Source organism: Hordeum vulgare, chromosome 5H (assembly GCF_904849725.1).
Source record: "Hordeum vulgare subsp. vulgare chromosome 5H, MorexV3_pseudomolecules_assembly, whole genome shotgun sequence".
Taxonomy (NCBI): domain Eukaryota; kingdom Viridiplantae; phylum Streptophyta; class Magnoliopsida; order Poales; family Poaceae; genus Hordeum; species Hordeum vulgare.
Window position 1 is genome coordinate 462837252 of NC_058522.1, and position 72089 is coordinate 462909340.

Below are 72089 nucleotides of genomic sequence, written 5' to 3' on the forward strand. Positions count from 1 at the left end.
CCTCCATTCAGTCTAGGACGGCCTGCTCCGTCCAAGAAACTCGCTCTCTCGAAAGCGGAGAAGAAAGACATCCAGCCTTTGGTTGAGGCACTCGCGGATGTTGTTAGGAGGGGGGTCACTGGGATGGACTTGCTGGAAGTCTTCATCGGTCGGCGAATCCAGCCCCTGCAAGCCCGCCACCACGCTATGTGGCACTACGCAGGACTCGAGGACTCCACTCGGACCAACGTGGAGGACATTCTCGAGGAGAAGGTGACCTCAGGGGTGCTCCAAATCACGGGTCCCTGTGAGAATCCCAAGGGGGCCCGCCGAGTGACGCCTTACAGTGCGGACAACCCTCCACCGAATCAGGTGAGTAGCATTAGCCGAGTACGTTGAACTACCTTGATTTCAGCAACTCATTTATATCTCCGCGTGATGCTTAACGTTTCCGACTGAAATTCATGCAGGCGTGGACCAACTGGTTCTCCCCTGTCTCGAGCGGGAAACTGGAGGAGGAAGATGAAGAAGGCAGCCAGGAGGGAAGCGTGGAGAGCGACGAATACATCTTCGACGGCGGAGAGTCGGAGGAGGAAAACAACGAGGAAGAGGAAAAGGATGAAGAGCCAGACTCGCCGCCTCCGCGGCCAGAGCATCGGAATAGGCGTCGACAAGAGTCTGCCGTCCCTTCAATTCCCCCTGTGTCGCCGAGTGCCCCGCCTGCTTCCCCGGCTGCACCGAGTGTTCGAGGTACCAAAAGAGCCAGGGACGCAGCCGCTGAACCTGCGGGCCAGACCTCCAAGGCGCCCAAATCGAGCGAGTCCAAACCTCGGAAGGCTCTGCCGCGGATGAGGGTGGCCATCCCCGTCACCTCCACGTAAGCGAATCTAGTTTTCGGTCCTTTCTGTTGACCGAGTGAACTCTTGTTTTACAAGTAGAATGGTCTTCACTCGACACGGTTGCCACTTCTGCGACCTCGCCGGCTCGCCAAGGGGACGACCCCATGGACGCGGACAATGTCGTTTCATCACAACCAGGTATGTTGTGGGAGAGTCGGATATTTTATTCCTGCAGACTGCGCCATCTCTTTCTTCTTCTAAAGCACTGCGTTATTCGGCTTGTCAGGGGGGAGAGCTGACCCGACCGCGGAGCCCGTCGAAGAGCCTGTCCCTGAGGCTGCTCCTCCTGCCGCCGCCCCTGCCGCCGACGCTCTACCAAACGAAGTGCCTTCGCCGACTGAACCGGCGCTGACGGGTGAGGAACCTACTGGGGCAAACCTTGGGATGAACCAGGATCTCCCCCCGATTCCCGGTTCGTCGAACGCCGAATTCAACATTCGGTGTGTCCCGGAGGAGCAGGTGGGAGCGGTCAAGGGGACCATGGTTCAGGCGGAGCTGATGGCCGGGGAGGCCAAGAGGGTTTATGACTCCGCTGCAGCTTTATATCGGCGGAGCTTGGAGCTGCGCAATGACATCCGAGTAAGTAACCTAGTAAGTACTTACTTTTCTTCTGTAACCCACTGGGTGTTGTCTGTAGTTTGCAATGGGTTCACTCCGAGTGAACCCAGTGGGTGTAGTCCCCGAGACTTCTGTCGAGTGCTTGCACCGACAGTTGTCTTTATACGTTTGGCCTTTATGTTTATCGTGTCCGTAGACAAGAATTCCGAGTGCGAGTATTTACTGCAGTCGGAGCACTCTTGCGGTAAGAGTCTCTAGAGTAAACTACACACAAGTCGAGTAGTTTTAGCCTCGGAGGCATAGGTGAAAATGTGCACCTCAATAGGGCGGACCTGCTTGAGGTGCGTGTCAGTGGGGTCACTCTCAGTGAACCCACTGGGTGTAGTCCCCGAGACCGCTGTCGACTGCTTGCGTCGGCAGGGGTCTGAAAAACTTAGTGTGTGAACTGATAAACTTGCTGACTGCCCTTTGTTTGTTTGGTGCAGAAAACTTGTGAAATGGGAACTTCGTATGAAGCCCTCAGAGCGGAGAGGAATCAATATGCTGGTGAACTGGAAGCTGCAATGCTTGCCATGGCTGGTATGAAGGACGCTCTGGAAGCGCGAGAAAAGTCCGTGGAAGAAGCTCGGGAGGCAAACAAGGTATTGACGACGGAGACGCAGATGATGAGGAAACATAGGACCGATCTGCATAATCAGATGGGCGTCCTGAACAAAAGGTGCATAGCTCAAGAGAAGTATGTCACCGACTGGGCTGAGCAAATGATGACTTGTCTGGCTGGTAAGTCTTATGCTTTGTCGAGTGGCTTTATCGTGTGTCGTACATTTGGTTTTCATTGCCTGCTTGCTTGTTGGTGGCAGAGTTTTGCAGAGACCCTGAAGCTGAAATGGCGGCTGTGGAACGGTCTGTTAAGGACAAAGTTCCACTCGGTGAGGACGCCAATCGGGATCTGCTTCGAGCACAAATCCGCACTAGCAAAGTAGGTCCTTTCATCGGTCGACTGAGAGAAGTCGTTGGCCGAATTAACAAGGAACTTTGGCCGGAAGACGAGTCGCGGGAGGAGATGGAGACCCTAACGAGCCAACTGGAGGAGGTGCCGAGCCGAGTGCAATCTTGGAAGAAATCGGCAGCGCGTTGCGGTGCTGATGTGGCGCTGTCCTTGGTCCGAGTCCATTGCAAAGAAGTTCGGGAAGATAAGCTGAAAGCCTTGAAAGTCGCCAACACGAAGAAGCTTCAATTCGAAGACTTCATGGAGACATTCCTGGAGACTGCGACCCGCATTGCTAATGGAATCGACCTGGATACCTTTGTGGAACCTTCGAGTCCTGACGCGGGCCCAGCTGACTCATGATCGAACTCTATCCTCGGTATGCTGAGTGTTTGTCTGTAAGATATTCTGGCCACTTCTGTTGGCCGTCATACTTTTAGATCGCTGCGGGTAAGCTTGATCCGCACCGAGTCTGTTATCGTTTCTAGACTGCTGGTAGTCACAATGAAAACACTTATTCTTTTGCGTGAATGCTGTTTGGAGTTGAACACTTAATGTGTACTCGTAGAATATTAGGACTTAGGTGATTCATGATCAGTGCTAAGTTCCCGAGTGTAACGTATAGAGCACACTCGGAGGAGCGATTAGTACTTAGGCGATGCAGGATCGCAGCTAAGTCCTCGAGTGTGACGTGAAGTGCACACTCGAAGGAAATTAATACTTAGGCGATGCAGGATCGCAGCTAAGCCCCCGAGTGCGACGTAAAGTGCACACTCGGAGGAAGTTAATACTTAGGCGATGCAGGATCGCAGCTAAGCCCCCGAGTGCGACGTGAAGTGCACACTCGGAGATAGTTAATACTTAGGCGATGCAAGATCGCAGCTAAGTTCCCGAGTGCGACGTGAAGTGCACACTCGGAGGAAGTTAATACTTAGGCGATGCAGGATCGCAGCTAAGCCCCTGAGTGCGACTTGAAGTGCACACTCAGAGAAGTTAATACTTAGGCGATGCAGGATCGCAGCTAAGCCCCCGAGTGCGACGTAAAGTGCACACTCGAAGGAAGGTGTTACTTAGGTGATTCGGGATCGCAGCTAAGTCCCCGAGTGCGACGTGAAGTGCACACTCGGAGATAGTTAATACTTAGGCGATGCAGGATCGCAGCTAAGTCCTCGAGTGCGACGTGAAGTGCACACTCGGAGGAAGTTAGTACTTAGGCGATGCAGGATCGCAGCTAAGCCCCCGAGTGCGACGTAAAGTGCACACTCGGAGGAAGTTAATACTTAGGCGATGCAGGATCGCAGCTAAGTCCCCGAGTGCGATGTGAAGTGCACACTCAGAGAAGTTAATACTTAGGCGATGCAGGATCGCAGCTAAGCCCCCGAGTGCGACGTAAAGTGCACACTCGGAGGAAGTTAATACTTAGGCGATGCAGGATCGCAGCTAAGTCCCCGAGTGCGACGTGAAGTGCACACTCAGAGAAGTTAATACTTAGGCGATGCAGGATCGCAGCTAAGCCCCCCCGAGTGCGACGTAAAGTGCACGCTCGAAGGAAGGTGTTACTTAGGCGATTCGGGATCGCAGCTAAGTCTCCGAGTGCGACGTGAAGTGCACATTCGGAGAAGTTAATACTTAGGCGATGTAGGATCGCAGCTAAGTCCCCGAGTGCGACGTGAAGTGCACACTCGAAGGTAGGTGTTACTTAGGCGATTCGGGATCGCAGCTAAGTTTTTTTTGTGACCGTAGTCTGCAACCATGGAAGAACTCTGAATCTGCAAAAGAAATTGAAACTGCTGTATATTATTTCTCCAAAACTTGTTCGTTACACTGCTTCAGTCGGCGATCACGTATAGAAACGCTTGAGGAGGTCTCCCTTCCACGTGCGGGGTTCGTCGGTCTCCTTCTGAATGTTGTAGAGTCTGTATGCCCCATTGTTCAGCACCTTTGAAATGATGAAAGGACCTTCCCAGGCCAGAGCCAACTTGTGTGGTCTTTGCTGATCCACTCGGAGCACCAAATCGCCAGCCTGGAACGTGCGGCTTCTGACATGTCGTGCATGAAAACGTCGCAGATCTTGCTGATAAATTGTTGAGCGAGTAAGTGCCATCTCGCGCTCCTCCTCTAGAAGATCGTCTCCATTTTGCCTTGCTTGTTCTGCTTCGGCTTCGGAGAAGAGTTCGACTCGCGGGGCATTGTGAAGCAGGTCACTCGGAAGGACCGCTTCTGCTCCATAGACAAGGAAGAACGGTGATCGCCCTGTTGATCTGTTCGGAGTGGTGCGGAGGCCCCAAAGTACTGAAGGTAACTCGGTTACCCACGCACCAGCAGCATGTCCTATCTCTCACAAGAGTCGAGGCTTCAAACCTTGAAGGATAAGTCCATTTGCATGCTCAGCTTGTCCATTGGATTGCGGATGTGCTACGGAAGCAAAATCCACTCGGATACCTTGACTCGCGCAGAAACCTTTGAATCTGTCCGAGTCGAAGTTTGTCCCATTGTCCGTGATTATGCTGTGAGGCACTCCGAATCTGGAGATGATGTCTCTGACAAACTTCACGACTGTGGAGGCGTCGAGTTTCTTGATGGGCTTGGCTTCTATCCACTTTGTAAACTTGTCGACTGCCACCAACAGATGTGTGTAGCCTCCTTGGCCTGTCTTGAATGGTCCGACTGTGTCTATTCCCCAAACTGCAAATGGCCACACAAGTGGGATTGTCTTTAGTGCAGATGTTGGCTTGTGGGACTTGTTGGAGTAGAACTGACAGCCTTCGCATCGATCGACCATAGCTTTGGCCATTTCGTTAGCCTGCAGCCAGAAGAATCCAGCCCTGAACGCCTTGCCGACGATTGCTCTTGAAGAAGCATGATGGCCGCAGGTTCCCGAGTGGATATCCTCTAGGATCAACTGCCCTTCCTCTGGGGAAATGCAACGTTGGAGAACGCCTGAAACACTCTCCTTATACAATTGACCGTCAATGACAGTGAACGCCTTCGACCTGCGAACTATTTGTCGAGCTTGGACTTCATCTTCTGGAAGTTCTTGTCTTAGGATATATGCCATAATCGGCACAGTCCAATCGGGAATGATTACCAGAATCTCTGTGACCAGATCAACCATAGCAGGCACATCGACTTCAGTCGGGTCTGTTGCGCTCTTGGGTTGTACTGGCTCTTCCGTGAAGGGATCTTCTTTGACTGAAGGAAGATGGAGGTGCTCGAGGCAGACATCACTCGGGACGGGTCTCCGAGTGGATCCGAGCTTCGCCAACTCGTCCGCCGCTTGGTTCTTCAGTCTTGGAACATGATGGAGTTCTAGACCTTCAAACTTCTTCTCCAGCTTCCTGACTGCATTGCAGTAGGTTGTCATAGTGGGGTTCCTTACGTCCCACTCTTTCATCACTTGGTTGACCACCAAATCTGAGTCGCCGTAGACCATCAGGCGACGGACGCCGAGTGAGATGGCCATGTGCAATCCGTACAGAATCTGCCTCATTGTTAGAGGAATCAAAGTGTATCTGAAGCACATACTTGAGCTTGTCACCCTTTGGTGATACGATTACAACACCAGCGCCGAATCCATTCAACATCTTAGACCCATCGAAGAACATTGTCCAATGAGCCGAGTAGATGTGAGTCGGTTGCTGTTGTTCTACCCATTCTGCTATAAAGTCAGCCAGGGCTTGAGACTTAATAGCTTTCTTGGCCTCGAACTTGATGTCGCAGTACAGCATCTCCATCGCCCACTTCGCCACTCGGCCTGATGCGTCCCGATTGTGGAGAATTTCCGACAACGGAGCATCAGAAACGACAGATACCGAGTGGTCTTGGAAATAATGAGCCACCTTCTTTGCAGTCATATAGATCCCATAGATAAGCTTTTGATAATGGGGATACCTCTGCTTGGAAGGTGTCAGGACTTCGGAGACGTAGTACACTGGCCGCTGAACTTTGTATGCTTTGCCTTCTTCTTCTCGCTCGGCTGTAAGAACAGTACTGACGACTTGATTTGTAGCCACGATATACAGAAGAAGGGGCTCTTTGCTGAGCGGAGCAGTAAGAACCGGCTGGGTGGAAAGTAGGACTTTGAGGTCGTCGAACGCGACTTGGGCTTCGTCTGTCCACTCGAAGGTATCTGATTTCTTCATGAGTCGGTACAGAGGAAGTGCTTTTTCGCCGAGTCGACTGATGAACCTGCTCAAAGCTGCTAAGCAACCTGTGAGTCGTTGAACATCGTGTATACTGACCGGCCTCTCTATTCGGACGATGGTCCCGATCTTTTCGGGGTTAACATCGATCCCTCGTTCGGAAACGAAGAAACCGAGTAACTTTCCGCTGGGAACACCGAATGAACACTTGGCGGGATTTAGCTTGATATCGTACCTACGAAGGTTGGCGAATGTTTCTGCCAAGTCAGTCAGCAGGTCGGAACCTTTGCGGGACTTGACTACGATATCATCCATGTATGCCTCCACATTGCGACCGATCTGGTCGAGGAGACATTTTTGGATCATGCGCATAAAGGTAGCTCCTGCATTCTTCAGACCGAAAGGCATGGTGATGTAGCAGAAGCACCCAAACGGGGTGATGAAAGCTGTTTTCAACTCATCGGGACCATACAGACGGATCTGATGATAACCCGAGTAGGCATCAAGAAAAGATAAACGCTCGCACCCCGCAGTCGAATCGACAATTTGATCTATGCGGGGGAGCGGAAAATGGTCTTTCGGGCAGACCTTATTGAGGTGCTTGAAGTCAATGCACATTCGGAGTGACTTGTCCTTCTTGGGCACCATGACTACATTGGCGAGCCACTCGGAGTGGTGAACCTCGCGAATGAATCTGGCAGCTAGCAGCTTAGCCACCTCTTCTCCGATTGCCTTCCTCTTGTGCGCGGCGGACCGGCGCAAGCGCTCTCGGACGGGCCGAGAAGCGGGATCCACATGCAGTCGGTGCTCAGCCAACTCCCTAGGTACACCCGGCATGTCAGATGGCTTCCATGCGAAGATGTCCCAGTTCTCACGGAGGAATTGGGTGAGCTCGGCTTCCTATTTGGGATCCAGGGTGGTGGAGATGTTCGTCGGGGCGGCAGACTCGTCCGTCGGGTGGATGCTGACCTTCTTAGTCTCTCCCGCCGACTGGAACGCGGACTCAGAAGCTGGCTTCTTTGAGCGCATTAAGTCGGCGGGGTCGACTGTCTTCTTGTACTCTTCGAGCTCGAGTACAGCCATCTGCTGGTCGGCGATCCTCGACCCCTCTTGCAGACACTCCTCGGCTCGCTGGCCGTTGCCGGTGATGGTGATAACGCCTTTTGGACCGGGCATTTTCAACTTCAAGTACACATAACACGGTCGTGCCATGAAACTCACATATGCCGGGCGGCCCAGAATTGCATGGTAAGCGCTCTGGAAGTCCACCACCTCAAACGTGAGCTTCTCCTTGCGAAAGTTCTTGTCGGAGCCGAAGATGACCTCCAATGCAATCTGGCCGAGTGATTTGGCCTTCCGCCCTGGGACGACTCCGTGGAACTGCATATTGCTCTCGCTGAGTCTGGACATCGGAATGCCCATCCCCTTGAGAGTGTCGGCGTACATAATATTCAACCCGCTGCCGCCGTCCATTAGGACTTTACGCAGTCGGACTCCTTCCACCACCGGGTCGACGACCAGAGCCTTCCTTCCTGGGGTGGGGACATGTGTTGGATGATCCGACTGATCGAAGGTAATCGCAGTCTGAGACTATTTGAGAAACTTGGGGGCAGTCGGAACGGCCATGTTGACTTCTCTGTTCACTAGCTTCAGTCGACTCTTGCTTTCGACGTCAGCGAAGATCATGAGGGTTGCATGGACTTGGGGGAACGAATCCTCCTTGTCCTCCTCATCCTGTTCAGGATTCTTCTCACTCGGCTGTCCTTCGCTGAACCCCTGGATCAGGAGACGGCACTGCCGAGTGGTGTGCTTTGCGTATATGGGGTTACCTTCCTCATCCATCTTCGTATGGATTGGACAAGGCTGGTCCAGGATGGGATTGTTGAAAGGCTTTTTCTTGGGGGTGAACTGCGCTTTCCCTTTGCCCTTGAATTTGGCGCTGGTTACAGCTGCAGCCTCTGCTTGCGGTGTGGGCGGAACCTTCGGTTTCTGCTTCCGAGTGTTACCTCCGTCGGCATCGCCGACTATCTTGTGTTTGCCGCTCCGGATGCGGTCCTCTTCTTCGCCATTTGCATAGCGAGTTGCTATCTCCATCATCTTGCTCATGGAGATGTCGCCGGTTCGACCAAACTTCAAGTACAGCTCCCTGTACCGCACGCCTGCCTTGAAGGCGTAGACTGCTTGATGCTCGGTGACGTTCTCCACCGTGTGGTAAAGAGTCGTCCATCGCTGGATGAAGTCTCGCAAGGACTCATTCGGCTTCTGGACACAGTGCTGAAGCTCCACAAGACCTGCTCGGCGCTTGCACGTTCCTTCGAAGGTTCTAATGAACACTCGGGCTAGATCTGCCCAACTGTAAATGCTTGAGGGGGCCAACTGGTTCAGCCAAGCTCGGGCCGAGCCGTCGAGCATCAGAGGGAGGTGCTTCATAGCGACATGGTCGTCTCCTCCTCCGATCTGGACCGCCACTCGGTAGTCGTCTAGCCATGTTTCGGGCTTGGACTCTCCTGAGAATTTACCGATTCCCGCAGCCAATCGGAAGTTGGGCAGGATATCAGCCGAGCGGATGGCTCGACTAAAACACTCGGGGCCAGATACGATGGCCCTGCTTCCACTCGGACGGTCCATATCGCGGCCATCGCGGTGGGCTCGACCCCTGTCGACTCTTCGTTGAGCGATTCGGCCCCTTGCGTCGGGTCTTGGGTCGTAAGTGTCGCCGAGTGAATGCCGATCATCATGATGCCGGGACCCACAGGGCCCACCCCGCGGAGGGGTGCGTGAGCGACGACGATACTGATGAGATCCAGGGCTGTGAACCGATCTATGCGTGTTTGCATGGACGGAACTATTGTGGATCTGATTGTGTGACTGGGAGACTGCCGAATTCTGCTGCTGCGCCGTGCGCAACATGGCTCGGATTTGTTCGATTCCCCTTCCTGCCTCTGAATCAGTCGGCTAGAGGGAATCGGCAATCTGGGCAGCCGCGGACAGGTTGAGGAGAGGTGTGCGGAACACCTCCACGTTGCTCCGCCGAGTGTGTCGGCTGGCAGAACGACGAGGCGGACGACGCGCACCGGATGCTTCGCCAACTTCACCTCGGTCGGCCTAACGAGGATCTTCATGGGAGTTGGCCATGTGTACTTCTGCTGCAGGCCCACGACCCACGTACTCGGTATGAAGCTCAGTCGGAACCGAGTCCGAGCACTGGGAGCGTGGGGCTACTACAACAGACTCCAGAACTGCCACCTGAGAGGACGCGATCTGGCGCGCTCGGGCATGCTGCACCCAACGTTGGAGACGCGGACTGCGGGACCGCTTACTGCGGCGAGTGACGAGGGTGTAATCCAGAAATGGAGCCGATTGTTGGAGAAGAAGAACGCCGCGAGCGCCGGCACGGAAGTGCGTGGCCCCGCGACGGGGAAGCGCCTCGACGTCAAGGGGTGCCTCCCGAAGCCACGCCGAATCATCGACGACGAAGGAGAGAGCACCGAAGAGGATCTGGTGACCCATGCTCGAAACTCCACCGGACGACATGACGAAAGGAAGTAGTCGCAAACTCGCCGGAAATCGCTTAGACGCCTGCCCCAAGGTGGGCGCCAACTGTCGTGGGTATAAGCCTGACAGTAGATGTGTAGGGTACGAATGAGATGGGCAGAGTCCTAGCTACGGCGAGGTTGTATGAGTTCAGGCCCCTCTACGGTGGAGGTAATAGCCCTACGTCTCAGTGCTCTTGGAGCTTGTTACCGAGTGTAATATGGAGTACAATGTTTTTCTAACCCTTTTACCAGTGGGGGAGGGCGACTTATATAGAGTGCACTGCCCTCCACAACGGTTCTGATTCAAGGGTGGAGTAGTGGCGATTGAATGCATGCGTTACAGGTAACGTATGCTATAAATGCTAGTTAATGCACCCGGAAACGTACGACAGTTTCCCTCCAGGGAGGTTACGACGCACCGAGTGTATCCAGTCGGTAGGTCCGGTGTCCTCCGAGTCTTAGTCTCTGACTGGATGATTCTGGGCCCGTTACCGACTGGATGATGGGGGCACCTTAATACAGTCGGGCATACTTAAGGTCCTGTCCCTTGCGTGGGGTAGTCCTTGGGTAGGACCTGTAGGACAGGCCTATGACCCTACCCTAGGACTATGACCCCATCATATTATATTTCTATATTTTTCTATTCCTCAAATTTTAGAGTTCTCAAAACCAAATGATCCCTTAAACGATACAGACATTCAAAGGCAAATCTAGTAGGTGAATACTATATGAGAATGAATGACGTGAAAATTGACAAGCAATTATTAATCCACTACGCAAAGCTTAGGGATGACGAGCCACCCTTGATCGACGAGCAACCGTTGATCCGCTACGCAAAGTTTTTTCGATGCAAGGATAGGAACTAAGTACTAGAGCATGAGGTGAAAGGGCGAGCATGGTGTGTGTGTGGGGGGGGGTGCACTTACTCTCTCCCTCTCTCTCTGTGTTTCTCTTTGCATGCCGCGTCCCGCCGCACATATATTAGCACTGATTGTGTGATGACATTCATAACGTGGACCAAGACTAGGCTTCACGGGCCACCTCCGAGCTCGACAGGTTGCAACAGGGTTTTCCAGGGTTTCAATGAGGCTTTCAAGGGCTCTCGCTCGAGCCATAATCAACTATCCATCTCGCAGCTAAGCTGTTTTAATTGCATGTATGAGAATAAAAGGAAAAAAATGTATAACGCCAATGAAAATACCCAACACGTGTCTTCTCTTGGTAGATGTTGATTGTTGAACCATGTAAAAGTATTAGGACACATCTTGTGCATCTTGTTATCTTTTGAGAAAGTGTTTGCATGTGTATACGATGCAAATAAACTCTTGCGTAGAGCATCACTGAGAAACATTATGTGATTCCGTTAAAATGCATAGTTACGTAACTTCTTGGTCAACTCCACAACACGAAATAGGAGGCTCCCAAGCGACACTTAATCAATCTAGGAGGCACCACCCTCCAAAAGGTAATAGATGCGGTAGAATGATGAACTCCTTATTCTTGTGCTTCAAAAGATAGTCTTCTCAACACTCAATCACTCTCTCGCGTATTTCACATGGGCAGAAGAGATTGATTGGGTGGAAGGCAACTTGGTGAGGCTAGAGATTAAGTTTCAAATGGATGGATTGCAATATCTTGATCTGAACACATGAGTAGGTGACTCTCTCAGAAAAATGAATATGGAAAGTGTATGTGTGTTCTAAGTGCTTTCTCTACGGATGAGAGGTGGTGGATGGGTATATATAGGCATCTCCCAGAATTCAACCGTTACAACATTATTGTCCAACTCGATAAAAACGAAGTGAATCTTGGTGACACCAATTTGCACAAAATGTGGCAACTTTCGAATTATCGGTGAGACCGATATAGGAATCTCGGTGGTACCGATATGGTGACCTAGGACAGTTTCTAGATCTTGGTGAGACCGATTCCAAGACTCAGAATTTCCGATTCTTGAAAATGGCTAACTAGAAAATTAGTCACTGATTTTCGATGATATCGAGATTCTAGGATTTGGCAAAGGTTCTATCTCTGAAAAAATCGATAGGGCCGAGTGGAAAATATTGGTGGCATCGATTTTGATGTTTAGGTTTTGGACGAATAATTTTCTGGGGGATGATCGTCTATTTTTGGTGGCTATCTCTAAGTACTTGAGCAACCAATTCATCATAAACATCTTAACCCTTTTAATACTATTGGCTATTATATGGACTCAAATGTGATTTCTCACAAATATAAAATGCAGGGCCTTGTAGCTTGAAGTGTGGGCAATCATATTCCTTTCCTTCAATCAAGGGGTTCTCCTCACAATCCTTAGCCAATGCGTCTTTAAACTTTTCTGAAATATACTTAGATAAGATTATTAATTCAATGACACATATGTTGTGATTAATTATCAAAATCACCTTAGAGAGCAATTGTGCTTTCAATCTCCCCCTTTTTGTAATTGATGATACCATATAGATCAAAGCTTCGTTAAAAGATATAGCCAATGATTAACATCAACGCTTTGAGAAATATGTGTAAAGTAAGAGCTCCCCTAAATTTTACAAGTCGTAGCAGTGATTTTTTCTTTTCTTTCTAAATATGCGGGAGATGCACGAGCAGGACAGAGCGACAGAGGAGGCAGGTGCAGTAGGGGAGCTACACAAGGGAGCTGGAGCTGCGCGGCGTCGCCGGGGAGCGGTGCGGCGGAACGATGTGGTTGAGCGGCGCGAGTGGAACGGTGTCCTAGGGGATGATGGACTGCGGGTTCGGTCGGAGTTTCTTCGAGGTTTTTTCTGCAAAAAAACCTTGGGGACAACTTTTCCCGGACGGAGGGAGTATTTTCCATTAGAACCATTGAATTCTTCTACATTACGATTTGCATCCCTCGCAGCCTCACTCATGCAGATCTGGCCAAACGGGTCGTGTAAACCAGGCCGGCCTAACAGCCCACGTGCCTGGCACGACACGGGCTAATATGTTGGAAATATGCCCTAGAGGCAATAATAAAATAGTTATTATCATATTTCTTTGTTCATGATAATTGTCTATTGTTCATGCTATAATTGTATTAACAGGAAACAGTAATACATGTGTGAATAAATAGATAACAATGTGTCCCTAGCAAGCCTCTAGTTGGCTAGCTCGTTGATCAATAGATGATCATGGTTTCCTGATCATGGGCATTGGATGTCATTGATAACGGGATCACATCATTGGGAGAATGATGTGATGGACAAGACCCAATCCTAAGCGTAGCACTAGATCGTATTGTTCGTATGCTAAAGCTTTTCCAATGTCAAGTATCTTTTCCTTCGACCGTGAGATTGTGCAACTCCCGGATACCGTAGGAGTGCTTTGGGTGTATCAAACGTCACAACGTAACTGGGTGACTATAAAGGTGCACTACGGGTATCTGCGAAAGTGTTTGTTGGGTTGGTACGAATCGAGATCGGGATTTGTCACTCCGTGTGACGGAGAGGTATCTCTGGGCCCACTCGGTAGAACATCATCATGAGCTCAATGTGACTAAGGAGTTAGTCACGTGATGACATGCTACGAAACGAGTAAAGAGATTTACCGGTAACGAGATTGAACAAGGTATAGGTATACCGACGATCGAATCTCGGGAAAGTTCTATACCGACAGACAAAGGGAATTGTATACGAGATTGATTGGATCCTTGACATCGTGGTTCATATAATGAGATCATCGTGGAGAAAGTGGGGGCCGCCATGGGTATCCAGACCCCGCTGATGGTTATTGGCCGGAGAGGTGTCTCGGTCATGTCTGCCTGTCTCCCGAACCCGTAGGGTCTACACACTTAAGGTTCGATGACGCTAGGGTTATAGGGAATTGTTATACGAGGTTACCGAAAGTTGTTCGGAGTCCCGGATGAGATCCCGGACGTCACGAGGAGCTCCGGAATGGTCCGGAGGTAAAGATTGATATATAGGATGGATGGGTTTGGACGCCGGAGATGTTTCGGGCACCACGGGCAAAGTGCCGGGACCACCAGAAGGGTTCCGGAGGCCCACCGGGAGGGGCCACAAGCCCCGGAGGGCTACATGGTCCAAGTGCGGGAGGGAACCAACCCCTAGGTGGGCTGGTGCGCCCCCCACACCCAGCCCATGCGCACCAGAGAGGGAGGGAGGGGAAACCCTAGGCGCAGGGGAGGCCCAAGGCCCACCTAGGGCGCCGCCCCCCTTTTCCCTGCCCTGGCCGCCGCCCCCCTCTCCCATCTGGGTTGCCGCACCACCTAGGGTGGGAACCCTAGGGGTGGCGCACCCCCCTCCCCTCCTCCTATAAATAGTGGGGGTTTTGGGGCTGTTGGAGACACAATTTTCCCTCTCCCACGGCGCAGCCCTGCCCCCCTTCTTCCTCCTCTCCCACGGTGCTTGGCGAAGCCCTGTCGGGAGACCTCGTCTCTCCATCGACACCACGCCGTCGTGCTGCCGGAGATCTTCCCCAACCTCTCCCTCCTCCTTGCTGGATCAAGGTGCGGGAGACGTCACCGGGCTGCACGTGTGTTGAACGCGGAGGTGCCGTGGTTCGGCACTAGATCAGAATCACACCGCGATCTGAATCGCCGCGAGTACGACTCCATCAACCGCGTTCTAGCAACGCTTCCGCTTAGCGATCTTCAAAGGTATGAAGATGCACTCACCCCTCTCTCTTTGCTGGTCTCTCCATAGGAAGATCTGAATATGCGTAGGATTTTTTTTGAATTTATGCTACGTTACCCAACATAATCGTGCTCGGGCCCGGCACGAAGCACGCCTCGGGTCGTGCGTGGGCCTGGAGGCTAGGCACGCGGGCCGACACGACACGACCCGCTTATTTTTTTAATATTTTTTTAGTTTTTTAAATATATATTTACATAATATATGGCCAAATAGGCCCAAAAATAAGCCCATGAGGCTAAAAATATGCGGCACACCGTGCTAATCGGGCCAACATGCCGGCCTGTTTAATAACCGGGTCGTGCCTGGGCCTGAAGGCGCAACCCACGGGCCGGCATAGCACGACCCGACTAATAAACGTGCCTGGGGGTCCGTGTCGTGCCAGGCTTGATTACAACGGGCTGTGCCGGGCCTTGTCGTGCCGGCCCGTTTGGGCAGGTCTGCACTGATGCGCGGCCGCCACCGCTGCCGCGGCACCCGCCGTCGCGTTGGGTCACCAGCTAATCGTACCACGATCAGATAATAGTAGTAGATCTTTTCAGATCCATGGTCTGAACCAGGCAGACACAACGGAAGGACTTTGTATAGTAGCGCCCTCCATGCAAAAGCCGATGCCATGCACAATGCAGTCCTCTTAGCCGACCAGCTGGGGGTTGGCTGAATGTGTTTTGAGACGGACTGCTTGACGCTTGCAAATGCCTTGAAGTCCACTCATTTCGACCTTGCTCCTCTTGAGACTTTGTTCAGGGAGATTAAGATGAAGATGCATACTCAGTTTATCCATAGTATGGTGGCTTACACACCTCGTAACCTGGCTGCCTTGGGTTCTGGGTTAGGTTGTGGTGTTAGTCGACAATGGTTTGACAACTATCTTAGGCTGGTTGTAATGGGAGTATCATAAGTAGTATCATGCATGCCAATTAAACATATTTAATGAGGTGACATGAAATTAAATGAAAAAAGAGAAGGTTGAGTATCATATTATGATACCGTATCATATTAAATGTTGTGCTACTACTCCCTCCGTTCCTAAATATAAGTCTTCGTACAGATTTCACTAGTGGACTACATACGGATTATATATAGACATACTTTAAAGTATACATTCAATCATTTTGCTCCGTATAGACACCTAGTGAAATCGTTTAAAAGACTTATATTTAGGAACAGAGAGACTATGTGTGATGCATGATAATAAATGAATCGTTCTATGATACTAACACATGATACTATGCATTATAGATGTAATATATACACTAGTATCATATGCATTACAAGCAGTCTTAGTGATATAGCCCGTGTTGTAACCGGTGATTACGCCGTGTCTTAAATGGAATACGTGTGTTCCATATAAAAAAAAGAAAGGACTCCAGCAGTTCACTGATCTCTCCTCTACTCCGTGGAGATCCGAATCCATTCACCCCCTCCCCTGATCTCCCCGCGCCATGTCCGACACGGGCGCCGGCGGCGACGAGGTCATCCACGACGCCCCGGGCTTCATTCGTGTCTACAAGAGCGGCCGCGTCGAGCGGTTCTTGCGGATCGACCTCGCCCCGCCCTGCACCGACGCCGCCACCGGCGTCTCCTCGAAGGACATCACCATCCTCCCGGGAGCCGGCCTGTCGGCGAGAATCTACCTCCCGCCTGTCCCAGCCGGCGCCCAACAGGGCAAGCTCCCCGTCCTCGTATTCTTCCACGGCGGCGGCTTCTGCCTCAGCTCGGCGTTCGACGCCGCCGCGCACGGCCACGCCAACCAGCTCGCCGCGCGGGCCGGCGCGATCGTCGTGTCGGTGGAGTACCGCCTCGCGCCGGAGCACCCGGTCCCCGCGCTCTACGGGGACGCCTGGGCGGCGCTCCAGTGGGTGGCCGCGCACGCGGGCGGCCAGGGCGCGGAGCCCTGGCTGACCAACCACGCGGACTTCGGGCGCGTCCACGTGGGCGGCGAGAGCGCCGGCGCCAACATCGCGCACCACGCCGCAATGCGTGCTGGCGCCGAGGAGCTGGGCCACGGCGTGAAGGTGAGCTCGCTCCTGCTGATCCATCCCTACTTCCTAGGGGGCGACAGCTCCGAGTCGGACGAGATGGGCATGGCGTTGCTCGACGAGCTGGTGCGGCTTTGGCCGGTGGTCTGCCCGGGGACCAGTGGGTGCGATGACCCGTGGATCAACCCGATGGCCGAGGGAGCGCCGAGCCTTGCCGGGCTGGGGTGCAAGCTTGCTCTGGTATGCGTTGGGGGCAAGGACGCCATGAGGGGAAGGGGAAGGCTGTACTGTGAGAAATTGATTGGGAGCGGCTGGCAAGGCGAGGTGGAAATCTGGGAGGCGGATGGGCAGGGTCACGGCTTTCACCTCTTCCGGCCGACATGCGCCCAGGCCGAAGCGCAGGTCCGCGTGGTCGCTGAATTTCTGGGCCGCCGATGAGATCTCCTGTTCTCCACTCATTCACATGACCAAGGCAATGTTCTTGAATTGGCTATTGTTGTACACTAGGAAGTTTGAGTTTTGCTTAAAACATGTTTGTACCTGTTCTTCACTAGTTTTATGTTCAGTCTATAAGAACTAGAGTATATTGTCACTAGTATCATATGGAGTTCAAATTCAAACCAGCTAGTCTGCCATCCTGTTCAGTTATAAATTTGTATTTTGAACGGGTTTAGGATGCTAGGATATGATTATGAAGTTATCAAGTTGCAGTAGGAGGAGCTTGCTTTCTCAAGAATGAAAAGGGAATTACTAGTTCGAGCCTGAATCATCATCTTGGAGCCTTTTCCTACTAATATTTAGGGCTAAAAATGTCTGATTGGGATGCTGCATCATATATGTACTTCCATTTCGGCTAGCAATTCAGGCTTTAATCTAAGGACAATCATTAAGCTTTCTCTTCTGGACATTCCTTCTGATGCTATTTCATTGAATGACATGTGGCAGACTAAGAGATTTAAGGCTTCTCTTAAAAGTGCAATTCTATCGAGCAATTGTGAAAATGTTGCTGATACAGTGGTGCTGGCCAAACAGGCCATGACCACTATGCTGAGCCATCAATCATACAACCAATAGCTGTAAGGCATACTGCAGCACTTCTCAAATTCCTTCATGTTTGATGGTACTCACCAGAGACCCCCACCAAATGACTACAGATGTCGTTGTTCAAGGATGGATAATCTCTTGGACAACCTTTTCCTTACATTTCCTGCGGTATCGGGTGTTGCACAGCGATTCCTTTACTTATTGCATTAATTCTATGCCATTGACCAAATGCAGTCAACTCTAGCGAAGGCGTTACTGCTTTAGTAGTAAGCTATTTGCTGTATGCAGGAAGTATTATACTGTAGTGCATAACCATGGTATACATTGAAAGAAACTGAAGACTAATATTGCAGCGACTTAGATTATTTTTGCAGGGTTGCACATATTGATATTGCATTCATATATCGTGTTTCACAAACCTGCGAGAGGGGTCTTCAGTATCGCTCCTGAAAAGGAGTCTATTGATTCTCTCCCAATTGGTTGGATCGTAGAGGCGTCAGTGATGCCAGCAGCCAGACAACAGACTGAGCTGGAATGTAGTCAGGATTAGCATATCAGGTAACTGCCATGCTGCATACCTTGCGGATAATGTAAGGGTGTATAATTTTCTTGGGATACATATATTGGGCTTACTTCAAAGCAATCACTTGACTCATTACAAAACTAACTACTTACTGCTGACATGACGATTTCTCCTTATGTGGCATTGAAGTGCCATTATTTTTTATTTTGAAACAAACAGGCAAAAGCCTTGCCTGTTTATAGTAAAAGAAGTGTTACAATATGTACAAGGGTCTCTGGCTACAAAAGTAAGATTTGGTAACCCTAATGGCGTCTGCAATGCAGAACTGTACTTCTAGGAGCAACTGGCTGCAATCAGTTCTACAACTGTTTCCAGTACATCGCATGATCCAAACTAAGAAAAATGGGTGATGTCATCAATATTTTCTGGGAGCCTCCACTCTTCCAGTGTAGTGAACAATCCATGTGACGTCTTCCTCTTCTCCAATGGTAGGCAATTCTCGTCGTCTCCAACATCTTCAGCCCCAAAGAAAGTAAATAAATCATCAGCAGCATATTGGAGGCCGCACATATATGCTTCCAGCTTCTGAGCATCCTGAAGAGTTTCTGCCATGGTACCTGCATGCCAGACCACTTGATTATCCGAATATATAAATCATTTCTCATCTTCCAGAGAACCCACACCAATGCTGAGGATATTGATGTTAACTATTACTGGCATGCCATGTATTATAACTGTTTATCTTGACATATGCAGTGAGTTTCCATGGTTCAATCTGACTACAGTTTAATCCATATAAGCTTGCAGTACCAGTTGTTTTAATATTCAGTCTTCATATCCCATGTACTGAAAGCTATGTGGTAACTTCACATTGTTTTATCTGACTGCAATTGCACAGTTACACCTATATAAGTTTGCACAATGAATTGTTTTTACTTTTGATCTCCATCTTCCATATATGAATCAGAGAAAGCGTGCCTAGAAACTAGCTTATTTGGTGACGAAGAGAGGTAAGTTAGGTTTATCTGAATTTGGTAGATAGTTTGTTGTTTTGACTTTTTTTTTGTACAAGAGACAAATAGTGTTATGTATAGAAGGGCTGCCTGGTTCATGTAGCTCCTGCTTGCGGAGGGTCCAGGGAAGGGCCTGGCAAAGAATATTATGTATCTGATGCAATAGTTTGTTCTTGAATGAATTACTTTGGATTTGTGATAAGTATTTTCCATCGTTGTCATTCATTTGTTTTCTTCCTCCGGGAAATCAAATGAATATTCTGATATTTATTTGTTCACAGGGTCTCAAATCTAAATGTTTTTCACATTATGATATGTTTGTCTAATTACATGATATCTTACTTGACGGGCTACATCACCTTTCCTTGCACATTTTACTTAGCCAAAGCTGAACGTTACACCATATTTCTCAAATATAAAAGAAAAGAAAATGGTTGAAGACTCTCATAAGTTCGTCGGATCTAGATAACTATCTTCTGTGCTTAACTAGGATATCGTTTGGATACAACGTGATTGAGAATACGTAATCAATGATGCAACAACCATCCAGCTAAAACAAAATTGGCACAAATTGAATGGTAGCATGTTTTTTTTCCCATTGCTGCATACTGCCTAAATTCAAATGCTTCAGCAGTGCAGGTTCCTCTGATGTCATCCTCCAAGGGCATGCCTAACATATCCCATTTAGGTCAATCAACCTGTACTAGTACACAGATTGTTCATCTTATTACTTAGATTGCGTGCATCACAAGTATGATCATACTGAGATAGAGCACAAAGCTAAGATGTATTAGCTCCATGCAAGTTTAGGTCAACTTTCTAACATGACTAACACCTGGGTCATAGAAATTTCCTTTTCCTGGCAGCGCCTTCAGGGCACTAGAATAGCCCCTAGTCCAAGGGCAACTGAGAAAGAGACATTTGTCCTTTTCGAAAAGAGGAGATATACACTGCATTCGAACCTCATATACTAGCCTCTCAATCATCACTTGACTTTCCATTTTGAGAAAATAGATTTTTTGTGTGTTTGATGAGAAAATACTCCCTCCGTAAAGAAATATCAGAGCGTTTAGTTAGTGATCTAAACGTTCTTATATTTCTTTACGGAGGGAGTACAAAATAGGGCATTTCAATACATCATTAGGTCTATATGGGTAAAAGTTTCCTTCAAAGCACGTTACCTACTCAGTAGTCACTGTTACCAAGGTTTCAGAAAATGAAGCGTGCACTTTTGCAACTTTAATTCTACATATCTTCTCATGAATGAAGGTTAGTAAGATTTTATTATCGCACGTTTAAGTTATTCGTAATGACTTTGTCCTGAATGCTATAGACCTTCACTACCTGCATTGCCACGAAAGTTCTCATCCGAAGTCTATTAATATGTGTTCTCTACATTAACTTGAGGGCTCATATCGCCATCCTCGGAGAACTACAAATCTTTGCAACCTATCCTTGAAGAGAACACAAATATGGAGACTGGAAAACATATCTTGTGCAGACACCCACCAACTTATGGCAACCTCATCACAATTCTTTCTATCGATGGTGGAGGGATTCGAGGACTCATTCCAGCTGTTGCTCTTGCCTTTCTAGAATCAGAGTTGCAGGTAAACCTGTAGTTATGTACATAATTGATTTTTGTATCTTGTGATGTTGGCATATTGCCATGGCAACAGTCACCTGGTGAGAAATATAATAGATTACAAGTCCATGTTCCATATATCGCGTTAGATGAAATAAGCTTGCAATTTGGTTGTTTGGTTTGTTTAAATTCAAACTGTCAGGATTTAACTCAATTCACTAACCATATCTTGTTAACTTAACTGTAAAGTAAAGGTACTTCCATAACCCAAGTAAATCTTAAACTTTGTATTAGCGTCACAATGAGGGTGCTGTCTTGTTGTTGTCTGCTCCCTCTTCTTTTATTGTTATTTATGCACATGTAGATGTTGAGCAGAAAATTCAAATTCTTGGCAAATTGGATTTATTTTTTGTATTACATAAGTTCAATATTCTGCTAGTGTTAGTTCTGTATTTCTGGTTCTTTTATCTCTTCCGGGCTCGTGGGCTGAATATACTTGACGTGTAACAATGATTTTGTTTCCATCTGCACCAGCAGATGCTCCTTTCTTTAGAAACACATTGATTTTTAATTGATGCTCTTGATTGCATCCCACTGAAACTGTTATGTTAACTTCTAAAGAAACTTGATGGAGCGGAAGCCCGGTTAGCAGACTACTTTGATGTCATTGCTGGGACCAGCACAGGGGGACTTGTGACTGCGATGCTCACTGCACCAAATAAGAAGAGAAGACCACTTTTTGCTGCGAAGGATATTCAAGCATTTTATATGGACCATGCTCCCAGAATTTTCCCGCAGCTCAGGTGAACACATATGTTATGTTTTTCACTTCTTGTTGATTGAATTGGGAACTTGTCCAGTAACACATATTTTCTGTTTTTTCTAGGGGTGCATTTGGTAGGATAATGAGGATACTTCGCTCATTGTCAGGACCTTGTTATGATGGCAAGTACCTTCATGAAGTTGTGAGAAAGAAGTTAGGAAGCGCCAGGCTGCATCAGACGTTAACAAATGTGGTAATACCGACTTTCGACATCAAGCGGCTACAACCAACCATTTTTTCGTCATATGAGGTTTCCCTCTTCCCCTCTCGCTCAAATCTTTTGGGAGACCTAATTTGTGTACCTGTAAAATATGGTTGATGTTTCTTTGTATTGGATGCCAGTTATAGTAAATCAGAGCCAATTCACTTTAATAATGGTATAAGAAACACATGCTAATGAAATGCATATTTCTTTGTTTTCGCTGTAAATTTACTTCAAAGGGAGAACATATGTATGAAGCAGAAGTGAGAAGTCGAGAACTTCCATTAATCCTTCATGATGGAAATTTGCACAAAAATGAACTTTCTATTATCATGTGACAGGTTAAGAAGAAGAAGAAGAGCACAATGGATGCTTTGTTATCAGATATTTGCATCAGCACGTCCGCTGCTCCAACTTATTTGCCTGCTCATTACTTCAAGACTGAAGATTCTCATGGAAACACCAAGGAGTTTAATCTTATTGATGGGGGAGTAGCTGCCAATAATCCGGTACTATAGCTGCCTGTAGTTTTGCATAACATACAGCTTGGGGCATGTGCTTGATTCAGAGACTGAAGGAAAGTCTAGAAATTTTGAAATAGACCTAATATCTGTCTTTGTTGTGTTTAGGCCTTAGTTGCCATTGGAGAAGTAAGCAAGCAGATATTCAAGCAAGATTCAGATTTCTTCCCGATAAAACCTATGGACTATGGCCGGTTTTTGGTCATTTCACTTGGCACAGGCTCATCAAAATTTGAAGAGAAGTACGATGCACAAAAGGCTAAATCATGGGGAGTGTTGGATTGGTTACTTAGCAGTGGATCCACACCATTAGTAGATATCTTCACACGGGCAAGTGCAGATATGGTGGATATTCACATTGCTTCTGTTTTCAAAGCCTTACATTCTGAGCAGAACTATCTGAGAATTCAAGTAAGTAAAATGCAGACAACTTATTTTGTACTCCCTTCTTTCCAAAATAAGTGTCATGGTTTCAGTTCAAATTTTGGAACAGAGGGAGTACAATGCAACCAATAAATCAGCCTCCTTTTACTCAGAGAATACCATTTCTACATGACAGGATGATACCCTACGGGGGACACTCTCCTCAGTTGATGTTGCCACCAAGGATAACTTGGAGAAACTTGTCAATGTTGGAGAGTTGCTGCTAAAGAAACCTGTCTCACGGGCAAATTTGGAGACTGGCCAGATGGTGCCTACTTGTAGTGAAACGGAGGAGACCAATGAGGAAGCTCTCAAGAGGTGAGCTTGGCACCACCTATCAGGAATCAGGTTATTATAATTGCAGTATGCATCTCTACTTATTAGCTAATTAACACCTTATTTTCAGATTTGCAAAGCTGTTGTCTGATGAAAAGCAAATTCGTCAAGCAAGATCACCGAAATGAAGTCCGATCTCTTTTACGTCAATGCTCTGCCAGAGAGAAATTTTCTCTGCATGGCATACCCCAGTTGCCAATTTGTTGAAGTTTCATTGTAACATAGTTAAATAAATGTGTAGTGTGGCATACTGATTGCTCTAGTTTGATAATGTTAGGCGCCGATGGCTTTAGATATGTAAATACACATATTTTTTAAATAAAGTTAATCATTTAATTATTGTTCTGTTGTGTTATCAATTGCACCGGTTTTATGCCAGCCGATGACTTCTGAAGGGTTCCAGGACGGCCATGTAGCAAGACATTTGGAATAAAGAGATAGCCGCCACTGCTGCATGGAAGTACCTGGTACGATATTGCTTCGCTTTGTACGTAGAAATAGTTAAACCTATCTCTGCTTTGGGTAATGAGTATTAAGCAAGTGAGATGCCTTTTCAAATGCTTTACCCTTTAGTACATCTTGAGATTCTGCTGTTGGGAATTGTCAGAGAGACATCTAATTCCTATTGGGTTTGTAGCATGGATAGACTAGACAAATAAATACCAAAGCGCTTCACTAACTCAAAGTAGTTCATTTTAATTGACACGCTTTCCACTTTTCCAGGGCAAGAGGTTCTTCTGTGATCGAGTACTTTTTAGCTTACTTTGAAAGTTCAAACTCACTACTTTCTAGCAATGCGCATTTTTTTTTGGTGTGAACTGTAGTGGCACTATATATTCTGTGATCCTGGTATTAACTCTGGCAAGTTGGATTTGTTAACGTTGCAGCACCCAAGGGGCAACATCGTGGGCTGCAGGATGGCTGGAACTGAATATTTTGATATGGATACTACGGTGGGTAGCCTTTGAAAGCTGGTCTAAGCATGTGCTCTGGAGCACTCAGTCCCTAGATTGGTGATCTGTAACCATCACCCATCAAATTCTGAGCACCAAAAAGATCTCATCAACGACCAACAATGTGCAGTGTGAAGTAGGTATAACTGTCAACTTTAAGAAACACAGATTTTCCATCAACACATAAATATAGCTAGTATGGTTTTAAAGGTGAGGCGATTGGGGATTTCGGAATCCAAGTGGATGGTAGCAAAATATGTTCAATTAAGTAGAAATCTTGGAGCCTCTGCCAGCCAGCCATGGGGGTTCCTTGGTTGGTGGTGCCACAATGCTACATTTGATCGACCATAGGTTTTTTGGGGAAAAAGGCAAATCTGGCAAGCATTTCTTCAAACCCCTAGGCTTTTCATGTTAGTGGCCTGCGCCGCTTGAGTGCTCCAAACCGTTGGTCCGAGCAAACTTTGGAGCAGCCGTCGCCCCGTACGCCGTACATGAAATATATTTCTTCTCAAGTCATAGGCTATATATATGAAGTTGTTAATGATCAAAAAGGTGACCCCTCCTTTGGTCCGGGGAGCCAGCTATTGTGCTTGGCCGGTCGAAAGCTGCGTCTGCGCGATCGATGTGTGTGTCCAAGCAACGAAGATTCCCCAGATTATGCCATGCAAACGATGCTGCCCTTTTCCGAGATCCTTGCAGTAAGTGTTCCTCATCAACTCTTAAGTGGGTTACTTTTCCTTTCTGATGATGTTAGTTTTTCTCTCCATGAGAATCCAAAAACAATTTGAGTTTAGCAGACCGCATGCCCTGCATCTGTCCATGCATGTCTCTTATTTTTTCTGAAGCACTAACCTCCCATAGTCAAATGTGCACGTTTAGAAGATGAACATTTAGTTCCTTGACTGTGGCACATGCATGTGAAAAAATTGGACTCTGGCGAAAATGACATGCATGTTTGTTGGTTCACCATGGCAATGGTGTACTTCATGGTTGTTTCTTCATGCGGCCTTTTGAGTCTTGAGGAGCCTTTAGATCGCACGGAGCTGGGCTGTCTACCTTTCTATGTTTATATACCTCTCGGATCTGTAAGATAGGTGTTGTCTGTGACTTAAAATATTGCACGCCATGAGAGAACAGAGCGCCGCTCTGTTGTTGGTAAGCTGTGCGGGTGCGCACGCTGCCCACCCAGCCAAGTTCGAGAGTCTAGGATCCAGCGGGTGCTCAGGTTGCATTCTTCCACTATAAAAATATGCCGCCAAGCTAGTGTCCCGGCTGGTCTCGTTTTAAATTTTTTATTGCATGCCGTAGCACTCCCTCTCCCTATAAATTGTCACTGGGCGCAAACCTCTCAAACCAAGCTAAAAACCCCAAGCAAGAAGAGTAGCTGCAGCATACCGAGTCTTAAGACCACCTTAGTTACTTGTTGGTTCTTCACTTACATGGCAGGTTCCAAGCATGTCTCCTCGTGCACCTGCTGCATTCTGATCATCTTGGTCGTGTCGAGCCACCTGGCGACGTGCCCGTGCGAGGCGAGGAGGCTGATGGCGGCGTCGGCCAAGATCGACGGCGATGAGGCATGCATGTCAGCGGGGTGCCATGCCGTGCAGGGTACTGCCAGCGGTTACGCGGGGGCGACCTGGGTGGCGACCACCGACAGCCGTGGAACGGCGCCTGGGCACAGCCCTGGGATCGGCAACAAGCTGCACGCCGCAGGGAACGATCGCCGTTGAGCGAAACGAAGGCGCAACATGCTGGATGGGTACAGAGTTCTTGTTTATAGTATGAATGAAGTGTTCTCTTGATTTGTATTCCTCGTTCAAATTGTATTCCATTTCATGTGTGATGTGTATATGGTTTTAGAACGTGAAGAAAAAAACGTGTGACGTGTATTTCCTGTTCACTGGAATAAAGCTTGTGCATTGCCTTCTCTTCTTCGGAATGCTACTATGCTATTTTCTCGACAACGTAAGGGTGTGTTTGATAACATTTCCATCCTAACCTGGTTCCCCATGAGACGCTGCCATGAGACATGCTGAGTTTAGACGTGCTAAATGCATGCATTTGATGTTGTTTGGTACTAATGTATGTGTTCAAACATGTTAAGTAGAGACTTTGTTTAGTAGGGAGCGTGCGAAAAAATCGCCAAAGTAGGCTGCCATCAAGGAGAAAGGGAGGTGGAAGCGTGCGTAAAATCGCCAAAGTAGGCTGCCATCAAGGAGAAAGGGAGGTGGAAGCGTGCGTCTGGGTATCCCTCGTGGCTGGTAGGGAGCAGGTTAATCGCCGGAGGAATCGCGGAAGTAGGCTGCCATCAAGGAGAAGGGGAGGTGGCGGTGGGCGGTTGGATGTCTCTCGTGGCCGGTAGGGAGCTTGGAAGTGAAGGGGAAATAGGGAGGAGAGGTAACCCTGATGGGCCTCCATCGAGCTACAGTACAAGACACATGCATGCTATCAAACAACAAAAATGGATTGAAAAGGTAACATACATCCTTGTGAAGGCTACCAAACATGCCCTGAATATTTCATAGGAATTTATTTATGATTCTATGGTGGCAAAGAAACGAATAATTGATTTATGGTTGTGTTTCCTGTGCGGGAGAGCCTCCATTCCTTCCTCCTGTGTTTTCTTCTCCGCCTCAACGGAACCCTTGATAGTCGGTCACGGTTGACTTCATCTTCAGTGCCTGTGATCGCCCTCTGATTTATGATTGTCATAGTACTCGGGTTTGGCCTGGATGTTGGTTGTTGTTCACACTCTCACATTGGATGTTTCCCGATGTTCATGCCTTGTGCTATTCATTTGCTCCAGTCTAGGTTGGCATGTTGTTTTGGGTCGCGCATCTTAGATGATGCAATGGTGGATTGCTTGGGTAGCGTCATTTTCCGGTGACGTAACGATCACGCCATCTTCGGCTCTGCAATCCTCATGCAACTCTTCTACATGGTTTTATATTCTAAAAGAACTCAAGAAATAATTGTCAAATACTCTTTCCGTTCAAAATATAAGTTTTTTTTAAAGATTTCATTACGAACTACATATAGATGTATATATACATATTTTAGGATGTAGATTCACCTATTTCACTTCGTATATAGTTCATAGTAAAATCTTTAAAAAGACTTATACCCCCTCCGTTCCGTAATGTAGTGCATATAGATATTTGCAAAGTCAAACCTTACAAACTTTGACCAAGTTTAAATAAAAAACTGTTTATATATACAATACCATATATATACAATATGTCTTGTGATGTATCTAACGTTATATATTTGATATTGTAGATGTACGTTTTCCCCCTCTACAATCATGATCAAAGTTAACAAAGTTTGACTTCTCAAATTATCCATACGCCCTATACATTATGAAACGGAGGCGTATTTAGGAAGGGAGGAAGCAGTACATAAGAAAAAAAAAAACTGAGAATCGACATCAAGAAGGCATAAAGCTGCCCCGTCCGTGAGATCGAGTAACATAGAGTATATATAGAGATATAGATACTACTAGTACTAGTATTGTTCCTTGCATGCACATGCATGGCTGTGAACAAAAGAAGCCATGCCATATATATTCTCCAAGGCACATGGTACGTGCTTCCCCCTTTACGTCCGATCATGCATGCATATGGTACCTTGCAGCGCAATTAAACTAGGCCAACCTTCCGAAAGAAGCTAATCGAGCCGGGTTCTAGCGCCGCAAGGAGAGGAATCTCTCAACGCTTTGCTGCGCGGGATCCTCCCGGCTCGGGAGATGTTTCTCCATGGCTCGCTAATGGCAACGAGGATCCGGAGCCGGGCGTTCGACAGCGACCGGAGGGGCGCCGTGGATCCACCGTGCACGTACGGTATATTCCCACTGCCGTCGCCGCCGCCTTTGACCTCCCTGCCACCACAGGCTTCGCCGGCCGAATCACTGGCCGGGGTCGATCGCTGTCCTGCGTCCGTTCGTGGTCAGACCATGCTAAAAAAATGGCGAGCTTTTCTTTTTTGTAGGGAGTTCCTCACTCTCAGCCGCCGGTGTCGTACTCTCATGTTACCTCAGAAAAAGGTACGCGCCAGGCCGGCGGCTGGCACTAGTGGGTGTATAGAACGACGTAACATGCCGGGCACCTATCGGGGAGAGGCTCGCGGCCTTCCACAGGGTTTTGCTAGTCTACCTTATATTCCCTTCGTTCGTTTCCATAATATAGTGCGTCTGTGTTTTTTAAGATTTACTCTTGATTGTAAATCTTTACCTAATAATAAAGAGGCTATCGCTTCCGTCGAAAAACCCATCGAGGTGATTTTACAAAAAAACCCTTACTGTTTATGATATTAAACTCGTAGTATATATTAAATATATTTTTAAATACTCATATCTTTTCTACCGTAACTCCAAATTTAACATATTATACATGGAATTTGATTAGAAAAATATGTAGAATTTAAATATGATATCATTTTATCTGTTAAACGTTTAATAAAAATACTATCTAGGATGCAATCTTAATAAATAAGTCATTATTCGTCTTTCTTTCATACCGGTACTCATCGGGGTTGGGGATGAACACGTCAACAAAATCAGGATTACAGATGAAACTGAAGGTCACTTGACTGATTCTTTGTACGTATTAAATCTACATGCAAGCCGTGTTAAAATAGAAGACCTGTGAAATTTTGAACTGCATTTTTGTAGGATAAGACCATCTTTATTTGTATCGTAACTATAAATTCTTAAATTATAGACATTTTTTATAAATTAAGAGCGTGTGCCGTGTGGTATTTCTTTCTCCCGTTGCAACGCATGGGCCCTTTTGCTAGTTTAACCAACATGAACGAATGCGGTGAGAGCAAAAAATATATCATTGAATACCATTTTTTTAATACGAATTCAATGGTATAGTTTTTGTTTTCATCGCAGTCGTTCACATTGATTAAATTTATAGTGAAACTTAAATCTCAAAAAGGGTGGTCACATTACGTTATGGAATGGAGGGAGTATACTAATAAAACTTCCGATTTTGTGGGATTTTTTTTATTCGCCGTCTGCGAGGTGGAATAGTGAGGAGCACTTTCTCATCTTTGGCAGGTTGATTTGTCGGGGAATAATCCCTCCGGGTGGGAAAATTTGAAGGTATCATCATCAACAACACTTCGATCGTCGTAGGGATCTCATCTCCATCACCATCTTCGTCGACATCGTCATCATCATCGTTCATCTCTAACCCTAGCCTTAAGTCTATGAACTATTACCTCAGATCCTTCACTGAAATTACTTTTTGGTGTTGATTATTGCTTGCAGTTGCTGCTTGAAAGTTTATTGGTGAAACATTCATATATTCAGATTGTTATTCATATTATCATCTCCACAAATTATGATTTGTATGATGGCTTGTGGGTAGTCTGTTACGTTCTGAGGACATGGGATGAACCTTGTTACTAGCAATCATGTGAAGTTGAATTAAGTTCGGTGTCTTTGATATTATGTTCTGGTGTAATTCTATAGTGGTGGTGTGCGAATGTCGAACTCGCATCACATTACTGTAAGGGCCTAAACAGAGCATTACGTGATTAGCTTAAAAATGATGGATGGTTGGAGCAACAACTATTCAAACCTTAACTTTATGATTTATTACATTATAGGTTATTTGGAATCCATATGTTATCTGTATTTGTGGATGCTTGCATAGAGGGTATAATCATAAGTATGTTGTCCATGGGCCTTTGCACCATGGCAGTGTTAGCCGAGGTGTTGGGGACCGCCAGCGACCACGTTGAGCCTCGCTGATGACGAGCTCGGTGGACGGCTATAAAGCCAGATCAACTTATAGTGGATGTAGGTGGCGAAAGGTTTGCCCTTTTGTTCGTTGAATCGGGGAATTTACTTCCCCGACATCTTCTTTGGTCCCTGCCTCAACCTTTGGACGCGCGGGTCTAGTCTTGGACGCCTATGTGCAGGCGGGTTTGAAATTGCATAGTGCAGCTGCATCAAATCATGAGCGAGCTGGCCATCTACTCCAGCGTCATCCTCCTTCGTAACTGCGATGATGGGGGTGAAGTCCGAAGGAGGTGGAGGAGCCCGAGCAACCAGCTTGGCTATCAAGGCCTCGATGTCAGTACGGGCAGGCGGTGTCGGGAGACACATTGGATGTGGCTATAGGGGTGTCGGTCAAGTCAGTGACAAGATCGAGCTACAGTACAAGACACATGGAAAATAAATAAGGATTAAAGGCAGTTGTAGTTGGCAGTATAGTGGAAATACTTACAGGGTAGGGGTGGGCTGAACATGAACTTTTTGACCTGCGGACGGAAACCTGTGTTGCCTTCTTTAGCAGACGAGGAGCTAGTTTTTTAGATCAACATGGAGGAGCTCCCTCGCTCCATTTTGCATTAGAAGCTTGGGAAAACGGGAAAGATGTTCAATACAGTTTGAAAGGCTAAAAGGAAAATGGGAGTGTAACGCCCCAGACACACCCGCCGGCGGTCGTTACTCCTGGCGGGATCTAGACTGGCCCCACATATCAATACTAGTCTTTTCTGCGCACTTTGTCCTCACTCATGCGCACCCGGGATCAACTTTCCGGTCGGTCACCCATCCTAGAACAACATGACCGCACACATGTCCACAAACATCCGTGTAACCGCGAGAGTAGGCTCTGATACCAAACTTGTAACGCCCCGGACACACCCGCCGGCGGTCGTTACTTCTGGCGGGATCTAGACTGGCCCCACATATCAATACTAGTATTTTCTGCGCACTTTGTCCTCACTCATGCGACCCGGGATAACCTGAGAGTTCTGTTTGAATGGGCTCTCGAAAAAGAAGGAATTCCTTATTGATATGAGTAGTCTATCGTCCCTAATAAGCCAGACCATCACAGGGAGCTAAGCTAAAAACCATATCAAGCTATTACAGCGCGTTCTTAGTGCCCGCAGACTAGAATGAGCTCCACATTGGGGAATGTTTATGAAAGTAAGACAAAACAACAGCTCGGAGGTAAGCCCTACAGCCGACAAGGACATCAGTAGATGAGGGGTTGGAGTAGTGGCGAGAAGACATTCTCTAGTGTAGATGTAGGACTCAACAGTTCCAGTCTGCCCAGCACGGGGACGACTGAGTGATCATCATCAGGTATTGAATGCTTCATACCCATTCCAATTGCGCATGTCTCCCCAGCAAGCTTTGCACATGAAGGCAGAAAATGTCCATCTTCTCCAACATGTGATCCTTGAACAGGAGACGCCATTTTCCAAGAGTTCTTAAGATCACCGACCAAACCTGATTCAGAAAAATCCAGACAACATTGTTAAAAATCAGGCTATTTCTGTGCTTCCACAGAGACCATAAGACAACAGTTGCAATAGAGTTAATGGTATTCATATTGTTGCCAGCAACCCAATAAGAGGAAATGGATTCTACATTTATGCCCAATTGTCTAGAAAACAAAGTGCTTATTTCCTTCCAAACCAGTTTGGCTACTAAACAATCAAAGAAAAGGTGTTGTACACTCTCATGTTCTAAGCACAAAACACACTCCACATGCTTCCCATATTTCCTTTTTGCATGTTGTCTCTAGTCATAATCTTATTATAGGCGACCAACCATAAGAAAATGTGTATCCTGGGAGGAACAATAAGTTTCCAAACAGCTGGAATGAACACATGTGTGATCCCCCTATAGGTGATAATAGCATACATGGAGCTCGAGGAGTAGTCTCCCGAAGTTGTGTATTGCCATATTAGGGAATCAATGTCATTAGTAAGTGTGATACTATTAGCAACCGCCTCTAATTCAAGCCAATTGCACATCATAGGAGGGGAGAAAGTTCTCCTGAAAGTGAGTTTCACGTTAACCCCATCCCATACCTGACTAACAGTTTGCCCTCGCTCTCTACAAATGACATATAAATCCCAAAACGTATGGAAAGAGGAGCTGAATCAAACCAACAATCTTACCAAAATCTAATTTTGGTACCATCCCCTAGAGCCCATTTATATCCAAATTTTACTGCTTTAGTGGCCCACAATACTCCTTTCCACAAAGTGGACGCCTCTATCTTGCGAGTAGAAAATATTTGGGAGTGGCTTATACTTGTTTTCTATTACAGTTTTCCAAATTTTACCCTCATCAGACATGAATCTATTTATCCAGGCCCCCAACAAGCAGATGTTCAGGTCATGGATGTTAGGGATGCCTAAACCTCCAAATTCTTTTTTCATGGTGACTGGAGGCCAATTAGCTAAATGGATTTTCCTATGGCCTTGAAAGGCATTCCGAAGGCAATTTGCCATCTGGGTGTTAATCATATCTACTGTGCATTTAGGGAACTTGAAAAAGGAAAGGAGGTATATGGGTATGCTAGCTAGATAGGCTTTGATTAAGATAAGACTAGCAACATAAGAAAGGAGCTTGGCTCTCCATCTTGTGATTCTCTTCAGGATTTTATAAATGGGAGGTTGGATATCCTCTCTAGATAATTTCTCAAAGTGCAAAGGAATTCCTTGATATTTTATAGGGAATTTGCCAATTGGACATCCAAAGGTATCAACATAGGCATCTATCTCCCTAGCTTCTAAATTCAGGGGAATCATCTCGCTTTTGTTGTAGTTAATTCACATCCCTAATAATTTTTCAAAACATGCCAATACCCACTTTAGTTTTAATGCCTTAGAGGGATCTTCATCTATAAATAGGATTGTGTCATCAACATATTGTAGGTTGATGACACCTCCTGGACACAAATCATGAACAAGGCCTTTGATCAAAGGAATTTCAAAGGCTTTAGCAAGCATTCTAGTTAAAAAATATATAACCAGGTTGAAAAGCAAATGGGACAGTGGGTCTCCTTGTCTCAATCCTTTGCCGGTTAGGAAAAATTGCTCTCCATGTTATTGAGTTTAACACCAACAAATCCTTGATGAGTAATCATCCTGATCCACTTGAGTACTTTGGTATAAAAACTCCTAGCTTCTAAGAGAGCCATCAAGAAATCTAGATCTGTTCTGTCAAAGACTTTTTCATAGTCCAGTTTTAAAACTACACCTTTACTCTTGGGACTAACAACAGAATGTATGACTTCATGGGCAGTGACCACACTCTCCAAGATGTATCTGCCCTTGATGAAGGCAGATTGGTTTTGGAGATTAGCCTGTCCATGAACATCCCAAATCTGTTGGTGAGCACCTTGGTAAAAAATTTGAAGACACGGTTTAAAAGGCTAATTTGTCTGAATTTTGTCATGACAGACGCCTCGGGTTCCTTAGGTATGAGAGTAATCATGGAAAAATTCAAAAGAAAAATGTCCAGTTTCCCAAGGTGGAAATCTACAAACATAGCTATCAAGTCTTTCTTAATTAGAGGCCAAAAATTGTGGTAGAAAGGGAAAAGAAGCCAATCTAGGCCAGGGGCTCCATCTAAATAGGAGTTAAAAGTGGCATTCTTGATCTCTTCCTTAGAAAAGGTTGCAAAAAGCAATTCATTTTGTGAGGTGGAAATCTTATCTTGCTCACTAAAGAAGTTGTTAGTCAAAGTAAACCAAGAGGTTTCTTCTTTGCTGTATAGCTTCTTATAAAATTAGCTACTATTTCAAGCATCTCATTGCTACCAGAGGTGGGGCCAGAAGGTCCTTGCAACATATGAATGCTGGATTTTCTTCTCCTTTGATTTGCAACCGCTTGAAAGTAAGTAGTGTTTTTGTCCCCTTCCTTGATATCTCTATCTCTAGACCTTTGTTTGGCTTTAGTTTCTTCTTTAAGCCAGATTTTGGTCATCTCTATCCTAATACTTTTTAATCTTTCTGCTTCCACCATGGTTAGCTCCTCAGTTTCAGCTTTGATATCAAGGGTGTCATATTCATCCATCACATCTTTCTTAAGCTTCCTAAGCTCTTCCTCTATGTTAATACTCCAACCTTTGGTAGTTCTCCTTAGGTTCCTAACTTTACCCTACCAAAACAGGGATGTTCCATGCCTTCTCAACAATAGCAGGGAAATCTTCCCTAAGTAGCCACCACTTTTCAAATTTAAAGCTAGAGCTCTTAGGGTGTTGACCTATACCAGCATCCCAAAGAATAGGGGTGTGATCACTACCTAGTCCGGGGAGGGCTTTTATACATGCTAGTGGAAATAGCCTATCTACATATTTGTTACAAAACACCCTAACAATAGTAGACATAATCAGATCATCCTGATTATTGCCCTAGGTGTACTGCCTATTGCTAAGTTTAATCTCAAGCAAACTCCAAATTTCTATCCAAGCATTAAACTTGTCACACCATTTATGATTAACCATACCATTATTATTATCTGAATTATACCTAACTAAGTTAAAGTCTCCCCCAATGAGGGTTGGAGTCTCACAATCAATAAATAGACTATGAAGCTCAGATAGGAAATTATCCTTATCCTCTTCATATGAAGACCCATACACTGTTACAATCCTGAAATTGACCCCTAATGATTTGACTTTAATATGGCAGGTAACAGAAAAAGTTCCTATGTGCCAAGATAGTACTTCACAGATGTTTGTATCCACTCCCACCAAAATGCCTCCTGCAGAGCCTATTGATGGGAGGGAATTCCATGTATAACATCTAGTACCTATTAAAGATTTCAGAAAGGAATCAGAGAATTGATCTTTCTTAGTCTCTAAGAGACCAATGAGAGCAGGTTTAGTCTTGTAGATCAAATCTACAAGATTTTGTTTCCTTCTTGGGGCATTGACGCCTCTAATATTATAGAAGAGACTATTCATATATGATCTCTCTTCTTCGGGTGCTTGCCCTACCTATAGTTGTGGACTTTAGTCCAAAGGGATTCCGTCCTCACATTCATCCTACAGACGAGTGGGACTGTGCGGGGAGTGACATATATCTTCAACACCAAGTTGTTTATCTAAGGTGGTTACAATGTCCTTAGGAACCTGTAAACATGCAAAGGGGTTACCATAATTAATCCTAGAGTTCAAAGGCCAATTACTATTACTAAATACAGTCTTAGGGATATGAGTATTAGTAAAGTTTCCTCGGGCAACAAGACCTTCAGTCTTTTGTTCCAGTTTCACATCATCAACCTGAATTTTAACAGCTACATCACTAGCCATATCTACCAGGTTATCTATAGGAATATGAGAGAAAAGTTTTTTCTTGACAATACCTTGGATCTTAGTATGGTATTTACCAGGTATATCAAGATTTTAAACTCTCACAAGTTCCATAGTAATCTTAGTTATTGTTTTGTCTTTCAGATCAATCCTGCCACTTTATCTAGTAGTTGGAACTGGACCCCCACTGTTTTGTTTTATTGCCATTTTCATCTTCCTTGTCACTTCCTAGAGCTCTTTTTTGATACAGAAATCCACAGGAGTGTCCCTGAGTGTCTGGCACCTCAGGCAGGTCACAAACATAAGTTTGTCCTTGGTCAGTGTCATCCACAAGCTCCATGTATCGCAGGAGGTTGAAGCATTGATTTTTGTCAAGATCGGAAGTGGCCATCCATGTCAGGATTTCCTCTCTAACTTCCTGTAATGAGCGATCGTTCTTCAAGGCCCTGTCCACATTCTTGATCTACATCTTGAATGAGTGCTGTTTCAGCTCCCACTTTGGTAGAAGTGTATCCCCCTGGATTCTTCGCAACCCTGCTGCTGGGGTTTCCACTATTCTCAGAATTCATAAGCTGTTGGGAAGAATTATTTTTTGATCCCCCTCAGTCCTTGTGTTTGTTGCCTCTAGGGTTTATGTCTTTATCTCTTTGATTGTCTTGATCTTGATCAATGAGGTTGGTGTCATCACCTTCAGGTTCAACACTCTCCTCTACATCGGTCTTGATTTGGTAAAGTTTTTTGTTAATCCCAAACAGTCTCTCATTGGGAATCTTGGAGATATCTCTGCACCTCACTTTGATACTGATCACTTCAAAAAAACTTTTGAACATGCCTTGCCAGTCAACATCTAAGAGGAGGCCAAAAGGAGAAGCAATCTGGTCCAAAGTGTCCCATTGACACTAGTTAGGTTGCATGCCCCTTGGCTGCGGCCAAACTTCAGCAGGGTCTGCAAAGACATCGAGTTCTCCTTCCCAAATTGACACATTAACAGAAACTCCCTCTTTGACCAGTCCAAAACATGGATAGTTGGCCACATCTTCCACTTTGATATGTGGTGGAAATTTAACCAGAAAAGACCATTTATCAATTTCTATGATCAACCATGGCCAGGAGGTCTTGTATACAATGCCAAACTCACTTGCCAGCTCTTCTTTGGTTATCTCTCGAGTCTCTAGGTACACCATACCTATGTTCTTGAGAGAGAAAAATCTTGGATCCTCCTTTGTTTGTAGCTCAATGTGATAGAACCCAAGGCCAGTAGCAGAGCTCCCAATGTACTTAGCAGTGTGGTGGGGCTGACTTCTCACTGGGCAGTCAACCACCTAATGGTCCAAGATCTTGTAGATGAAGCAATTTTTTTGGGACAACACAACCAGATTTATGATGCCCTGGGTCTCCACAGTTGTAGCAGATAACATCAGGATATTCCTCACTTGTGTGTGTTATATCCATTTCCTTAGGAGGGTCTATGGTGGTATTGGCAGGAGCTTGATGTGGTTTCCTTTTCTGCTTTTGTTGTTGGGTGGCATGTTTCCCTTTTTGCTTGTGCTGCCCCTATTACTAAGAGGCAGACTGTTGCTGCCCTTGAGCATTAAACTGAGGATACTTCTGCTGATTTTGTGGGAATTGGGCCTACATCTGCTGCATCCCAAAATCAGTTTGCCACGGCTGTGTCTATTGCATTCCCAGACTAGATTGTGTTGTCCAGGGTCCCTGAGGGAAGGGGCACCCTGATACTGTGGGAATTAGACCGAAGGGGGTGGGGGCCCTTGAAAAACAAACGCGGGAGTGTAGGCCGGATTGAAGCCAAATTGCATACCAGGAGGTGAAGGAATGAATTTTTGATGAAGTTGTTGATGTGAGTGTTTCCCTCTTCCTTCACCACTTCTTCCACGCCTCCTTCCCCTTGAGACTTCTCCCATAGTCTGGTGCTCAGATCTTTCTAACTCAAGCTCTTGGGGTTCTCTCTCCGGGGTGGATCTAGTGTTGGCTGTGAGGTCTCTGGCTAGCTCCCAAGAATCCCAAAAGAGACACCGCAAGGGGAGAGAAACCCTAGTGGGGGGGGGGGATCCAGTTGCGCATAGAAGGCGTCTTCCTCTTGTACGTCTCCATCCTTATCGTGCTGGGTGAAGGTGGTTTCCACAAACCCTCTTCTAACGTCAGCTCTTTTTTGAATCACTTTTCCTGTCTGACGGCGATTGAGCAAATCTGGCGGTCGCGGTGGCAAGGAATCCTCACTGTGTAGCAGCGGGGAGGGAACCTCACATATGAAGAGAGATCTCCTGACCGCCGGATTTCTAGCCAAAAATTCCTCACGGTCCAAGCTCTCGCTGCTCGTGTTGATCCATCTGCAATTGACCGCACCAACCACCACATCATCAACTAGAGAGGGAACAACTGCTGCAATCTAGGATGTACCTATTTCCAATGCGTGCAGATGGGGATTGCTGATGGTTTAGCTTGGAGGAGTAGACACCATGATGGCTTCATTCATTGTGGCGGCGGTTGCAGCGCCCAGAACGCCCTCCACTTGATTCTCTCCTCCCTCGAGGTTGAATAAGCCTCTCGCCGTGCTTGCGCTATGATTTCCTTCGCTGAGGTGTTTCGCCATGGAATCTATCTAGCGAGCTCCTCCTCCGATGTTGTAACGCATACCCTTGTCACTAGCATCCGCTTCGTGTCGCGATTCACCCGCGATAATCGCATGGCCCTTCCCTTGCGTACCTTCATCTGCTCCACTGCCACCTCCTCCATTGCTTGCTCCTCCGGATCCATTCACAGGAGTGAATCTAGATCCAAACCGCGGGGGATTCCTCGAGGGGGAACCTGAGAGGGGCGCATAGCGTGGTGCAAGGGAGGGCGAAGCAGCGGCGGGCAGATCTGCGGCGGTGAAGCAGGGGCAAGTAGGGTGGCGAGTGGGGTGGTGGGCAGCGTAACGAGGGCGAGCGGTGTCCTCATCGCAGGTCTGACCCTTTTGTCTTTTTTACTAGATCTCGACGAGGAGCTAGTTGGGTGGAGAAAGGCCGGGCGCCCCGTCCGGGCGTTGGGTCTTGGCGCACCTTCTGGCACTTCTCTCATTGAACGCCCTCTGGTGAGTCCTATTCTGCGACGCTAGAATCCGATGCTGTATCATCTTAGTTGCACTTGATGAGCTCGAAGGAGTTTCAGCCTCCTTGTTCTCATTGCTGGGCTCCTGCACATCCTCATCATGATCGTTGTCAAGATCGACCTCGATGATTGGCTTCTTGGTACGCGTGGACATCCCGGTGAGGTCCTTAGATGTTATGCTCTCGATTGGAACTAGTCTCACAGTACAAGATCTAGATACAAATTCTGCAGGTAGCTAGGGTTCTTGCCGAGGAAGAAGGGCAATCATAGAGGGAGAGAAGCCACCTCCAGTCGGTACATACACGTCACCTCACGCATGAGGGTTTTTCCTCCTCTCAACCACGCTCGTGGTATCCCAGGCATGGTCCAGGAAGCGACTGTTGGGCTTTGGCTGACGGTGCGTCCATTTCTTCCCAACATGAGGGAGCCCCACAACCGAGTCCAAGGGGTCGGAGGGCATAACACCCCCCTGGAGACACAACTTCTTCCCAAGCTGGAGCGTGTGGAAAATTGTGCCGGAGCTCAACGCGATCCTCCCATGGCAAACTATGATGGTTGAGGAGTCCAGCAAACAAGAACCCACAGCACGAGGACGCCGCCACATTGCATCATCCGGTCTTCCAGGATCTCCTCAGGTATATGGCTTGAGGCGGTCGTTGCCGACAGTTAATCTTGAGCTTGTTCAGCTAGAGGAAGAGCTTGGCGCAGTTAGGAGACGTGGAAGACAGGATGGACAATGTTGAGTTCTAGCAAACACAGCTTGTACATGACGGCGCCGATTCGTTAAATGACTTGGTATGACATGAAGTAGCAGAACGACAACTTCTGGTCGGTGCGAGTGGTGACCAAATATTTCACGTATGGTTGGAGCTTGAGGAAGATCCAGTCGTGTACGACGAACATCTGGTCAGAGCGACGCTTGTCGGCGGAGTCCTTCATCTGCTGCCTCCACACAAAAGGTGCTAGCGGATGAGTGCGGTCATCTGTGTCCTATCTTGAAGCCAGTCGGCCAAGTCAGGGGATGCACATGCTGAAGTAGCGCAGAGCATGCCCATGGAGCACCTCGAGTGGATAAGTAACCAAGGAGGACTGTGAGGAGGTCTTGTACGAAACTCCTCGAGAGGCAGCCAGACATGCCACTGGTTGGGACATGCATGAACAAAGCAGTGGAGGAAGGTCTCCAAGCACTGGTTCACACGCTCCATTTTCCCATCCATCTAAGGGTGACGCGTCGTACTCATGTGAAGCTTGGTGTGAGTAAGCTTGAACAACTCCTTCTACAGTGTGCTGGTGAATATAGGATCTCGATCCGAGATGATCGACTCGGGTAGGCCATGTAATTTGTAGATTTTAGCCATGAATGCTTGCGCCACTTGAAAGGCTGTGAAAGGATGTGAAAGGGCGAAGAAATGAGCATACCGCAAAAATTTATTGATAACCACCAAGATGGAGTCGAATCCGGAGGAGCAAGGTAGGCCATCCACAAAGTCCATCGTGATGAGTTGCCAGGCTTGTGTGGGCACTGGTAGCGGCTCCAAAATACCAGGGTAGCAAACCTTTTCTGGCTTGGCCTGCCTGCTTGTCTCGCAAGCGTCGATGAAGAGTCTGACATGATGTTTAAGTCCTCGCCTCATGAACAAACAACGCACCCGATGATACGTTGCATTGAACCCAGAGTAACCGCCAATCGGCCGTGTGTGTAAGGCTAAAACCACTTGTTTCTGGAGGTCTACATTGCCGCCCAACTAGATTCATCCATGCTGCTTAATGATGCCATCCGACAAGTGAAAACTATCCTGACTGTTTGTGGAGGTGGCAGCCGTGGTAGAAGTTGTTGAGCTGCCGGGTCTTCCTAATATCCTTGCTGAACTGCTTCCAACCAAGCTGGAACCACAGTGGTAATTGCAGCGAGATCGCCTTGAGGGGGTCCAGGATTGCGAGATAATGAATCCGTCGTGCGGTTATGCGTGCCTTCCTTGTATACAATAGGGTAATGCAACCCGAGCATCTTGGGAATGATCTTCTGCTGCCACGGTGTGGCCAAGTGCTGGTCTTCCAGGTGAATGAGACTGCGCTCATTCGTGTGAACGATGAATTCATCATTCTGCAGGTAAGGACGCCAATGGTGTGAAGCGAGAAAAATGGCCAAACCTTCTTTCTCGTATGTCAAGAGCATTCGGTTGCGTAGTCCCAACGCACGGGTCACAAATCCAATCGGGTGCTTCTGTTGAGATAGAACTGCACCAATGCCCAAATTGGATGCATCTGTTTGCAGTTCAAACGTCTTTGTGAAATCAGGTAGGGCCAACACCGGTGCGGTGAAGAGAGCCTGTTGCAAGGCACAAAAGGCTCCTTCTTGCAGTTCTGTCTAGCGAAAGATGACCCCTTTCTTAAGTAAATTAGTGTGAGAGAGACAAGTGATGGAAAAGTCGTGGACAAACTTGTGGTAGTACCCGGCTAGGCCAAGGAACCCATGGACCTCCTTGAGATTTCTGGGAACGGGCCAGTTCTGGGCTGTAGTGATGTTCCTCTCATCCGTGCAAACCCCATCACCGCTGATCTCGTGTACTAGGTAACGGAGCAGCGGGTGGGCAAAAGAGCATTTGCTCTGCTTCACCTTGAGACCATGTTCCTCGAGAAGTTTGAATACTTGGCGCAAGAGCTGCAGATGAGTGTCCAAATCCTTGTTGTGAACTAGGATATCATCGATGAAAACAAGCACTCCCTTACAGAATAGTGGAGCAAGTACCATGTTCATTACTCCTTGGAAGGTAGTTGGTCCCCCGGTGACACCATACGACATGCCCTTGAATTCAAAGTGCCTGTGGTGAGTTTTGAATGTGTTCTTATGGTCGTCTTCAGGGTGCATCCCTATCTAATGGTAACCGGCTCTCAAGTCCAAACTGGTGAACAGTTTTGCTCCCACGCGCTCGTCCAGGAGTTCTTCAATCACATGCAGGGGTAACGGTTCTTAACAGTGACTGCATTGAGATGCCAATAATCGACACAAAAGCGTCATGTGAGGTCTTTCTTCCGCACCAATAGGACCGATGACACAAAGGGTCTATCACTTAGTTGGGTTATGCCCTGCGCTAGCATGTGTGACACTTATCGCTCCACTTCATGTTTTTGTGCTGGGCTGTGCCGATACGATATAATATTTACTAGCCTTTCTACTGCCACAAACGGAATTGCGTGATCAAACCCGCGCCGTGGAGTCAGTCCACATGGTTCCTCAAACAACACTTCATACTATTCCAGGAGTTCATCATCCATTGTTGGTATAGGTGGAGTGTCCATGTCTTCGGCCAAAGAACATAGTTGCATAACTCTGTTTATAGCCTTCTGATCCAATAGATCATGCAACTTACGACCTGATATCAACTGACAGTGAGTGACGTTTGCGAGAGCACCTTTGAGATGCACCTGATTCCCTTCATACTCAAAAGCCATGGTTTTATCAAGCCAATGAACGTTCATGGTACTATGGCGACCAAGCCAATCGATGCCAAGGATGACATCATAGCACCCCAATGGAAGGACTTTGAGATCTGTGGTGAACTGCACTCCTTGGGAGTGCCAGGAGGAGGCAGGAATCTCTTGATCACAACGAAGCACTCCCCCATTGGCTACCCGCACGAATAGAGCATGACAAGCTAGCTGAACGCCCTATAGATGTGTAGCCAACTCAGAGCTGACAAAGTTGTGGGACGACCCAGAGTCGACCATCATCATGACCTCCCACCGTTGCACCAAGCCATGGAGCCTCATAGTTGTGGGTGACTCTCCTCCTTCAAGGGCTTCCTTTGATAGAACAAAACAATCAGCATCCCCAACTGTCGATCCTTTGATCACTGTTTCAGGCGGTGTTGCTTGGAGCATTTCCAGGAGCTCTTCAACCACATGGAGCTGAATTGTGGGCGCGCACCGATGCTCATGGCCCCACCACTTGCCATAGGTGAAGCAGAGGCCTTTGGCGCGATGGAACACGTGCAAAGCAGCCAACTTGTCATTGTTCAAAGCCGACCTGTTGTTGTCGTGGGTGCGATGATTGTCTTGGCGCACCTCTAGTTGGGGCGCGCCTGGTCTTGTTGGTGGCAATGGCAGATGAAGGTTCATACGAGGTACAATGTGTTCACTAGCCAAAAATGACGGCAGAAAGAAGTGTCGCCTGTCCTCGCGCCTGAATGTCTCCACCACTTCTTCCTACAAACATGCGAGATCTACAACAGTATGCAAAGTTTGGGGACGATGCAACACGACGGTTGCGCGAATGTCATGCTGCAAACCGTCCATAAATTGAGTAACGAAAAATGCAGGATCCCAAGATGTGTGGTGGGAGAGGAGGTAATGCATGATTTGGGTGAATTGTTCGACATATTCTAGCACCGACTGATACGTCCCAAACGTATCTATAATTTATGCTTGCTCCATGCAAGTTTTGGGTGATATTGCTATGTATTCTGTACACTTTCATACCTTTTTCAACATATTTGGACTAACCTACTAACTCAGTGCACCGAGTGTCAGTTTCTGTCTACTGATGTCTGTGAATTGCAGGTTTATACCCATATTTATAGTGCCCGAAAAATTCCACAAAAAATATATAAAAAATCAGCAATCCAGAAGACTCCAGACAGCCGAAGGAGGGCTAGAGGGGGGCCACCAGGCCTCCAGGCGCACTGGTGTCGCAGCCTACCCCCTGACCGCGCAGGGAGGCCGTCTAGGTGGGGCCCACCCCCTCTGGTGCCCTACCTTGGCTCCTATTTTACCCCCGTGGAGGAAGCCCTCATGCCGGAACCCTTTTCTCCAGAAGCAATTCCGATCTCCGCCGCCATAGCCAACAAGTTTCGGGGGACCAAAATTCCTGTGTCAGCATCCTGCCGGGACGGGGAAGTGCCCCCGGATTCATCTCCATCGACGTTGCTTCCTCCCTCCATGAAGCGGGAGTAGTTCCTCCTCGGGGCTGAGGTGTTCTAAAGTAGCTATGTGGTTAATTCTCTCTCCCATGATGTGATCTTGATTGTGATCATAGGCTATGTTAACCTAGGGTGATCCCATGATGTTTCCCCTTCTTCTATGTATTGGATTGATGTACTCACTTGATCTTATCTAGTATAATCCCTGAGACCATGGTGACAATGGTCTATTGGACATGGATTAGAAGAATATTTTCATGAGTGATTTCCTCTTTTGTGAATTGATTGAAGATTGAGAGTCTCTTGGTGCTTGTCTTTGACTATCCTTGAGATACGCTGTGGTGCTTGTGGTACTCTCTTTGGATGTCCGTGGTGACATTGGGAAATCCATAGATGAGAACTACGAACTCTGAGGTGTGCTTTTGTATCCCTGCATAATTCTCGTGCTCTCTTGATCACAAAGGAATGACATCCGAGTACGTCTCCATCGCATGTTTTAGTGGAAATATCATGTGATTAGACTATGTTAAAGTTGTTGGGAGTTGCCACTAGTGAAATTATGAAGCGTAGGCCTTGTTTATCACCATTGTTACACCGTTTATGCTCACTTTTGTCACTTGCTACCTTGCTGTAATTTTTATTACAGGTTTTTATTACCTTGCTTTGCCACACCTATCACCCATATTTTACCATCTCTTTGCTGAACTAGTGCACCTATACAATTTACCATTGTATTAGGTGTGTTGGTGACACAAGAGTCTTCTTGTTTATTAATTGCAGGGTTGCTTGAGAGAGACCATCTTCAACCTCTACTTCCCTGAGTTCAATAAACCTTAGGTCATCCACTTGAGGGAAATTGCTGCTGTCCTACAAACCTTTGCGCTTGGAGGCCCAACATAGTCTACAAGAATAGAAGCGTGCGTAGACATCACCGACCCTATTTGCTTAAGCCTATTGAACTGACGAAGGTGATTCTCAAACTCCTCGTGACCAAACTGCATGCAAATAGCTGTGTCAAAATTGCCCCAATCTTGGTAATGTAAGTGAGCTTGAGAGGATTGTAGCCAAGTGAGAGCTCCCTCAGTGAAATACATGGCAGCACAGCTAACCCATGTATCTGGACTCAACGTGCACACCCGAAAGTAGGCCTCACGCTTGAGATGCCACGCATTTAGGTTGGTTCCATCGAACAAAGGAAAATCGAAACAAGGTGGTGGTGGTAAATGGTTATGGCCCCGACCCACTCAGAATGATTGCTCGTCCAAATGGAAGGAATCAAAGGTACCAATGACCGAAGGTAATCATGGGGGTATGAATCTGCCCCAATGATTTCCCCCAAAACTCTGTTGCAGCGCTGTGGCCTTGTGGCCGGTGACCGTCGTCACCACGAATGGGAAGGAGATTGCCCTGATGTGGGTGCGGTGTGTTCGCCAGCCGGGGAAGCAGGGGAGGGAGGTCCGCCAAGCAAACCGGCAGTGTCACCGCGTCCTTCACCTTGTCCCCATGCGGGGCCTCGTCACTAATCTGGGTATGCATGTCGTTGACATCCCGAGAGAGTTCTTCCATGGATTTCTTGATGGTAGGTTTCCAACCCTGGAGTTCGAGCACCACTGGATGGAGGTTGCCGATCCTGGTCGTCAGCGCGGCGATGGCCGCGGTCAAGTCCACCGGAGCCTTGGTGTGGTCTTCCATGGAGATTTCCTTGTTGCCACGAGTTTGGACGATGGAGGGGAAACGCTGCTACTACACCAAAAGACCTTCCAATGGCGCCAGAAATAGGCACGTCGACGGGAGAATACTTGGCTTGATCTTTCTTCTGCGGCTACGACTTAAGGGACTTCCTAGGCAAGTATGCAAAGGATTTCCCCCGTGGCCTTGGAGCCTTGCGTTGGTGTTCCCTCGAAGCGGAAAGGGTGATGTAGCGTAGCGACGGTAAGTATTTCCCTCAGTTTGAGAACCAAGGTATCAATCCGGCGGAAGAGTATCTCAAGATCCTCCACAAACACAAAAAGCTTGCACCCAACGCTATGAAGGGGTTGTCAATCCCTTATAGATTGTTTGCCAAGTGAGAACTGAAAGCAACAAAGTAACAAAGCAAAGTAAAAGCGGAGGTGTAAACGATGGATGTGAATAGACCCGGGGGCCGCAGTGTTTACTAGTGGCTTCTCTCATGAAAGCAAGTAGACGTTGGGTGAACAAATTACTGTCGAGCAATTGATAGAACCGCGCAAAGTCGTGACGATATCTATGCAATGATTATATCTATAGGCATCATGTCCGAAACAAGTAGACCGATACTTTCTGCATCTACTACTATTACTCCACACGTCGACCGCTATCCAGCATGCATCTAGTGTATTAAGTCCATAAGAACAGAGTAATGCCTTAAGGAAGATGACATGATGTAGAGTGATAATCTCAAACCAATGATAAAAACCCCATCTTTTTACCCTTGATGTCAACTACTTGATGTGTGCCTTGCTGCCCCTACTGTCACTGGGAAAGGTCACCACATGGTAGAACCCAAAACCAAGCACTTCTCCCATTGCAAGAATCATAGATCTAGTTGGCCAAACAAAACCCAAGACTCGGAGAGACTTACAAGGATATCAAATCATGCATAAAAGAAATCAACAAAGACTCAAATATATATCATAGATAATCTGATCACAAGTCCACAATTCATCGGATCTCGACAAACACACTGCCAAAGAAGATTAGATCGGATAGATCTCCATGAAGATCATGGAGAACTTTGTATTGAAGATCCAAGAGAGAGAAGAAGCCATCTAGCTACTAACTACAGACCCGTAGGTCTGAAGTGAACTACTCATGAGTCATTGGAGGGGCGATGATGATGATGAAGAAGCCCTCCACCTCCAAAGTCCCCTCCGGCAGGGCGCCGGGAAGGGTCTCCAGATGAGATCTCGTGGAAACGGAAGCTTGCGGCGGCGGAAAAGTATTTTCGAGGATCCCCTGATTTTTTGCGGAATATTTGGGAATATATAGGCGCAAGACCTAGGTCAGGGGGCGGCCAGGGAGGCCACAAGCCTGCCCACCGCCGCCTCCTCCTGGTGGCGGAGTGGGGGCTTGTGGGCTCCCTGGAGCCCACCTGGCTTGGCCCAAAAGCCCCCTGGACTTCTTCCATTCGGGAAAAAATCATTTCAGGGTTTTTCTTCCGTTTGGACTCCGTTCCAAAATCAAATCTGAAAAGTGTCAAAAACACGGAAAAACAGGAACTGGCACTTGGCACTGAATCAATAAGTTAGTCCCAAAAAAGATATAAAAAGGTACATAAAACATACAAAGAAGGCAAGATAACAGCGTGAAACCATCAAAAGTTATAGATACGTCTGAGACGTATCATGCTACATCACCCTTTCCGCTTCGAGGGAACACCAACGCAAGGCTCCAAGGCCACGGGGGAAATCCTTTGCATATTTGCCTAGGAAGTCCCTTAAGGCGTAGCCGCAATAGAAGTATTCCTGGTGCCGTCAACACGACTATTCCTGGCGCCGTTGCAAGGGAAGCACAGCTCACATCAGAAGTATTTCTGGCGCCGTTGCCGGGGAGGAGAGATCAAGATCTATCCAAGTAGGTCTCACAAACTCATCTCTTGCATTTACTTTTGTTGCCAGTTGCCTCTCGTTTTCCTCTCCCCCACTTCACATTTCCCGTTTTCATTTGCCTTTCTCCTTCGCCGTTTTCTTTTGCCTTTGCCGTTTCCCTTTGCCGGTTTTCTTGCTTGCTTGTGTGCTTGTTTGTTTGTTGCAGTCATCATGGATGAAAACACCAAACTTTGCAACTTCTCGAGCACTAATAATAATGATTTTATTAGTACTCCGATTGCTCCCGCTACTAGTGCGGAATCGTATGAAATCAACGCAGCTTTGCTGAATCTTGTTATGAAAGAGCAATCTCTGGCCTTCCTAGTGAAGATGTCGCATCCCATCTCAATACCTTCATTGAGCTTTGTGATATGCAAAAGAAAATAGATGTGGATAATGAAGTGATTAAGTTGAAACTTTTTCCTTTCTCGTTGCGAGATCGCGCAAAAACTTGGTTTTCTTCTTTGCCTAAAAATAATATCGATTCTCGGGATAAGTGCAAAGATGCTTACATATCCAAGTATTTTCCGCCGGCTAAGATCATCTCCTTACGTAATGATATCATGAATTTCAAGCAACTTGATCATGAACACGTTGCACAATCTTGGGAGAGGATGAAGCTTATGATTAGAAATTGTCCCGCTCATGGCTTGAGTTTGTGGATGATTATACAAATCTTTTACGTTGGCTTGAATTTCGTTTCTCGCAATATCTTGGACTCCGCCTCAGGTGGAACGTTCATGGAAATCATGTTAGGAGACGCTACAAAACTCCTAGACAATATCATGACCAACTACTCTCAGTGGCACACTGAAAGGTTGCCTGCTAGCAAAAAGGTGCACGCTATAGAAGAAATTAACTCGCTTAGTGCTAAGATGGACGAGTTGATGAATTTGGTTGCTAGTATAAATGCTACTATAGATCCTAATGACATGCCGCTATCTTCTTTGATTGAGAGTAGCAACGCTAGTTTGGACGTGAATTTTGTTGGTAGGAACAATTTTGGCAACAACAATGCTTTTAGAGGAAACTATGTTCCTAGGCCTTTTCCTAGTAACCCCTCTAACAATTATGGCAATTCCTACAACAACACTTACGGAAATCACAACAAATTACCCTCTGATTTAGAGAGTAATATCAAAGAGTTCATCAACTCTCAAAAGATTCTCAATGCGTCCATAGAGGAAAAACTACTCAAAATTGACGATTTGGCTAAGAGCGTTGATAGATGTCTTGTGATATTGATGCTTTGAAAGTTAGATGCGCTCCTCCCAAGGTCAACTTGGATGAAACTTTGAAAGCTATGCGTGTCTCCATGAATGAGAGCAAAGAAAGAACCACCCAAATTCGCGCTAGGCATGAATGGTTTAAAAGGGTGCGTTCTAGTGATGCAAATCACGAAGATCTTAAAGTGCTTGGTGTGTCTCCTCTTGAATCTTTGTTTTCGCGTGTCAAACCTATTGATGGAGGGGCTGGATATGAATTTACTTTGGTTGAAAAATGCCCCAATGATTCGGAGTCCACCCATCTTGATGATAAAGGTGTGGAGAGTGGAGTAGAAGAAGTCAAAATTTTGGGTAGTAATGAAACTCCCACTTTGGATTTCAAGGAATTCAATTATGATAATTGCTCCTTGTTTGAATGCATTTCTTTGATGCAATCCATTGCAAACTCTCCACATGCTTATAGCCAAAGCAAAGCCTTTACCACGCATATCCTAGATGCTATGATGAAATCTCTTCAAGAGAAGCTCGAACTAGAAGTCTCTATACCTAGAAAACTTCATGATGAGTGGGAACCTACTATCAAAATCAAGATCAAAAACTATGAGTGCAATGCTTTGTGTGATTTGGGTGCTAGTGTTTCCGCAATTCCAAAGTCTTTATGTGATATTCTTGGTTTTCATGAGATTGAAGAGTGTTCTCTTAATTTGCATCTTACGGATTCTACTATCAAGAAACCCATGGGAAGGATTTCATTGTGCTTGACATAGATTGCAATCCTTCATGTCCCATTATTCTTGGTAGACCTTTCCTAAGGACCATTGGTGCTATCATCGATATGAAGGAAGGGAATATGAGATTTCAATTTCCTTTAAAGAAGGACCTGGAGAACTTTCCTAGAAAGAAAATAAGATTGCCTTATGAATCTATGATGAGGGCCACTTATGGTTCGAGCACCAAAGATGACTATACGTGATTTCATCACCTTTCGCCTAGCTAAGGGGGTTAAACAAAAGCGCTTGTTGGGAGGCAACCCAATGAATCTATCCTTTTTATTTCTGTTTTGTGTTTTCCACACTTTCATAATTCTGTTATGATTGTGTTTTTTGAGTTTCTTTTTGCGTTTGTGCCAAGCAAAACCGTTATGATTAGTCTTGGGGATGATCGTTTGGTCATGCTGGAAAAGACAGAAACTTTCTGATAACGAAAGGAATTTTCATTTTTTTCTGTAATAGATTTTGAGTTGATTATTTTTGCTTCTGATTGCTACGCAAATTATTCAGATTGTCATAATTTTTCAGAATGTTTGAAGTACCAGAGGTATACGAAATATACAGATTGCTACAGACTGGTCTGCTGTTAACAGATTCTGTTTTTGTTGTGTTGGTTGCATATTTTGATGAAACTATGGATAGTATCGGGGGGTATTAGCCATGGAAGATTGAAAATACAGTAAACCAACATTTGCATAAGTAGAATTTAAGTTTTCTACAGTACCTAAGGAAGTGGTGGTTTGCTTTCTCATACTAATGTTATCATGAGTTTCTGTTTAAGTTTCGTGTTGTGAAGTTTTCAAGTTTTGGGTGAAGTCCTTATGGACAAAGAGATAAAGAGTGGAAAGAGCTCAAGCTTGGGGATTCCCAAGGCACCCCAAGATATTCAAGGATGCCGTAAAAGCCTAAGCTTGGGGATGCCCCGGGAAGGCATCCTCTCTCTCGTCTTCAATCCATCGGTAACTATACTTGGGGCTATATTTTTATTCACCACATGTTATGTGTTTTTGCTTGGAGCGTCTTGTATCGTAGGAGTCTTTTTTTGTCACAATCATCCTTGCTGCACACCTAGAGAGAGAGAGACATGCACTCACCGTGATTTTGTCGAGCTTCACTTATATCTTCTGGTAGACAATTCAGCTCACATGTGCTTCACTTATATCTTTTGAGCTAGATACTTTTGCTCTATGTGCTTCACTTATATCTTTTAGAGCACAGCGGTGCGTGGCTTGGTAGTTGATCTATGCTTTGAAAGTAGTCTCAAAAGGGGTAGTTATCCAAAGGGATACAAAAACTTCCACCTTCATGTGCATTGAATAGTTAGAGAAGTTTGATTCATCTCAATTAGTTTTGAGTTGTGGTTGTGGTAATATTGAAGTCATGCTAGTAAGGTGTTGTGGATCTAGAAATACTTGTGTTGAAGTTAGTGATTCCCGTAGCATGCACGTATGGTGAACCGCTATGTGATGAATTCTGAGCATGATTAGTCTTTTGATTGTCATCCTTTGTGTGGCGGTCGGGGTCGCGCGATGGTTTATACCTACCAACCCTTCCCCTAGGAGTATGCGTTGAATGCTTTTTTTCGATTACTAATAAAACTTTTGCAACAAGTATATGAGTTCTTCATGACTAATGTTGAGTCCATGGTTTAGATGCACTTTCACCTTCCACCATCACTATCTTCTTAATGCCGTGCAACTTTCGCTGGTGCACAAAACCCACCATTAGCCTCCCTCAAAACAGCCACCATACCTACCTACTATGGCTTTTTCAAAGTAATTTCGAGATATATTGCCATGCAACTACCACCATGACATGTGCCACCACGTCTACATTGCCATTGCATGATCGTAAGATAGCTAGCATGATGTTTCCATTGATGTCTATGCCATGCCAGATCATTGCCACGGTACACTACCGAAGAAATTCCATATAGAGTCATCGTTGCTCTAAGTTTTGAGTTGAAAGTGTGATGATCATCATTAATGGAGCATTATCCCATGTGAGGAAATAAAAGAGGCAAAAGAAGCCCACCAAAAAAATAGGCCAAAGAGCCCACCTGATGGGGTCATAGTCCTAGGGTAGGGTCATAGGCCTACCCTACATGTCCTACCCAAGGACTACCCCATACAAGGGACAGGACCTTAAGTATGCCCCGACTGAATTAAGGTGCCACCATCATCCAGTCGATAACAGGCTCAGAATCATCCAGTCGGAGACTAACATTCGGAGAGCACCGGGCCTACCGACTGGATACACTCGGTACGTCGTAACCTCTCTGGAGGGAAACTGCCGTACGTTTCCGGGTGCATTTATTAGCATTTAGAGCATACGTTACCTGTAACGTATGCATTCAATCGCCACTACTCCACCCCTGAGTCAGAACCGTTGTGGAGGGCAGCGCACTCTATATAAGCCGCCCTCCCCCACTGGTCAAGGGGTTAGAAAATCTTTGTACTCCATATCACACTCGGTAACAAGCTCCGAGAGCACTGAGACGTAGGGCTGTTACCTCCACCGCAGAGGGGCCTGAACTCATACAACCTCGCCGTAGCTAGGACTCTGCCCATCTCATTCGTACCCTACACATCTACTGTCAGGCTTATACCCACGACAGTTGGCGCGCACCGTGGGGCAGGCGTCTAAGCGACTTCCGGCGAGTTTGCGACTACTTCCTTTCGTCATGTCGTCCGGTGGAGATTTGAGCATGGGTCACCAGATCCTCTTCGGCGCTCTCTCCTTCATCGTCGACGATTCGGCATGGCTTCAGGAGGCACCTCTCGACGTCGAGGCGCTTCCCTGTCACTTCCGTGCCGGCGCTCGCGGCGTTCTTCTTCTCCAACAATCGGCTCCATTGCCAGCTTGCACCTTCGTCACGCGCCGCATCAAGCGATCTCGCAGTCCGCGTCTACAACGTTGGGTGCAGCATGCCCGAGCGCGTCAGTTCGCGTCTTCTCAAGTGGCGGTTCTGGAGTCTGTTGTGGTTGCCCCGCGTCCCCAGTGCTCGGGCTCGGTTCCGATTGAGCTCCCTTCCGAGTACGTGGGCCGCGGGCCTGCAGCAGAAGTTCACATGGCCAACACCCATGAAGATCCCCATCAGGCCGGCCGGAACGAGCGCGAGGTCGGTGAAGCATCCGGTGCACGCCGTCCGCCTCGCCATTCTGCCAGTCGGCACACCCGGCAGAGCAACGTAGAGTTGTTCCGCACACCTCTCCTTAACTTGGCTGCAGCAGCCAAGATTGCCGATTCCCTCCAGCCGACTGATTCAGAGGCGGGAAGAGGAATCGAGCAGATCCGTGCTCTATTGCACACGGCGCAGCAGCAGAATTCGGCAGTCTCCCAGTCGCACAATCGGATCCACAATAGTTCCGTCCATGAAAACACGCATCGGTTGGTTCACAGCCCCGGATCCTATCAGCACCACAGGGGGGGCAGTCGTTCCATGGTCCGTGAAGATCGCCGCCGTTCGCGCACCCCTCCGCGGGGTGGGCCCTATGGGTCCCGACATCATGATGATCGGCGTTCAGTCGGCGACACTTACAACCCGAGACCCGACGCAAGAGGGCGAATCGCCCAGCGAAGAGTCGACAGGGGTCGAGCCCACTGCGATGGCCACGATCTGGATCGTCCGAGTGGCAGCAGGACCATCGTGTCCGGCCCCGAGTGTTTTAGTCGAGCCATCCGCTCAGCTGACATCCCGCCCAACTTCCGATTGGCAGCGGGAATCGGTAAATTTACGGGAGAATCCAAGCCTGAAACATGGCTAGACGACTACCGAGTGGCAGTCCAGATCGGAGGAGGGGACGACCATGTCGCTATGAAGCACCTCCCTCTGATGCTCGACGGCTCGACGCGAGCTTGGCTGAACCAGTTAGCCCCCTCAAGCATTTATAGTTGGGCAGATCTGGCCCGAGTGTTCATCAGGACCTTCGAAGGGACGTGCAAACGCCCTGCAGGCCTTGTGGAACTTCAGCACTGTGTCCAGAAGCCGAATGAGCCCTTGCGCGACTTCATCCAGCGATGGACGACTCTCTACCACACGGTGGAGAGCGTCACCGAGCATCAAGCAGTCTGCGCATTCAAGGCAGGCGTACAGTACAGAGAGTTGTACCTAAAGTTCGGCCGGACAGGCGACATCTCCATGAGCATGATGATGGAGATAGTTGCTCGTTATGCAAATGGCGAGGAAGAAGACCGCATCCGGAGCGGCAAACACAAGACAGTCGGCGATGCTGACGGAGGTAACACTCGGAAGCAGAAACAGAAAGTTCCACCCACACCGCAGGTAGAAGCTGCAGCTGTGACTAGCGCCAAGTTCAAGGGCAAAGGGAAAGCACAGTTTGCCCCCAAGAAGGAGCCGTTCAACAATCCCATACTAGATCAGCCTTGTCCAATTCACACGAAGATGGACGAAGAAGACAATCCCATATACGCGAAGCATACCACTCGGCAGTGTCGTCTCCTGATCCAGGGGTTCAGCGAAGGACAATCGAGTGAGAAGAATCCTAAACAAGATGAGGAGGATAAGGAGGATCCGTTCCCCCAAGTCCATGAAACCCTCATGATTTTTGCTGACTGAAGCTAGTGAACAGAGAGGTCAACATGGCCGTTCCGACTGCTCCCAAGTTCCTTAGATGGTCTCATACTGCGATCACCTTTGATCAGTCGGACCATCCAACGCATGTCCCCACTCCAGGAAGACAGGCTCTGGTCGTCGACCCGATGGTGGAAGGAGTCCGACTGAGCAAAGTCCTCATGGATGGCGGTAGCGGACTGAACATCATGTACGCCGACACCCTCAAGGGAATGGGCATTCCGATGTCCAGACTCAGCGAGAGCAATATGCAGTTCCACGGAGTCGTCCCCGGGCGGAAGGTCAAGTCACTCGGCCAGATCGCGTTGGACGTCACTTTCGGCTCCGACAAAAACTTTTGCAAGGAGCAGCTCACATTCGAGGTGGTGGATTTCCAGAGCGCTTACCATGCAATTCTGGGCCGCCCGGCGTACGTGAGTTTCATGGCACGCCCGTGCTATGTGTACTTGAAGTTGAAGATGCCAGGTCCAAAAGGCGTTATCACCATCACCGGCAACCGTCAGCGAGCCGAGGAGTGTCTGCAAGAGGGATCAAGGATCGCCGACCAGCAGATGGCTGTACTCGAGCTCGAAGAGTACAAGAAGACAGTCGACCCTGCCGACTTAATGCGCTCAAAAAAGCCAGCTTCTGAGTCCGCGTTCCAGTCGGCGGGAGAGACTAAGAAGGTCAACATCCACCCGACGGACGAGTCTGCCACCCCGACGAACATCTCCACCACCCTCGATCCTAAATATGAAGCCGAGCTCACCGAATTCCTCTGTGAGAACTGGGACATCTTCGCATGGAAACCTTCTGACATGCCGGGTGTACCCAGGGAGTTGGCTGAGCACCGACTGCATGTGGATCCCGTCGCTCGGCCCGTCCGAGAGCGCCTGCGTCGGTCCGCCGCGCACAAGAGGAAGGCAATCGGAGAAGAGGTGGCCAAGCTGCTGGCTGCCAACTTCATTCGCGAGGTTCACCACTCCGAGTGGCTCGCCAATGTCGTCATGGTGCCCAAGAAGGACAAGTCACTTCGAATGTGCATTGACTTCAAGCACCTCAATAAGGTCTGCCCGAAAGACCATTTTCCGCTCCCCCGCATAGATCAAATTGTCGATTCAACTGCGGGATGCGAGCGTTTGTCATTTCTTGATGCCTACTCGGGTTATCATCAGATCCGTCTGTATGGTCCCGATGAGTTGAAAACAGCCTTCATCACCCCGTTTGGGTGCTTCTGCTACATCACTATGCCTTTCAGTCTGAAGAATGCAGGAGCTACCTTTATGCGCATGATCCAAAAATGTCTCCTCGACCAGATCGGTCGCAATGTGGAGGCATACATGGATGATATCGTAGTCAAGTCACGCAAAGGTTCCGACCTGCTGACTGACTTGGCAAAAACATTCGCCAACCTTCGTAGGTACGATATCAAGCTAAACCCAGCCAAATGTTCATTCGGTGTTCCCAGCGGAAAGTTACTCGGTTTCTTCGTTTCCGAACGAGGAATCGATGTTAACCCCGAAAAGATCGGGACCATCGTCCGAATGGATAGGCCGGTCAGAATACACGATGTTCAGCGGCTCACAGGTTGCCTAGCGGCTTTGAGCAGGTTCATCAGTCGACTCGGCGAAAAAGCACTTCCTCTGTACCGACTCATGAAGAAGTCAGATACCTTCGAGTGGACAGACAAAGCCCAAGTCGCATTCGACGACCTCAAAGTCCTACTTTCCACCCAGCCGGTTCTTACTGCTCCGCTTAGTAAAGAGCCCCTTCTTCTATATATCGCGGCTACAAATTAAGTCGTCAGTACTGTTCTTACAGTCGAGCGAGAAGAAGAAGGCAAAGCATACAAAGTTCAGCGGCCAGTGTACTACGTTTCCGAAGTCCTGATCCCTTCCAAGCAGAGGTATCCCCATTATCAAAATCTTATCTATGGGATCTATATGACTTGAAAGAAGGTGGCCCATTATTTCCAAGACCACTCGGTATCTGTCGTTTCTGATGCTCCGTTGTCAGAAATTCTCCACAATCGGGACACATCGGGACGAGTGGCGAAGTGGGCGATGGAGATGCTGTACTGCGACATCAAGTTCGAGGCCAAGAAAGCTATTAAGTCTCAAGCCCTGGCTGACTTTATAGCAGAATGGGTAGAACAACAGCAACCGACTCACATCTACTCGGCTCATTGGACAATGTTCTTCGATGGGTCTAAGATGTTGAATGGATCCGGCGCTGGTGTTGTGATCATATCGCGAAAGGGTGACAATCTCAAGTACATACTTCAGATACACTTCGATTCCTCTAACAACGAGGCAGAGTATGAAGCTCTTCTCTATGGATTGTGCATGGCCATCTCACTCGGCGTCCGTCGCCTGATGGTCTACGGCGATTCGGACTTGGTGGTCAACCAAGTGATGAAAGAGTGGGACGTAAGGAACCCCACCATGACAACATACTGCAATGCAGTCAGGAAGCTGGAGAAGAAGTTTGAAGGTCTAGAACTTCATCATGTTCCAAGACTGAAGAACCAAGCAGCTGACGAGTTGGCGAAACTCGGATCCACTCGGAGACCAGTCCCGAGTGATGTCTGCCTTGAGCACCTCCATCTTCCTTCAGTAAGAAGATCCCTTCACGGAAGAACCAGTACAACCCAAGAGCGCAACAGATCCGACTGAAGTCGATGTGCCTGCTGTGGTTGATCTGGTCACAGAGATTCTGATAGTCATTCCCGATTGGACTGTGCCGATCATGGCATATATCCTGAGACAAGAACTTCCAGAAGATGAAGTCCAAGCCCGACAAATAGTTCGCAGGTCGAAGGCATTCACTGTCATTGACGGTCAATTGTACAAGCAGAGTGTTTCAGGCGTCCTCCAACGTTGCATTTCCCCAGAGGAAGGACAGTTGATCCTAGAGGATATCCACTCGGGAACCTGCGGCCATCACGCTTCTTCGAGAGCAATCGTCGCCAAGGCGTTCAGAGCTGGATTCTTCTGGCTGTAGGCTAATGAGATGGCCAAAGCTATGGTCGACCGATGTGAAGGCTGTCAGTTCTACTCCAACAAGTCCCACAAGCCAACATCTGCACTAAAGACAATCCCACTTGTGTGGCCATTTGCAGTTTGGGGATTAGACACAGTCGGACCATTCAAGACAGGCCAAGGAGGCTACACACATCTGTTGGTGGCAGTCGACAAGTTTACAAAATGGATAGAAGCCAAGCCCATCAAGAAACTCGACGCCTCCACAGCCGTTAAGTTTGTCAGGGACATCATCTCCAGATTCGGAGTGCCTCACAACATAATCACGGACAATGGGACAAACTTCGACTCGGACAGATTCAAAGGGTTCTGTGCGAGTCAGGGTATCCGAGTGGATTTTGCTTCTGTAGCACATCCGCAATCCAATGGACAAGCTGAGCGTGCGAATGGACTTATCCTTCAAGGTTTGAAGCGTCGACTCTTGCGAGAGGTAGGACATGCTGCTGGTGCATGGGTCACCGAGTTACCTTCAGTACTTTGGGGCCTCCGCACCACTCCAAACCGATCAACGGGGCGATCGCCGTTCTTCCTCGTCTATGGAGCAGAAGCGGTCCTTCCGAGTGACCTGCTTCACAATGCCCCGCGAGTCGAACTCTTCTCCGAAGCCGAAGCGGAACAAGCAAGGCAAGATGGAGTCGATCTTCTGGAGGAGGAACGCGAGATGGCACTCACTCGTTCAACAATTTACCAACAAGATCTGCGACGCTTTCATGCACGTCATGTCAGGAGCCGCACGTTCCAAGCAGGCGATTTAGTGCTCCGAGTGGATCAGCAAAGACCCCACAAGTTGGCTCCGGTATGGGAGGGGCCTTTCATCATCTCCAAGGTGCTGAACAATGGAGCATACAGACTATACAACATTCAGAGGGAGACAGACGAGCCGCGTGCATGGAACGGAGATCTCCTCAAGCGTTTTTATACGTGATCGTCGACTGAAGCAGTGTAACGAACAAGTTTGAAGAAATAATATATTCAGCAGATTCAGTTTTGTGCAGATTCAGAGTTCTCACACACACAAAAAAAACTTAGCTGCGGTCCTGCATCGCCTAAGTACTCACTTCCTCCGAGTGTGCACTATACGTCACACTCGGGAACTTAGCTGCGGTCCTGCATCGCCTAAGTACTCACTTCCTCCGAGTGTGCACTATACATCACACTCGGGGACTTAGCTGCGATCCTGAATCGTCTAAGTACTAACCTCCTCCGAGTGTGCACTATACGTCGCACTCGAGGACTTAGCCGCGATCCTGCATCGCCTAAGTACTCACTTCCTCCGAGTGTGCACTATACGTCACACTCGGGGACTTAGCTGCGATCCTGAATCGCCTAAGTATTAACCTCCTCCGAGTGTGCACTATATGTCGCACTCGAGGACTTAGCCGCGATCCTGCATCGCCTAACTAATAACTTCCTCCGAGTGTGCACTATACGTCGCACTCGGGGACTTAGCTGTGATCACGCATCACCTAAGTAATAACTTCCTTCGAGTGTGCACTATACGTCACACTCGGGGACTTAGCTACGATCCTGAATCGCCTAAGTATTAACCTCCTCCGAGTGTGCACTATACGTCGCACTCGGGGACTTAGCCGCGATCCTGCATCGCCTAAGTAATAACTTCCTCCGAGTGTGCACTATACGTCGCACTCGGGGACTTAGCTGTGATCACGCATCACCTAAGTAATAACTTCCTTCGAGTGTGCACTATACGTCACACTCGGGGACTTAGCTGCGATCCTGAATCGCCTAAGTATTAACCTCCTCCGAGTGTGCACTATACGTCGCACTCGGGGACTTAGCCGCGATCCTGCATCGCCTAAGTAATAACTTCCTCCGAGTGTGCACTATACGTCGCACTCGGGGACTTAGCTGTGATCACGCATCACCTAAGTAATAACTTCCTTCGAGTGTGCACTATACGTCACACTCGGGGACTTAGTTGCGATCCTGAATCGCCTAAGTATTAACCTCCTCCGAGTGTGCACTATACGTCGCACTCGGGGACTTAACCGCGATCTTGCATCGCCTAAGTAATAACTTCCTCCGAGTGTGCCCTATACGTTGCACTCGGGGACTTAGCTGTGATCACGCATCACCTAAGTAATAACTTCCTTCGAGTGTGCACTATACGTCACACTCGGGGACTTAGCTGCGATCCTGAATCGCCTAAGTATTAACCTCCTCCGAGTGTGCACTATACGTCGCACTCGGGGACTTAGCCGCGATCCTGCATCGCCTAAGTAATAACTCATTCGAATGTGCACTATACGTCGCACTCGGGGACTTAGCTGCGATCCTGAATCACCTAAGTACTAACTCCCTCCGAGTGTGCACTATACGTCGCACTCGGGGACTTAGCTGCGATCCTGAATCGCCTAAGTATTAACCTCCTCCGAGTGTGCACTATACGTCGCACTCGGGGACTTAGCTGCGATCCTGAATCGCCTAAGTACTAACTTCCTCCGAGTGTGCGCTATACGTCGCACTCAGGGACTTAGCTGTGATCACGCATCACCTAAGTAATAATTTCCTTCGAGTGTGCACTATACATCGCACTCGGGGACTTAGTTGTGATCACGAATCACCTAAGTAATAACTCCCTCCGAGTGTGCACTATACGTCGCACTCGGAGACTTAGCTGCGATCCTGAATCGCCTAAGTATTAACCTCCTCCAAGTGTGCACTATACGTCGCACTCGGAGACTTAGCTGTGATCAAGAATCACCTAAGTAATAACTTCCTCCGAGTGTGAACTATACGTCACACTCGGGGACTTAGCTGCGATCCTGAATCGCCTAAGTCTTAATCTCCTCCGAGTGTGCACTACAAGTCGCACTCGGGGACTTAGACGTGACCAAGAATCACCTAAGTCTTAATCTTCTCTGAGTATGCACTAAGTGTTGCACTCGAAACAACATTCCAACAAAAGACTAAATGTTTTCATTCCGACAACATAAGTCCAAAAACGATCGCTGACTCAGTGCGGATCAAGATTACCCGCACCGATTTAAAAGTATGACGGCCAACAGAAGTGGCCAGAGTATCTTACAGGTAAACACTCGGCATACCGATGATAAAGTTTGATCACGCGTCAGCTGGGCCGGCGTCAGGACTGGAGGGCTCCACAAAAGTGTCCAAGTCGATTCCATCAGCGATGCGGGTAGCAGTCTCAAGGAACGTCTCCATGAAGTCTTCGAATCGAAGCTTCTTCGTGTTGGCGACCTTCAATGCATTCAGCTTATCTTCCCGCACCTCCTTGCAATGGACTCGGACCAAGGACAGCGGAACGTCAGCACCGCAACGCGCTGCCGATTTCTTCCACGATTGCACTCGGCCGGGAATCTCCTCCAGTCGCCCCAACAGAGTCTCCATCTCCTGCCGCCACTCGTCTTCCGGCCAAAGCTCCTTGTCAATGCGGCCGATGACTTCTTTCAGTCGGCTGATGAAAGGACCCACTTTGCCTACGCGGATATGCGCCCGGAGCAGATCCCGGTTGGCGTCCTCGCCGAGTGGCACATTGTCCTTCATGGACCGCTCCACAACCGCCGCTTCAGCTTCGGCATCATCGCAAAAGTCTGCACCAAACGAGCAAGCAGACAGTAAAAACCGAGTGTTCGTCACACGGTCCAACCACTCGACAAAGCATAAGACTTACCAGCCAGACGTGTCATCATCTGCGCAGCCCAGTCGGTGACATACTTCTCTTGGGCTATGCATCGTTTGTTCAGGATGCTCATCTGTTTGTGCAGCTCAGTCCTCTGTTTCCCCGTCCTCTCCACCTCCGCCGTCAACACCCTGTTTGCCTCCAGCGCCTCCTCCAAGGACTTCTCTCGAACATCCAGCGCGTCCTTCATGCCGGCCATGGCGAGCATTGCAGCTTCCAGTTCACCAGCATACTGGTTCCTCTCCGCTCTCAAAGCTTCATAAGCAGTTCCCATCTCACAAGTTTTCTGCCACCAACAAACAAAGGGTAATCAGCAAGTTTCTCAATACACAGTATAAGTTCTTCAGACCCCTGCCGATGCAAGCAGTCGACAGCGGTCTCGGGGACTACAGCCAGTGGGTTCACTAAGAGTGGCCCCACTGGCATGCACTTCAAGCAGGCCCGCCCTATTGAGATGCATGTTTTCACCTACGCCTCAGGGGCTAATACTACTCGACCTGCGCGCAACTTACTCTCGGAGACTCTTACCGCAAGAGTGCTCCGACTGCAATAAGTACTCGCACTCGGAAATCTTGTCTACGGACACAACCAAACTAAAGACCAAATGTATAAAGACAACTGTCGGTGCAAGCACTCGACAGAAGTCTCGGGGACTACACCCACTGGGTTCACTCGGAGTGAACCCATTGCAAACAACAGACAACACCCAGTGGGTTACAGAAGAAAAGTAAGTACTTACTAGACTACTTACTCGGATGTCATCGCGCAGCTCCAAGCTCCGCTGGTACAAAGCCGCAACGGAGTCATAAGCCTTCTTGGCCTCTCTGGCCATCAGCTCCGCCTGGACCATGGCCCCCTTGGCCGCTCCCACCTGCTCCTCTGGGACACACCGAATGCTGAATTCAGCATTCGACGAACCGGGGATCATGGGAAGTTCCTGGGGCATCCCAAGGTTCGCCCCAGTCGGTTCCTCACCCACCGGCACCGGTTCAGTCGGTGGAGGCACTTCGGTCGGCGGAGCATCGACGGCAGGGGCGGCAGCAGGAGGAGCAGCCTCAACGACACGCTCCACGACAGGCCCCACGGCCGGGTCGGCTCTCCCCTGGTCGTCCCCGTCCAGACAAGTCGCCCCTGACAAGCCGAATAACACGGCGCCTCAGAAAAAGAAAAGGATGGCGCAGTCTACAGGAATAAAATACCCGACTCTCCCACAACATACCTAGCTAGGAGTGAAGTCCATTCGACTTGTAAAGCAGGAGTTCACTCGGTCAACATAAAGAGCCGAAAGTTAGATTCACTTACAAGGAGGTGACGGGGATGGCCATCCTCATCCGCGGCAGAGCCTTCCGAGGTTTGGGCCCATTCGGCTTGGGCACCCTGGAGGACTGGCCTGCAAGTTCAGCGGCTGCGTCCCTGGCCCTCTTGGTGCCTCGAACACTTGGTACCGCCGGGGCAGCATGCGGAGCACTCGACGACGCAGGAGGAGCTGAAGGGACGGCAGGCTCATGCCGACGCTTACTCCGATGCTCTGGCCGCGGAGGTGGCGAGTCTGGCTCTTCATCCTCTTCCTCTTCCTCGCTGTCTTCCTCCTCCGACTCCCCGCTGTCGGAGACGTATTCGGCGCTCTCCACGCTCCCTTCCTGGCTGCCTTCTTCCTCCTCCTCCTCCGGATTCCCGTTCGAGACGGGGGAGGACCAGTTGGTCCACTCCTGCATGAGGTTCAGTCGGAAACGTTAAGCATCACACGGAGATATAAATAAACGACTGGAATCAAGACAGTTCAATGCACTCGGCTAATGCTACTCACCTGATTCGGTGGAGGGTTGTCCGCGCTGTAAGGCGTCACTCGGCAGGATCCTTTGGGGTTCTCACAGGGACCCGTGATTTGGAGCACCCACGAGGTCACCTTCTCCTCGAGTATGCCCTCCACATTGGTCCGAGTGGAATCCTCGGGCCCTGTGTAGTGCCACATAGCGTGGTCGCGGGCCTGCAGAGGCTGGATTCGCCGACCGATGAAGACTTCCAGCAGGTCAATACCGGTGACCCCCCTCCTGACAACATCCACGAGCGCCTCGACCAAAGGTTGGATATCGTTCTTCTCGGCTTTCGAGAGTGCGAGTTACTTGGGCGGAGCAGGACGGTCTAGACTAAACGGAGGCAGCCCAGTCGACGCATTCGGACAGGATATGTCCTGGCAGTAGAACCACGTCGACTGCCAGTTCCTAACCGACTCGCTCAACTGGAGAGCAGGGTAGCTGCTCCGACTCTTCTTCTGGAACCCCAAACCCCCACAGAGCTGGAGGAGATGCGTCTTGTCGTCCGACTGACTAAGACGTTTTATGGTTTGGGAGCGGGCGGAGAAGATGTGTTTGAATAAACCCCAATGGGGGGGTCAACCGATAAAGCACTCGCACAAAACAATGAAGGCAGAAAGATGGGCGATGGCATTCGGAGGGAAGTGATGGAGTTGAGCACCAAAATGATTCATGATGCCTTTGAAGAAGGGATGCGGGGGCACAGAGAAACCTCTGTGAACATGGTTGAGGAGCAAGACGCGCTCCCCCTCCCGTGGTGCCGGCTCGACCTCGTCGTCCGCCGGCAGCCTCCAGGACTTATGCACGAGCAGGCCGTGCTCTACCAGCTCGAGCAGGTCCCCCTCCGTCACCGTGGAGGGAAGAAAGTCTCCCTGAATCCACCCCGCCGGCAACAGCCGCTGCCGCCGCTGAGCAGCCGCCGCCTTGTTCTTCTTCTTCCTCGCCTCCATCTTGCTGGTCTGACCTTTGGTCATGGCGGCGACGGCGAGCTCTCGAGAAGGAGGAGAAGGAAGGAGCGTATGAGCGCAGGAGGTGGCGAGGAAGACAGAGCAGGCAGAGCGAAAGATTCGGCGAGCGTAACCGAAGGGTCTCGTCGCCCAGAGTTAAATAGAGCACCGACTGGGTCGCTGGCGAGCGGGCCCGAAATCTTATCTGCCCAACCAGCCGCGGCGATATCAGTGGAGGAGTTGAAGGCGCGAGGATCGAGGAGTCAGGCGCTACTCGAGCGCGCTGACGTCGTCCCCGCTGAGCGCGAGGAACCCGAAATTTGAGGTCCCGGAAAATCCGTCGCTGTCAGTTGACCGGTCGCGTCAAAAGATGCCGTGGAAGCACTCGGTTCCCGACAGTCTGTTTCGCAAACACTTCCACTCGGAGCGTTGGTCGAGAGAGATAAAATGGATAGAGGCAAGCAACGCCCAAGCCGAACCTAGTTCAGTCGGATCTGAACCTCAAGCACCGCTTCTACGTTTCCACCCCAATCCATTCGGGGACTAATGATGGGGTCATAGTCCTAGGGTAGGGTCATAGGCCTGCCCTACATGTCCTACCCAAGGACTACCCCACACAAGGGACAGGACCTTAAGTATGCCCCGACTGAGTTAAGGTGCCCCCATCATCCAGTCGGTAACAGGCTCAGAATCATCCAGTCGGAGACTAACATTCGGAGAGCACCGGGCCTACCGACTGGATACACTCGGTACGTCGTAACCTCTCTGGAGGGAAACTGCCGTACGTTTCCGGGTGCATTTATTAGCATTTAGAGCATACGTTACCTGTAACGTATGCATTCAATCGCCACTACTCCACCCCTGAGTCAGAACCGTTGTGGAGGGCAGCGCACTCTATATAAGCCGCCCTTCCCACTGGTCAAGGGGTTAGAAAATCTTTGTACTCCATATCACACTCGGTAACAAGCTCCGAGAGCACTGAGACGTAGGGCTGTTACCTCCACCATAGAGGGGCCTGAACTCATACAACCTCGCCGTAGCTAGGACTCTGCCCATCTCATTCGTACCCTACACATCTACTGTCAGGCTTATACCCACGACACCACCAAAAATAATGAGAGAAAAAGAGAGAAGGGACAATGCTACCACTTTTTCCACACTTGTGCATATTAAGCACCATGATCTTCATGATTGAGAGTCTCTCGTTTTGTCACCACCATATAGCTAGTGGGAAATTTTCATTATATAACTTGGCTTGTATATTCCAATGATAGGCTTCCTCAAAATTGCCTAAGGTCTTCGTGAGCAAGCAAGTTGGATGCACACCCACTAGTTTTCTTTAAGAGCTTTCACATACTCTTAGCTCTAGTGCATCATTTGTATGGCAATCCCTACTCATTCACATTGATATCTATTGATGAGCATCTCCACAGCTCGTTGATATGCCTAGTTAATGTGACTATCTTCTCCTTTTTGTCTTGCAACCTCCACCACATTCCACACCATCTATAGTGCTAAAACCATGGCTCACGCTCATGTATTGCGTGAGAGTTGAAAAGGTTTGAGAAAGTAAAGGTATGAAACAATTACTTGGCCAATACCGGGGTTGTGCATGATTTAAATTCGTTGTGCAATGATGATAGAGCATAGCCAGACTATATGCTTTTGTAGGGATAACTTTCTTTTGGCCTTGTTATTTTGAAAGTTCATGATTACCTTGCTAGTTTGCTTGAACTATTATTGTTTCCACGTCAATAGCAAACTAATGTTTTGAATCTAATGGATCTGAACATTCACGTCACATAAGAGGAGTTACAAAGGACATCTATGCTAGGTAGCATGAAAGCATAAAAAATTCATTCTTTATCACTTCCCTACTCGAGGACGAGCATGAGTTAAGCTTGGGGATGCTTGATACGTCTCAAACGTATCTATAATTTTTGATGGTTTCATGTTGTTATCTTGTCATCTTTGGATGTTTTATGTACCTTTTATATCTTTTTTGGGACTAACTTATTAATTCAGTGCCAAGTGTCAGTTCGTGATTTTTCTGTGTTTTTGGCTCTTTTCAGATCTGATATTGGAACGGAGTCCAAACAGAATAAAATCTCCGAAATGATTTTTTCCCGAATGGAAGAAGATCAGGGGGCTTTTGGGCCAAGCCAGGAGGGCTCCAGGGAGCCCACAAGCCCCCACTCCGCCACCAGGGGGGAGGCGGCGGTGGCAGGGCTTGTGGCCTCCCTGAGCGCCCCCTAACCTAGATCTTTGGCCTATATATTCCCTAAAATACAGCAAAAATCAGGGGATCCACAAAAATACTTTTCCGCCGCCGCAAGCTTCTGTTTCCACGAGATCTCATCTCGAGACCCTTCCCGGCGCCCTGCAGGAGGGGACTTTGGAGTTGGATGGCTTCTTCATCATCATCATCACCCCTCCAATGACTCGTGAGTAGTACACTTCAGACCTACAGGTCCGTAGTTAGTAGCTAGATGGCTTCTTCTCTCTCTTGGATCTTCAATACAAAGTTCTCCATGATCTTCATGGAGATCTATCCGATGTAATCTTCTTTGGCGGTGTGTTTGTCGAGATCCGATGAATTGTGGATTTGTGATCAGATTATCTATGGTATATATTTGAGTCTTTCCTGATTTCTTATATGCATGATTTGATATCCTTGTAAGTCTCTCCGAGTCTTGGGTTTTGTTTGGCCAACTAGATCTATGATTCTTGCAATGGGAGAATGATACGTCTCCATCGTATCTACTTTTCCAAACTCTTTTGCCCTTGTTTTGGACTCTAATTTGCATGATTTGAATGGAACTAACCTGGACTGACGCTGTTTTCAGCAGAATTGCCTTGGTGTTATTTTTGTGCAGAAATCAAAGTTCTCCAAACGTCCTGAAAATTTACGGGGAGCAGTTTTGGAAAATATGAAAAATATGTGCGCCAAGTTCCACATGAGGGGGTGGGCCAGTGGGCCACAAGCCCTGGCTCCGCCACCACCCCCTTGTTGGCGGTGGGCAGGCTTGTGGGGCCCACACGGCTCTGCCACCCCCAACATCAGGTCTATATTTCCCTTTCATACCAGAAAAAATAAAAAGAGAAGTTGTCGTCGCGTTTGTGATACGGAGGCGCCGCCACCACCTGTTCTTCATCTGGAGGGCAGATCTGGAGTCCGTCTTGGGCTCCGGAGAGGGGAAATCGTCGCCATCGTCATCATCAACCTTCTTCCTCTCCAATTCCATGAAGCTCTTCGTCGTTCATGAGTAATCTATTCGTAGGCTCGCTGGGCGGTGATGAGTAGGATGAGATCTATCATGTAATCGAGTTAGTTTTGATGGGGATTGATCCCTAGTATCCACTATGTTGAGAGATTGATGTTGCTACTACTTTGCCATGCTTAATGCTTGTCACTAGGGCCCGAGTGCCATCATTTCAGATCTGAAATTATTATGTTGTCACCAATATATGTGTGTTTTAGATCCGATCTTGCAAGTAGTAGTTACCTACTATGTGTTATGATCCGGCAACCCCGGAGTGACAATAACCGGAACCACTCCCGGTGATGACCATAGTTTGAGGAGTTCATGTGTTCACCAAGTGCTAATGCGTTGGTCCGGTTCTTTATTAAAAGGACAACCTTAATATCCCGTAGTTTCCTTTTGGACGTCGCTGCCACGGGAGGGATGGACAATAGATGTCATGCAAGTTCTTTTCCCTAAGCACGTATGACGACACACAGAATGCATGCCTAAACCACATTGACGAACGGGAGCTAGCCACACATCTCTCCGTGTTATAGCTGTTTCATGATGAATATCATCCAAACAAATCACCGACCCATTGCCTACGAGTTTGACCTACTGCTGTTGTTACTTGTCTTGCTCTGCTGCTGCTGTTACTACTGTTGCTATTGATGTTACTTGTCTTGCTCTGTTGCTACTGTTGCTACTACTGCCGCTTCCTACTGTTGCTACTTGCTACTGATGTCATTACTGTTGTTCCTTGCCACTGCCGTTACTCGCTACTTTGTTGTTACTACTTTGCTTGCAGATACTAATCTTTCAGGTGTGGTTGAATCTGACAATTCAACTGCTAATACTTGAGAGTATTCTCTCGCCTCCCGTCGTGCGAATCAACAAATTTGGGTCGAATACTCTACCCTAAAAAACTGCTACGGTCCCACGCGCTGGTGGGCCGTCAGCAACATTCTTCTCGTTTCGATTGCCGGAGAGTGCTAGCATCATTCTTCTCGTGCCGTTGCCGGGGAAGATTTGTTGTCATCAGCATTCGTCTAGCTATTGCCAGAGAGTGCGATCAGCATTTTTCTGGCGCCGTTGTCGGGGAGGTATTGCTATATTCTCTGAGTCACTTGGGATTTATATCTGCTGATCACTATGAAGAATCTGAAGGATCCGAAAACCAAAGTCTTGCCCTCAACTATGAGGGGAGGTAAGGAATTGCCATCTAGCTCCGCACTTGATTCACCTTCGGTTATGAGTAAGTTTGCGACATCACCTCCTGCTAGAAATCTTGATATGTCGCCTGTGCTTGATGATGCTTGTGATACTACTGCTAGAGATGCTATGCTTGATACTATGCCTGATGATACTATGCTTGATACTATGCCTGATGCTATGCCTGATGTTATGCCTGATACTGCTAGAGATGCTATGCTTGATACTGCTTTGCCTGATGATGCTAGAGATACTACTTTGCCTGATGTTCCACTAGGAGTGTTCGTTGATGCTCATATTTCTAGAGTTACTGCCAATGCTCGTGATTCTTCTGAAACTACCGATACTATTGAGATAGAACCTGCTTTTGCTCCTGCTAGATCTAGCTCTCCTAGATATGAATTGCCTGATATACTTGAGGGTTACATTATGGAGGGAGAGATAGCTGAGGATTTTCTTGCGTGTAAGGATGCCTATGACGCTGAGAAATTACTTGCCAAGTGGAAGGAAAAATCTCGGGAAGCTAAGATGAGATATGACCCGAAGTTTGCCACTTCACCTATCTTTATCACCGATAAGGATTTTGAATTCTCTGTCGATCCTGAGATAATCTTTCTAGTCGAATCTGATCCTTTTCACGGTTATGCGTCTGAGACGGTCATAGCCCATCTTGCCAATCTACACGAAATAGCCACCCTTTTCACTAATGAGGAGAAGATCCGCCACTACTATATCCTTAAGCTGTTTCCTTTCTCTCTAAAGGATGATGCTAAAGTTTGGTTCAACTCTCTTGCTCCTGGATGTGTGAGTAGTCCCCAGGAGATGGTCTATTACTTCTGTGAGAAATATTTCCCTGCCCATAAGAAGCAAGCTGCCTTGCAGGAAATATACAACTTTGCTCAACTCCAAGAAGAGAGTCTTCCACAAGCTTGGGGGAGGCTCGTCCAGCTACAAAATGCTTTGCCTGATCACCCTCTTAAGAAGAACGAGATACTTGATATCCTCTATAACGGACTTACCGATGCCTCTAGAGACCACCTAGATAGTTGTGCCGGTTGTGTTTTTAGGGAACGAACTGTAGAACAAGCTGAGACTCTATTGAATAACATCTTGATCAACGATAATGCTTGGACTATTCCCGAACCACTTCCTAAGCCAACTCCTAAGAAAAGAGGTATTCTATTCCTCAGTCCCGAAGATATGCAAGCAGCCAAGAAATCTATGCAAGAGAAAGGCATTAGATCTGAAGATGTAAAAAATCTACCACCTATCAAAGAGATCCATGGTCTCGATAACCCGATACAGACCTTGTATCCTGAAGGATGATAGAAGCCTGAATGCCAGTTCACCAAATACTGTTACACCTGAAGAACCAAATGATATTTCTGCGTCTGATGCAGAAACACAATCTGGTGATGAACATGAACCTGGTGACAATATGGACAGTGATGTTCATAATAATGCTCAACCTAGCAATGCTGAGGATGTGGAGATTGAACCTACGGTTAATCCTGATAACCCACAACCAAAGAAATACGATAAGAATGACTTCACTGCTAGGAAGCATGGTAAAGAAAGGGAGCCATGGGTTCAGAGATCTATGCCTTTTCCTCCTAAGCCATCCAAGAAAAAGGATGATGAGGATTTTGAGCGCTTCGTTGAGATGATAAGACCCATATTTCTGCAGATGCGGTTAACTGATAGGCTCAAGATGTCTCCGTATGCCAAGTACATGAAAGATATCGTAACTAATAAACGGAAGCTACCAGATCTTGAGATCTCCACCATGATTGCGAACTACACTTTCAAAGGTGGAACTCCTAAGAAACTTGGTGATCCCGGAGTGCCCACTATACCTTGCTCCATTAAAGGAAACTACGTAAGAACGGCCTTATGTGACCTTGGAGCCGGTGTTAGTGTTATGCCGCTCTCTCTTTATCATAGACTTGAATTGGATAAGTTGACACCCACTGAAATTTCTCTACAAATGCCCGACAAATCAACTGCTTTCCCTATCGGCATTTGCGAGGATGTGCCTGTTGTGGTTGCTAACACCACTATCTTAACAGACTTTGTTATCTTGGATATTCCCGAGGACGATGCCATGGCTGTCATCCTCGGAAGACCCTTTTTAAACACTACAGGGGCTGTTATAGATTGCAACAAAGGCAATGTCACTTTCCATGTCAACGGTAATGAGCACACAGTGCACTTTCCGAAGAAACGATATCAAGTACATTGCATCAATGCTATCGAAAAGACTTCATCGATTCTCATTGGGAGCTTTGAATGCCCTATTCCTCGTGTCAAGATGAAGTATGATTTGCTTGTTGGGGAGATACATATCCCCATTGAGGTGACTTAGTGGCTATTCGAAAATTCTCCGTTCTCTCTTGTGATTCGAGAAGGTTTTTTCATAAGGACTTGATCAACCCCGTTGACGGATTTCTTTCGATGACCATGAAACGAATGAATCAAAGAGTCACATACCTCTGTTTTAAGCTTTCATTTTCTGTTGCTTAGAAGAAAAATGATAGAATTAGTTTAGATTTTCCTGTTTTCTGTTTTAGCGTCCCGGAGAAAAATACCTCGAAAATAAAAGTTCTCCGATGGTCCTGAAAATTTAGTATGATTTTTTCTGGAATTTTTGAAAATTTCTGGGCCTGAGAGCTGGCCTGGGGGCCTGACCAGTGGGCCACAAGCCGTGCCACCGCAACCTACCCCCTGGTGGCGGGGTGCAAGCTTGTGGGGCCCACAGGCACCCCCTCCACTCATTCCAGCTCCTAGCCTCTTCTTCCACCTCGAGAAAAAATTGTTTCGCAACTCAAACCCGTGTTCTTGCTCATTTGGCTGTGATTTTCGATCTCCTTGCTCAAAGCACCATTCTCCGAACCATTTTGGGGAAATTACTCCTTGGTAAGTGACTCCTCCATTGGTCCAATTAGTGTTTGCTCTAGTGCTTTATCCTTCGCGTATTCTTGCTACCTTGGTGACCCTGTTCTTGAGCTTGAAAGGTTGATTTTAGCTGGTCCCAAGTAGTTTTAGCGCGTGATATGGTCTCTAGGCACTAATAGGAGTAGTTGCTACAAGTTGGGTTAATCTTTATTCACTTTTCTTTCGAAGTCTCTAAAAATTTCAGAATTTTTCAGAGCTAGAAAAGGGAAAAGATGAGGAGGTTCTTGAGAGGCTCTTTAAGCCGTAAGCCCAAGGAGGATGAGAAGAACTACCCGAAGTACGTAGTCCCTCGAGTCACAGAAGTTCGAGCGTGCGAGTGGCCAAGTGATGAATTTTTGCGCGCCGCCGGACTTTATGAAGACTTTTATTACTTGGTGGAGAACGCAGGTCTTACCGCATTCGTTGAAGATAAGTGCTCACAATACCTCCTCCTCACCAATATTTTCGTTCAAAGCTTCAACTTTTATCCGAGGAAGAATGCTCCCATGGTTGAGTTCATGATATACGATGTCCCCCAGTGCATGACGCTGTAGGATTTTTGCAATATATGGAAATTACCTTATGTTGGGGATATCCGTGACCCTCGTCCACGGGACTTGGAGGATTTCATTGGTTCTATTGCTGTTGGAGAGGAGAGAGGAGTGTCTTGCGCTAGAATTGCTAGCATACATTTTCCTGTGCTTCGGTACTTCTCACTATTTGTGGGAAAATGTTTGATTGGCCGTTGGGAGGCTGGATCACTTAGTTCTCCAGACCTTGCGGTTTTGTGCGAAGGCCTTTATAACGATAAGACTTATAGCTTGGGCGATATAGTAGCTCAACGGTTGAACCTGAACCATTCTAAAGTTGTCGTCTATGGAGGTATCTACGCTACCCGTCTAGCGAGACACTTTGAGATACCCATTAGACTGGGAGAGGAAGGAGAGATGCTTCTCCCTGAGAAACATCTGGATTATGATAGCATGGTTCGCCATGATTTTCTGGATAGAGATGCTAGTAGACGGATGATTTATAACCTGGTATTTAGTCAGGGTACTAGAGAGACTATTACTTTGCCTGCTCCTTCTTTGTTTGATCTTCATGCAGGAAGGTACACTATTATGCCCTCGGACATCTACGCATATTGGGGCTTGGCCCAACCACAGGCGCCCGTGCCCGAGCCGCCAGTCAAGTACCAGACGCCAGTTTATCAGTGGGAGCCAGAGGAGCTCACACAACAGTGGCATCCACAGTGTGCTCCGGAGTATCCTGGAGCTGGTTATTTCCCACCATGGGAGTAGACCAAGCTAGGCCAAAAGCCTAAGCTTGGGGGAGTACGTGTTCTCACCGACTTTACATTCATGCTTATGCTTTCGCTTTATTAGCCGGTGTTTACACTTTGCCACTGTATTATCCATGCTAGTTTATTTTCGTTTTCTTGTTTTCTTGTTTTGTGTCCTTTTGAGAAAACCCAAAAAGATTTTTCTTTCTTCTTTTGCTTGTTGGGAGCTTTCCCGTGTAAATAGCTTTCTTTTTCTTTGTGTCAAGGTAGAAGATATTGGTTACAATGCTTAGTGGTTCTTATATCCTTAACTGTTTAGCTTTCAAAGAGCCATATTACTTTGTCTTCTCCTTTGTGTTTGCCTGTAGATTCGGCTTAGTCCAATGCGCTTATTATTGTTCACATCGTTCGATCGTGCAAATGAAAGGCAACAATGATGATATATGATGAAGTGACTGAGACTGAAAAGTTGGTATGAACTCTATCTATTTTGTTTTT

General features: G+C 47.6%; 2 protein-coding genes across 3 annotated transcripts; both read left to right on the forward strand.

Moving 5' to 3' along the window:
* Positions 1–16110: 16110 nt before the first annotated feature.
* LOC123398781 (tuliposide A-converting enzyme 1, chloroplastic-like) lies at positions 16111–17517 on the forward strand. The gene has a single exon (XM_045093240.1). The coding sequence runs from the start codon at positions 16215–16217 to the stop codon at positions 17187–17189; it is 975 nt and encodes a 324-aa protein (XP_044949175.1). The 5' UTR covers positions 16111–16214; the 3' UTR covers positions 17190–17517.
* A 2909-nt stretch (positions 17518–20426) lies between these two features.
* LOC123398780 (patatin-like protein 2) lies at positions 20427–23560 on the forward strand. 2 transcript variants are annotated; one of them, XM_045093238.1, is made up of 7 exons: positions 20427–20941; positions 21538–21719; positions 21803–21989; positions 22283–22450; positions 22571–22873; positions 23022–23203; positions 23292–23560. In XM_045093238.1, the coding sequence occupies exons 1-7, from the start codon at positions 20804–20806 to the stop codon at positions 23347–23349; spliced, it is 1218 nt and encodes a 405-aa protein (XP_044949173.1). In that variant the 5' UTR covers positions 20427–20803; the 3' UTR covers positions 23350–23560. The 2 variants fall into 2 exon arrangements, with proteins under 2 accessions (XP_044949173.1, XP_044949174.1); XM_045093239.1 differs by having other exon boundaries at positions 20429–20941; positions 21803–21932.
* The last annotated feature ends 48529 nt before the right edge of the window (positions 23561–72089 follow it).

What these genes read in the sequence shown, in the direction of transcription:
- LOC123398781 (XM_045093240.1), top strand. Translation starts at nt 16,215, where the DNA reads ATGTCCGACACGGGCGCCGGCGGCGACGAGGTCATCCACGACGCCCCG.
- LOC123398780 (XM_045093238.1), top strand. Translation starts at nt 20,804, where the DNA reads ATGGAGACTGGAAAACATATCTTGTGCAGACACCCACCAACTTATGGC. An exon ending in GAGTAGCTGCCAATAATCCG is followed by an intron (nt 22,451 to 22,570) that starts GTACTATAGCTG and finishes TGTTGTGTTTAG; the next exon opens with GCCTTAGTTGCCATTGGAGA. An exon ending in AATGAGGAAGCTCTCAAGAG is followed by an intron (nt 23,204 to 23,291) that starts GTGAGCTTGGCA and finishes CCTTATTTTCAG; the next exon opens with ATTTGCAAAGCTGTTGTCTG.